Source organism: Patagioenas fasciata, chromosome 8 (genome assembly GCF_037038585.1).
Source record: "Patagioenas fasciata isolate bPatFas1 chromosome 8, bPatFas1.hap1, whole genome shotgun sequence".
NCBI lineage: Eukaryota > Metazoa > Chordata > Aves > Columbiformes > Columbidae > Patagioenas > Patagioenas fasciata.
Window position 1 is genome coordinate 36,284,076 of NC_092527.1, and position 60,948 is coordinate 36,345,023.

Consider the following 60,948-nt stretch of genomic DNA (forward strand, 5'->3'; position numbering starts at 1 on the left):
TGTGGGAAATCCACCAAGAACATGAGCGCGTTAGCAAGATGAGACACGGGTCCTGTTGGCTCTGCACGCTTGGAAAAGCTTCTCAGCAACGGCGGTGACAAGTCTCGCTGCTGCCTTTGCTAACTGGACGTGTTCTTCATCATCGCATTAGAGCCTGGAGTAAGTTTCCCAGGCTTTTTTTCCTTTTAATGTCCTGTGAAAATGTCTCTTTTCTGCACATGCCAGGCGGTGTTGCAATGTCACTTAAACCAGCACAACTCTCTGACCAAACATGAAGCCACTTCTGATTTTAGACAGAACTCCTGCTGGTTTCAGGCCTAAAGGACTGGGCCCTTTGTTTTCAAATTGTGGATAACAGCAAAAATAAAAAAAAAAATAGGGAAAATAGGGCAGAAGGGATAAACCCTGCTGGCTTTTTTAAAGCACTGACCACAACAGACAATACATTTGCCTAATAAAGTAGAAGAGAGGATATTTTAGAAACAAATCAGCCACAGTATGTGGTTTGGTGTTTTATTAATTGAATTCTGCCCATATTAAACAAGTGTTAGTGCTTTTTTCCTTCAAATTATGCCAATTATGATTTCTCTTATGAAAATAATGATTCATGTTTTAGATTGAGTTGTGTGAACATGAAACAAAAGCAGTACGGAGTAAAACTGAAAAGAATTTTGAATTATTTCCCTCCAGTTTATCAGTACTTCAGGTCACAGTCCACTCACCAATTATCCAAATGGCACCCGGTCTCAAAAGAGCTAATAACTACTTAGTCATCAAAGAGAAGCTTCTGGGATTCACAAAACCTCTATAGCCACATCCTCACTTTAAACTGTCATGAGCTGTATTGTGGTGCTGCATTCTGCTGAGCATCAAAAAACCAGTTCCTTCAAAATACAGAGTTATATGAATACCATTATTTTTTCCCCCTTTGTGGAAGTTTATCTCTTTCTTCCTAACTGCCCTTTCTCCTTTTGCCTTTAGGTATTTGTCTGTTGTATCTGTTACTCTGATCTGCCCGTGATTTTTAGACCCTTTTGGATCCAGGAGTTGAATGGTCCAGGCCTCCAAACTAAAGAGAACACCTGTGGTTATGCTATAGCATCATCTGCAGCTTGTAAGTTATATATAAAAAAAAGTAAGTATTTTTCACTTACTAGATTAAACAACGCTTCCTGAGTTGCAAGTGACCTCAAGCAACGCTGATGTCTGCAGCCCAGTGCGTTATCTGCTCTTGGATCATTTTCAGTGGTTTGGACAACAAGTCAGTGCCAGAAACTTCACCTCACATTTTCCAGTCAGACAACAATTAGATGGACAATAAAGCATGTTTTCTTTCCCTTTTGGCTATCTTGAGACACACACAATCATTTCTCCATCTTTGGCCTCTGGCAAGAATGCACAGTGGCCAGGTCAGTATTGTTTACTACTCAAATTTTAAAAAAAAAGCCCTCCTGAATTTTCTAGAAACCTCAAAAATATCATGACTTTAAAATAAACTCTATTCTTTCAGCTTGCCTAAATATTCAGGTTTATTTCCCATGAAAGGGTTAATACCTGTATTTTACCCTTTTGGATCAAGTTGTTGAAGGTGGGAGATCTTCATGCACCATAGGAACCTCCAGTAGTACCCTAATGACAGTATAATTAGAAGTATCATTGTGGTAATGATTCTTTTCATCTGGCAAAAGGCTTTAACAGAAAAGATCTCTTATTCAGTTAGTTTTACCTACCCATTCTCTTACCTCTGCAATGCTTCTTTTCTAGGTCAGCATCCGAAGTTAATACTGGGTGTCTGACAAGGCTTCAGACTTTGTACTCATCAAACTAATTAAAGAGAAACACATCCAAAGCCTAATGAATTATTTTACTTTTTAAAAATGCTGCCCATTCATCTTGTTTAAAGATTTACCTGGCTCGGTGGGTTTGATTAATGAAAAGGACAATGGGGCTCTTGTCAGTGCAACCTGCAGTCACTTGGTTCAGGGTCAGCAGGTTGAGCGAGAGGCCTCCATGTCTATATTTAGTCTCTCCCTACTTTAAAAATCCAAAGGATTGAAACGTTACTGATTTTATCAGCATGCTGCGGTTTGGAGGAAAAGACAACAGCTGTCTTGATCTCAAAATTCGTTCAACTCGTTTGGTTTAAGGTAAATAGCACACAGCAGATCCCCCATGATTGTCCTGTATGTCGGTAGGTAGGATGGCTTCATGTTAACACCAAGACTGAGCCTGAGTGTTTTGAAAGCAGAGTACGGACTCTGGCTGAGCTTAAAATACAGATTCTGATAAATTGCTATTGTGAAAAGTTTATGGTAATATACATGTTTGCATAAACTCTGAAAAGACAAAAAAGGGAGTGGGGGAGATATGATGGGTATTAAATACCAGCGAGCTTATAAAATAATCATAAACGCCTTGATCCTGCAAACATTTTTGCATACAATTAGCTATACTATCACAAATGCTCTTATTATTGGATTGCAGCTTTGACTCTGCCATAAACTTGAAACGAGGTAAAAAAAATCACATTTGTATTATTCCAGAAATAGCAATAAACCAGATTCCTACTAGAAGTCAGTGTGGTCCACAGCTCCCCTTTGTTCCAATAGCAGGACGCAACCTCCGCGAGACCTGCTGAGCTCGGACTGCCTTTCCCTGTCCTCTCTCTGGCTCTGCTGGTGCCGTGGGAAGGGCTGAGCTCCCCACCTGCCCACAGGCACCAGGAGGTGTTGCCTCCTCGTGACACAGGCAGCAAGCAGGGAAGTACCCAGCAGGGATTATAATCTGCCCTCTAGTGATTAATACAGTTAACATTTGGCAGCATCATTAACATGATTTATGCATTACATAATTACATATTCATTACATAATTATTTCATTATGCAACAGTGATAATGCTCGTGCTTTACACCTTTCTAAGAGGTTCTTTACTATAACCAATGGACTGAGCATCTAGCAGTTTGCTAATAATTATGGGTTATGATCATTAATACCTTTTTCTATGCATATATTTATAGCTATATAAGACACAAATCATGTCTATCATCCTAGGACAGCTACTGTTGCACAAAGCCATCTGCAAGCACATACTGAGATTGTGCAAAACAACCATCCAGTTGCGTCACTTCAGTGCTTAGGGCCAATGTTCTCAGTTGAGTGAGTTATTAAGCAATAATGCCCAGATCTTCTCCTGTGAGGCTGAATAAGAATTTCTCACTGATTTAAATAATACACAAACAGGGTTGAAACATATATCCTTAGTCAAAGGAGCAGCACAACAAAAAAGGTGCTTGTGATTTGAAGGGCATGGTCCCTAACATTTAGTATTGTAAGCAGACTTTGACAAGTAAAAATCTTTGTTATACGTTACTGTACCTTGATTTTAAGACAACCCTTGAGGTTCCTTATCAAGACTTAGTTGCGTCGCTCCAGAATAACTCAGCAGTGCACGACGGCAGTGCTCCACTGCCCTGTGACAACTCTGCTTCAGGAATCCAGAAGAGCTTCCACAGCTGCACCAAAAAAGAGAGAAGGTGTCATTAGAGTCTTGGTCCTGAGTTTTGTCTGTGAGGTACACTAGTCCTATTGCAGAAATGGGAGAACGAGTCCTACAGAGACTGACCATGCCTGCAGGAGTGTTGGGCCATAACCAAAAGGAACGTGTCCCCCGCTACCTGCACTCAGTTCCTGCGTGCTGGAATATTCTGGTTTCATGTTTCACCCCCCCCCAGTCAGGACTGGCTGCAGCTGCTGGCTAGTACAGCTGTGGAAACCCACCCTCATTCAACACTCTCTTTATTCTTGCAAATAAAACACTTATGGGCTTGATCATTTTATCTGCCCTATCATCTAGGAAATGCATTTCGATAAAGGGACATTTATTGAACAGTCTTTTATCACACAAGTATTTCTACTAAAGAAAGATTTCCAGGATTCAACTCTGTGTATTTAAAATGCAAAATTCAAAGAAGTTTTACTGCTAGACTTCCACTTCTCAATAATGATGTCTTAATTGTTCTGTAAGTGTGTGTTACAATTTGTCATACATTCGAGGAACTAGAATAGAGGAAAATCCACCTCCCTTCTGCTTAATAAATCATTAAGCTTTATTTTTAATGCTGCTTTTTAAATGCAGTCATGCACTGGCATTCTCCCTAGATTTTTAAATAGGTAAATACTACAGAGGGATGTTTGCAAGAAAAAGAAATGAAGAGAGATGAGATCATTGGGGAGAAGAAAAGTGTCATCTTTTCCACACAGCAACTTAGATAGCAAATATAGCCAGCTAAGAAAAACGAGATCAGACACTGAACTCAATTTTTATTGTATGAAATTTGAAATACCACATCTCTTCATTCCCATGAGAATACTTTATGCAATCTTTCACATCGTGCTTCTGCAAGAGCCATTTGCAACCATGCTGCCTATGGCTTTTCAAGGCCTAAATTTCTAACACAGGGAGGTAATTTTTGTTAGTGAGCCATCAGTCAGAGTGCACCCACCCACTGAAGGTCTGAACATTTCCTGCAGTAGCTCTGAGACAGAGATTTCCTAAGACCTGCAAGCCCTGCAAGAAAAATACTGTTTACAAATGAGAAATTCTGATGCCTGATATTCCAGGCAGCACGAGGTGTTAGATCTTCCTTCTCGACAGCATTACATGTTTCCAGGTGTTAGATATTTCGTTATTTAAGAGCAGGTAGAAAAACCAGACAATAAGTATTCATAAAATGTCAGACATTCTCCAAAGGGTTGTTTGAGTTAATACAGCCTATAAAGCTCTCACTTTTATAGGGCTTGAAAATGATAGTTATTTGAAGGAAATTATGTCACTACTTAAAATATTTTACCAGAAGAAACTGCTTAGCACCGTATCTTTAAACCACTAAGAAAGCAACTCAAGAGAGTTTCCACTACATTACAGCTTTCTGACAACTCTTGTTAGTGTTGCAATACACAGGAAAAATTAGAACTTATCTTTCTATCCTGATTCAAGAACACCAAGGCCATCAACACTAATTTCGCCCAGGACCTGTTCCAAATTGTGTGCCCTGCCTGGTGATTGGCCACATCATTACCCCTCTAAGTGGAGTCCTTTGCAACCCTCCATCTGCATCTCGAATTCTTTGGGGCACCCGAGCTGACAGAGGGTCAGCTCAAGGCCAGTTCACTGCCAAAACACATATGTAGCTGGGTGCAGACAAAAACTCAGTCTAAGAGCAGAATTAAGAGCTAAAAGGCAATACGAAGGGGATCCTGCCAGTACTCTGCAAAGGTGACTTCAGATCAAACAAACAGTGGAGATCACGGAAGCAGAAGCCACATTCAATAGGATCCTACTATTGGTTAGGTGTGCATATAAGACCAGAATCAAAATACCTGGGTTTGGATACAGAATGGGTTCCAGGTCCCAGACTTTTGGGTCTGTGACAAATACTTGCAGAGTGTATTTGCTTGAAGGTTGCAGATTAAACCATGCTGTTGCTTATACCTTTACAAAACTCCCAAGATACTGAAAACCCAAACAGCTAATGCAAGAAGAGGAATAATTATCTGAGATAGCTGAAAACTAGGGTTGTATTTAAGGTTTTCACACTGACATAGACCGATATAATTTACCTGTATAGCTTTACAACACAAGCAAGAGCTGCTCACCTCTTTGTGAAGGAATTAACAAACAAAAAGCACCAAGGTATCCCATTGTTATCCATGTTTCTGACCTCCCAGGATAGGGTCAGAAATCAACTATGCTGCATGGCATATTAGCTAATTAAAAGGGGTGAAAAGGGACATTCACACAGTATAGTATGTATTTTCTGAACGGGGGCAATCTAACAGAACATCTTTATCTGTTATTATAAAATATTCTGAACTAGCAAGTAAATTCTGCAGCAGTGAATCTTTTCAGTATGTCTGTTCAAGTATGCCATCAAAAGTGTTGGTGACACACCAGTTGTGATGTAGCTGCCAGTTTGGCTTTGTGACTTTTGCTGAATCCTTCAATACAGTCATTCTGAAGATCCCAGGTGTTCGGTCTAACAACTCACAAGCCTTATTTATGTTACAAGCCACTCACTCTTTAGTGCGGCTGTGCTTATTCCTGTAACGATAATGTAGGTATTTCTTTCAAGAACATTCACTTGCCATTAGGAAAATATCCTAATTAGGAATTCAAAAGTGACAGATTGTGAGATTCAGTTTGCAAAGATGATGTCACTGGTGGGGAATTGGTGGGTAACCTGCAATTACCTCTTTGAATAAAGACATCAGTGTTGTATCTCGAGAAATAATGGCTAATGATATGTCTTCCAAAAGGAAATAGCGTTATTAATTACCTTACTGTGAACACACCACTTATTGACAGCTTTGAAGGCCATTCATCCAATTAAGTATAATGACTAAAAGCTTCATTCGGCCTTCATGGTTATACAGATGGGCTAAGAACAGAGAGCAAGATCCTGATTTCATTTATATCCTTCATAAATATTCAGGGAAAGTCACAAACACCCATGGAGCTACCCTGGTTTCTATTGCTGTGATTAGAGTCAGACTGTGGCAGGTAACGATGGTATAGAAAGCGCTGTAAATTGACACCTCTAATACCTTGAAGACTTATTGTTGTGCAATAATACAATCTGTCATCTCTTCTGATTGTTACTAAGCACTTTGTTCCAAGCACTTTCCTATCAACATTTAGAGGTTTTTTCTTTCCCTGACTATCGCCCAGGTCTGCATTCAGTTCTGTGACAGATGATTTAGTTGCAACCTCAGCCCCATCTAAGTCACTTCTTACTAACAAAACTAATTTTTGTAATATTTCATAGTTTCCGCATTTTTTTGCTTCCTCGGATGAATCCAACAATCATTCCAAAAATCATTTGTTCATATTGTGCTTTGTCTCAGGTTTATGGATCTGCTTCTGATTTTATGCACACACTGCTGTAAGAAGAATAATGCAACAAAAGCCAACAGGATTTCTTTGGATTTCCCTTTTTGTAAGTGAGAAAATAATCTGGCCTCAGGCATAAAGGGTCATTCTTATGGACCCATCTAGGCATCTCTACATGCCACTAACATGCCATTTTGCTGATTAATTATTTTAATGGATGGCAAGACAAATCCTAGTGCACGGCACAGCTCAGCTAACATGTCTCAAAGATAACACTGTGGCTATTAACGTCACTTCTGCCATCACCAGCTTTTATCTTTGAACACCAACAGGTTGCTAATGATATGTGGTTATCATTTTCGCATTTTGGAACATCAAAAATGCTGACAGACTAAGGTGGCAACAGTTTGTAAGCACTCAGGTAGAACATCAAAGACATTACTAAAGGTTTAGTACACACCAGCAGTAGCAACAGTTTTAGATCTACCTGTACCACCGATCTAATCATGCAGAAATCTGATACTGATGCTCATATGACATCCAAGAACTGCTTTTTTTTTTGTTAAATGGAAAGCAACATTACAGCCAAATGGCAAAGCAACTGCAAGTGCTTTGTTTCTGTGCAACACTGAAGAGCCAAGAAACTCACAACCTTGTAACAGCTGACATTGGAGAATAAATGAATGCTGCCAACAGGTCCTGAGAGAATGCAGAATTATGTGTAAATATATCAAGTAAATGTTTTTAAGTGATAGGTCTTCACCCTGTGCAAACAAGTTGCAACAGCAGTATTTATCAAAAGGGTGCCTGATGCAAAGAAGTCAGATTAATTGTTTATGCAGAGGCATTCAGTCTGCATTGCAATGAGTGCAAGCACAGAAAATAAATGGTTCTAGAAACCACCTCCTTCGTGGGAATGACTGTGAATCAGCTAAAGACAGCGGCAGCAATTTTAAGCATTATTTTAATACTTTCTGCCACTTTGCATTTGGGTGTTTGTAACACTTGAGTATAGTTTGAGTTGATGTAAAGTAGCTGTTACTGAGCAGGCCAGAAATACAACAGCATTGTAGATGAGCCTCACACAGGAGGGTGCTGAACTGTGGAAAAACACTCACTTGCCTGAGGATCCTTGGAAATCCAGCATCCCAGGCACAAAGAGGGTTTCTTTGAACTTGAAGCTAGCAGACATTGATCTCTTCTTGCTGTGTTACCGCATTTCTATTACTATAATTAAGGTCTGACACCGTGGCAGACGATGCTTCTTGCAAGATGGGCAGAGATCCCAAGGACTGGTCTGCTTCGCTTTGTACCAAGAAGGGGCGAATATCTGAAGTTAACAGAAAATAATGCAAGTGCCAATGTGAACGAAGGAAAAAATCATTGATAACAGCACCCTTGCCATCCAGCAATAACTCAGTTCTGTGCTTGTGCACAGAGACTGTCATAATAAATAAAGTTAGAAGCAAAGCGTAGGAGGAAGAATCACATTTCATTATATACTGGTGCATAGCGTATTATACACCTGGGATGCAAACACCTGCCTCACATTCAATTGTATAATACTTTCCTTAACTGGCCACAATAATAACATTAACATCCTGCTAACTTCAGGTACAATTAAGTAATTTGTGGCGACAACGTTTCAGAAAGACTAATACAATACTTGCACTTCCATAATTTACATCGGCAGCCAGCCTATCTATTTATCATCCATGGCAGGTGTTAAAGCAGGGCTGAAACAATAGCGTGGAAACTGTAGCACAATAAATTATCTCTTGCGTATCACAGAAACAGACATTGAAATTTAAAAATACATAAAAAAAATTTTAAAAAATTGTCAGAAGTCAATTAAAAATAAAATTAAATCAGTGTTCTGTTTAATGTTCTTGCCATGAGAAAATCTAGTGGAGTCAATGAGAGATTATCTTGGGCAGGGAGGACACATTAAAAGATAGATCATATATAGCTGATGCAAGTCAGGGAGGAAAAAATGTTACAGGATATGCTTATCTTTCCCGAATCTTTCTTGAGGGCAATGTTAAAAAAAGGTTGATGTGATTGAGGTATAATGTCATTACTTGCCAGGGGAAATACAGGGTGTTAAGAGGCTGATTAACCTGTCTTCACAGTGAGAGCATGTCGGCCCTAAATTTATATCATATTCCCTTTTTATCTTCTGAATTTCTGCAACAGCAAATGCACAGGTAAACTCAAACGATAACGTTTACCACAGTTAAAGTGCAAGACGGGAGCTGTGTGACACCTTTAAAGCCAGAGTTCGGCTGAACTTTTTGCAAATCTGAGGAGGATCAGCTCTAAGGACTTAGTTTAGATCTATGCTTAGCTAAAGGTAATTTGGGGCAAATTATGACCCCTTCAATCAGAGAAACTAGAGAGCAATGCGCTTTTGTCAGTGTTGTTGGGGTTTACAAAGAATTTCTTGATGTTAAGAGCAGAATTTGAGCTAAAACATGCAAATCTACAATCCACGCTCTTTGTGAGCTGTGCGTATATTTCTTTTATGCTCCAGGATAGACCTTCTGCTGAATAAATACATTTCCATGGCCTCCCCCAGCTTAGTAACAGTTGTCTTTGATTTACAGAGCAAAGTTCTCACCTTTGGTTGTTAGGAGTGTCTGTTTTGGGCTGGGGTAGCGCTCCTGGAATGCAGCAGAGCAGGACGGGGTGCTGCACCTTCACCCCACGCCGGGAAGAGAATCCCAGGAGCAGCATCAGAGATTTGAGGAGACCCCGACAAAGCTCATTGCTCCAGCAAAAAGCCCTGGAGCCAAATACATCCACACCAGCTCATGTCTCTTCAAACTGTAAGAACAGGATGATCCAGAGCATATACCATGAGATCCTCAACCCTGCCAACACCTCGATGTCTGTTGGAACACCAGTGAACAGCATAATTACTCTTAAATTTGTTAATAATGTCACTTGCTCTCAGATGACTCTCCACAGGTGTAAGCTGCATTAGAATGAGTTCATAACTTCTCCCAGTGCCAGCAGAAAACAGCCTTATGTTTAAATTATATCAAATTATAGAATAAGGAATGTTAGGAATTTAAATTTATAAAGTCAAATGCTCCAAAGCTGAGAAATAACAGAATTAGGGTTGCCTTATTATTCACATCTAATTTTTTCCACAGGATGTACTGCACTAACATTAAGAGCTTAAATTATACCTCTTACTCTCTCCCTGCCCTCTCTCAATTAATGAGAGCAGACAAGCTTTAAAGAGACTTTTATAGGCCCTAAACGGTCTTGCATCTGATATGTTTCATACTCGTTAACTAATTATTTTACAACATGATGAACTGGCCCTAATGCAACTGAGGTGGAAGCACAGAGCCCACAGTCTGTTCCAATGGACAAACAAAGCAGAGATTTTACAGAAAAACAGGAAAAACCTGTGACCTGTTATTGAAGACTTGTCATATTGGGAGAGTACGACTCTTAGGTAGGTGACTAAGATTGTGGAGCATGTCTCTATTGTGAATTTTTTTTGACTTCTGTCCTTGTGTATGGATGTAACCACTCCAGGACAATTGTCAGTGTCCCTACAGGATTCTCTGCCCTGTTGGACCTGCAGGTTTTTGCCACAGCTGTCTGTAAATAGCTGCTTGGTCACATCAGCAGATCCTAATTAAGCCTTTTAGCCTTCTCCATTGTGGAGCCCCTAGGATCTGCCATGGAGAGGATGATAACTCACAAACAAACCTGATCCTCTTCATAGGGATCATCCAGAACAAAACAGCAGGGCCAGAGGATGATTTGCTGATTATATCACCAGCCTGAAAGATGGGTGGCTTTGGTTCAGGTTTCCTCTCCATTACAGCTTTCTGAATGATTTGTGGCAAATCGCCAAAGCCAAAGGGCGCAGGCACAAAAAGCAAGACAAGAATAAAACACAGGCATTCAGGTACAGATGTACAACTCCTCAGGTCATGTATGCACCTGCATTTTCACCAGCAAAACTTTCTCAGTGTCTATAGCCCAGCGCCACCATCATCCTCTGAGTGTTCAGTGCCCAGCTCTGATATTATGCCTAAACATTCAACACTGACTGAGCCAGAATAATAAAATAACAATCAAAATGCCAGCTTAAATGCCTCAATACTGTCCTTAGATTCACTTGCATCAATGCATGATCTGCAGTGTATTGCAAAAACTTTCCCACATACACCAGTGAACATAAGAACACACTGTAACCGTATACAAAGTGTGTGGTACCGATCCTATATTTTTAAAATTAATGTAGAGAAGCAGAAGTGGTGTAATCTACATGCTACATGTGAGCATATATATATAACTTGATTATCAAAATCTTCATTCCCTTTGCTGTAAGAAAGGTTCCAATATTGGAGCGCACTTATGGGATCACCGTTTATAAGGTTAGTTCAGAGATGTATCAACAATCTGAGCCCACTAAGTACAGGAGAACATTGTAGAATATTCACGGTTCATGAGCCCTAATCTAACAACTGCCAAACTCTATGATATCTTGCTTTCAGCAGAATAATTCACCCCTTTGTACATCAAACAGCAATTTTCTTAACTGCAGCGATTTTGCATGTGATATTAGGTCAATAATTTCTCAGGACAAGTAATGCAAGGAAACTCTGTAAACTTATTGGTGCATCTTTTTGAATATTCATGTGTGATTTAAATACTTGATATACTTGCATTTCTTTGGAAAAATTGGATACCTGTGCTCTCGACACTTGCACAGGTCTTCCTCTCCCAGGATTAGTCTCACTGTAGTTTGCAGGATTTACCATGACTACTTATAATCAGCGGTTGAAAAATTGACAGGCAAGGTATTTTTCTCAAGCAAAAGTACTTTGTGGGGCTTAAGAAATAGATATCTTGGTAATCAAATTCAGAAAGGGACTGCACATACATGTAAAGGAAGGTCATTGTTAGCTGAAGTGTGACAGATCTAGTCCGTATTAATCTATACTGACTTGATGAAAATCCATGAATTCTGGACTGACTCCTAACAATTGCAGGTCCCAGCCAAATATAACAAGGTCTTACTATGGTGATTTTCAGATTGACCCATTTGGGATAATACGCTTCATAAAAACCTAGACTGTATAACTTAGGGGTTCTTTCTGGCTTAACCAGCTCTGAGGAACTAGACCAATAGCAATTTGAACTCTGCTTTGCATAAGCCTTTTTGATATCTTGAAGTATCATTAAAAGTCCCCATCTTTTAAATTATTGTGCATTAAGTACCCTAAGTCTCCCTTAGAAAAAAAACATATGTCCAGTAAACCCAAATAATAAAGTCTATTTCAAAAGGAAATTTGTTCTTTTCTTTTTGTTTTGCTTTCTCTGTGTGGAAATATCATGCCTGTCTGAACCAGGAGTTTTGCTTCAGTCCAGTGACTTGGGATTTCAAACATGAATTACAAGTTACAGCCTAAGCCTGTATCGGTTTACTTTAGGGGAGTTTGAAGGGCTTAAATAATGATAAATGCATGATAAAATGTGAGGAATAAAAATAATTTCTACTTTACAAGCATCAGTACTGCGGCTGAATTCCACTCTTTTAAAACAAGATAAAATGCTTTCTTACTTATTCGCATTCAGTATTAAGAAAACTGGGATTTTACTTATATAGAAATCAGACCACAGTTCCTGTCCTGCTCAGGCTTGGTTTATATTTCTTCTCATTTAGCTTTTGTTGTGCTCAATCTTCTGGTTTCAGCTTGAGCAGACTTTGCACTGGGCTCTAACAACAATTAAGGGAGTCTCCAACAGCTGGATTAGGCATCTGAAGTTTCATATTCATTTTCCACTTATCCACTGTACATTTGGGTGAATAACTGAAACAATTTGTAAAAGTTAGATTTTAAAAATCTTTCAAAAATAATGGCATTTCAAGAAACTCATAATATTTTTTCTTAGTTCTAACCTGACTATAATCTATTAAACTATTTTAAAATAACAAATATTCATGCAAGTTTTCTCTAAATTTTGAAGAAAGCCGAACTACTGAGCTACTTGAAGTCCTGGCTAAACATCTGTATCAGTTTGTAAAAGTCTTAAGCCAGGTTTTGATAACATTATCATTTTCTATTGTATAACAGTAATTTTTTTCCCTCAGATTATTTCACTAGTTCTCAGTAGTAATTAGTTCATCTGCAGCTGAAAAAAATCAAACAAGAATTGAAAAATGGAACAGAGATTATTATTCTCTCCTTTCTGTCTGTGTATAACAATACAGTGTAAGAGGAAGAGATCTATCATCTCTAAAATTATGAAGGATAAGAACAAATGCAAGTAAATTGATTCAATTTTCTAATTAAATACAATATTATCTTTGTTTAATAATTGAATTTAGATGAATTTATATTGTTTTCTTATATATCTAGCCTACTTAGGGTAATTTGTTTCAGTGGCATCAACAAGATTAATTCCTACATTTTTTTATCCACTGGAATTATAATTTCTACACAAATGAGGATACAATTATTATCCAACCCATATGAAATGCAAACATATATATATAAAATCTATACAAGTGCCTAAATAACAGATAAAAGATATAGTGTGCCTGACATATAAGCAAGCTTGAGCCAGAGTTATAGCATCCTTAAAGGTGCTCTGCTTGCTTATTAATACCAGAATAAACCCATAAATTTTAATATTTCCTGTAATTATAGTCCGTATTAGTTTTTATAAAAGGTTGGGTTTGGATTCCTATCAGTAGTGTTCACTTTTAACGTCAGCATAGAGACAATACTCACCTTTACACATCTCTGGGGAGATCTGCAATGTCAGTTTGAATTCACTATTATTAATTGAGCTGATTAGATGTCCTAATCCCACACCCATTACTCACAAATATAGTCCTGTTAACATAAATAGGACAACATAAAATAATAATGGATTATAAGGGTTGGGTTTTTTTGTTTTACATCTTAGATGATGTTACGCAGTTCAGTTCTGCATTTTGGGATAGCAAAACATAAGCGTTGGTTCACTCCTGTGAAGAAACTATTTGATTACCACAGGTTTCCTAGAAAGGTGACGTTGCCTGAAGATATGGCAAACTGGACTAGATGATCCAACCTGAGGCCCTTTCCAATCTATTTTATGATAAAAATAGCACTTGGTGAAAGGAGACATCCCCTTCCAGTAAGTCATTAGATATTTTAAAAATTGGCTGGGAATCTCTTTCCTGCTAGTGTTTTGGTTAAGAAATAATTCAGCCTTCTTGGTTAGACTTGCTAATGGCCTTGCTGCACAGACTGTTCCTTCTAGAGTGGACACGAAGGTTTAAATTCAACTTTTCTTCATTTCTAAGGCTGCGTCACTGGCTTCTCAGTGGTGGCTTTTCCTACTGCCTCACCTGATGGTCTCCTGACTCCACATGGATATGTGGTAGTAGAGGGAACCGCTTCCCACGTGAAGATACTGAAGAGGAAGGAAAAACTACTGATGGGAGGAATAACATAAACCAGGATTTCACCTGCAAGCCATGGAAGGTAGAAGAGATGTCTTGGGGCCTAAACAACATCAAAAGGTGACAGCAGATCCGGGAGGGGGACAGAAGGAGTGAGAGCTTAGAATTTTCTTGCTTTGTCAACGACTTGATGGAATTTGAGTAATATTTGCAAATTAATATTTATATATACATACCCTTTCCTTGCATAAGAGAAGGGTGTTTGGCTCAGTAGAGTTAATCAGACCACAAATCCCCACGTACTGGGTTAATTCCGCAGGCAGATGCACAAGACGCTCCCCCCAGGTGCCTGAACAAAACATTCTGGCCAAAACATTTGAACAATTCCTGTAGCAAATTTATCACTTTTGAAACTCAGTTTCTGGGCTGCTTGAAAGAGAATTGCTTTGCAAAAGCAACACGTGGGGTTTTCTCCTTATATTTAAAGAAGATATTTACAAGAACTTAACATTTGTCTAAATGGTGAAAATCCTTTTTAATTATATAAGTTTTCTGAAAAGCTTCATACCTACAAGTTTTATGAGTCATTTATTAGAAAAGATTGAGGTTTTTAAGAGGATCCAGCTGTAACTTGCCCTGAGCACTGTACAAATTCTTTAGTAAGTACTGATGGCTTTTTGTGTGTGTGTGATTGAAAAAAAAAATACCCCGTAGTTTTGGTTATCAATGCAAAAACTTGTTTAAACATATTCAGAACTGTGTTTCTGTTTTAATTGAACATAATCTGTCTCTCTTATGAAAAGTGCTTTCATACAAATGATAAAAATTATGAAACCTTAATACCTCAGATTCACACAGAAGTTGAGAATACATAACAGTGGTAAGTTTTGATGTTTTCTGAAGTTGGAAGACTACAAAATATCTCTACACTGTTTTGGCTTGGGGATAAGTACTCTAAAAGCATAGCACATGATGTTCTTTCACCCAGAAGAGAGAAATAAACCAGATTATTTTTTTTTGGCATATTAATTATCCAAACTTCCACACAAATCAGCCAAGTAAACTGAGTCTGACCTCTCCATTCCAGCCCTTCTGGGAGCCACCATTTGGCACCACTGCGTTCCAATTACCTGAAGGAAAAGACAAACTAAGGATAAGTTGTTGGAAAAAAAAAACAGCCGTGACAGCATTTGCTTTAAGTATTAAGAATGTAATCAGTACAATCTGCTGTGCCTCAGTGGGTCATTTACTGTCTCTCAGCGGATTTATTTCTAGATTCAGAAGTGTTGCCTAAATATTCTACATGTGCAAACCAATAAAACGCGACAAGGTGCCAAATGCCTCCAAAGTCTGGTGCTGGTTCTGCTTCCTTCACCCAAGTGATGCACCTACTACACATTCCTGGAATACGAGTTTTCCCTTTGAGTTACTGGTCTAAAAATGACAATTGCTGCCAGAATTGCGTCATTCTCTGTCAAGATTAAGGGAGAAACAAAAGAAAACCCCGCAATTCCTCTGATATTTTTACCTAGGCAACCTGACAGATCCCAATGGAGACACGAGGCTGTAACTCAACACACAATTTTGCATAATTGGACGCATCTTAAATTGCAGACTCCTAGTGTTGCTAACCCTGGAGTCTGACCTTGCCTTTAATTTTTAACAGTTTGCTTTGCAGAAGCTTCTCCTTCCCATCTTCAGTGATATTCGCAACAATGACAGAGCAGCTAATAACTACAAAGTAGGCAACTAACAGAGCGCTCATCAAACTTTTTTGTGCTTGGATACCATTTTAAACACAAGTGATATTAGGAACAAGGCACGATTTAAATGTGCTTTGACATGGGAGATGATACCAGGGAAGATAAATGTTTTAAATCAAACTCTGTTTAAGATAAGCGCGGAATACAAAGTAGCTACTTGACTCCTGAATTTAAAAGTGCGGCTATTCAGATACACGCTTAAATATACAGAACTGTATCTGGAAAATATGTTCAATGAGTAATTATATTAGTAAAGAAAATACAATGTGTTCGGGCAGTATGCCATTTTATTTATTATTATTCGCAACTAATTTTTACAACTTTCCAAAGTGTATGCTCTATACTGATCCGAAGCTAAATTGAAAGTACAGGTGCATCAACATGTGAGAAAGTATTTCAATAGCTGAAGAAAAAGCTTCTGTTTAGAACTGAAGCTGTTTAAATCAATGGCTCCAACTGTGTAGCTGTGTGCCAGAGGAAGAAAAGGTCTCGGAAAGAAACAGCCCGATGCTGCTGCTGTCTGGTGAAAATCCTGGCCTACAAACACTTTAATTTTTGTGTAACTTTACCATCAGACAGGCCAAAATATTTCCTTCCTAGGGACCAGGATTTACACTCAGCCCTAAATTTTCCTCTCTGTCAGCAAAGCTAATTGCTGCTTTGAAAACAGGTGTGGTAAGGGTCTGCTGCCCCAGATCTAAGATAGCTATTAAAACCACTACAAAGTGAAAATAGCTGTTAATATTGAAATTAGTGGCCTTTAAAGCTCATTTTGAGCTAGTATAAGGCCAAAATTTGGCATTAATGCTGAAGTTTGGAAGAAAAAAAATCACTTATTGAGAATTTCATGACTTTGTAGTAACTAAGGCCAAAAAATAATAGGAAAAAGTTTTAAACAGAAGTGAGCGTTCTGAGAACAAGAGATTGATGGCTGTCGGCAGATATGCTGCCAGCTTTTCTCACAGACAAGGGAAACTCCAGGGCCACATCTAGAATAAACACATTTTATACCTGTGGGAAACAGGGGAGGATCAGTTTTCCAATGGTCTAAATAATTAACATCCAGCAGTTGCGGGACATGAGCTGATATGATACACGGAGGTTCCATCGGGTACCGTAGTAAAAGGAAAACAATAATCCAAATGTCCTGCTGAGCGTGGCTACTGTGGAAACTGCGAGGGCTACAAACAACTTGCCCCAGGGTTTTCAGCCCCTGGCTCAGCAGTGCAAGTGCCCTGGGTCAGCAATGAGGAAACGATGAAATCCTGCGAGTTTTAGAATAAGTTTTATAATCCTCAGTGTCTTTTTAAGTTCTCTAAAGAGGAAGCATTGCCTTCTAAAATACTACCAAAAATATATATCACTTTGCATTTTGGAGTTGCAGTGAGCGGTTATTTCAACTGGCCAGCAAAACAGCTGTATTCGCGAGAATGACGGCTACTGGGTTTGGGGATTAACTGAGGGAAGGATGTTTCCCAATACATCAAGGTCACTGGTCCTGCCAGAAATCCACCATTTCACCAAAAAATTGTTCATAAAAGAACTACTAGCCTAATATGTCTCCTTTATAACTGCATCACTTTGTTCATATGTCAGTCTCTGAACACAGCACTGACTCCATTGGTCTTCTGTCGTACTAAAATCCGTATTTTTTCTTTCAAAGGCAAAGGAGGAATCAAATAAAGCAGTGAAAGCAGTGAAGCAGTGAAAGATTTTATGTTTTGTGTATCTGCTAATTGTCCTTTGGGTAATAAATAAATAAAATCAGGGGCTTATAATTAAAGCAATTTGTTTTGGGGGACAATTTGTGTACCTTTGTCCAGGCACTAGGAAAATCTAAGAAATCTGTTACTATTTGTGTTCCCAGCATCTGGCACACTCTTGAAGTGTGATGCTTACTGTAGCAAGTCAGTTATTGCCCCCTGTAAGGAATCAGTTATTGCTTCTCATGCCTATCACAGGAAAACGCAACAAGCTCATTCATCACCTTTTATATTCTGAGAGAGGCTGTTCCCTTCTACAGCTCCCTCATATATCAGCATTTGGTCAGTCTTCAATACAGTGACTATCTAAAACCTGTCTTCCTCTCCTTATAAAAACAATTTTTTACTGAAATGCACAACTCCCAATTACTAAAGACCACCCTTGTGTAAATGCTTTTCTCCTGCTACTTCTGAACACCTTAAAATCTTAGGACGTGACTGTGAGGGAGGCTCAGGCTTTTCGCAGAACTCCTCTCTTTTCCCCAGTGCCACCTTTAACACTCAGCCGCAAGGTACAGCTATCCATCCAGTTACAGCAGTTGTCTTTTGCAAGTCTACATGTTTCTCAGGGGGATACAGGGAAAAGAAATTGTTGTCTCCCCTTTATTCAGATGAACTGGCTGCAACTAACATATCAAAGCTGAATGTTCTCATATTATTAAGTTAGATGAAAAAGACATTGGATGTATTTAACAGAACCCATCTCCAAAGTTGGCAACTTTTCAGACAAGTTAATGCCCCGCAGGACATTATTAACAAATGCTACCTTTGAGTTTGAATGCTCTTTGGTGAACACCCCGACCTGATACTGACTGATACGCATTTGGAAACTCAGCTGCTGATTTGCTTTCATTGCCCCAAAACCAGAGCGACCGTCTATAGTCACTGATCTTAGGGACACACACACCTCCAACCACATCCAACAGCTCTGTTCCCACCTGGGTGTTTATTTCACCCTGTTTCCCTCTATTTAGACTGTGGCTTTGAATCCTTCCAAAGTTCACCAGTTTTCCAACGAGCCCTTCAGAAACTTGCTTTGATCCCAATTTTGGCAGTCAGCTCTCGTCACATATTTCATTTGTTACTTTAGACGTTAAGTCCCCATCCAAACCAGTCCAAGAGGAACGAGGAGGAACAGCCTCCAAATATGGCAGAGCTGAGCTGGTTTCTGGAGCGGTTTAGCACATCAGCGTGTGTAAGAGCAAAGAGAACTGGAACAAGTTTTAAATAGTGCTCTAAATAGATTGTGGTGAAATGTTCAGAGCTTGAAACTACACAGAAAATCCTGAAACAGATAAAAGAATAGCTAAGACCCCATTAGTAAATATAATTGTCATGATCATCTCCAGCCATAAAATGCTGCTTCAACTCTTTGAAATCGTGTTTGATGAACCAAAGGTTAAACACAAGTCCTTAACTTAGTATTTGGTTTATAAAGAGCTGCTAAATATTACGCCATCAAACATGAAGGATGTGGTGTTTTTTCAAAAGCAATTATACTGGACAGTTATCATAAAAATACGAGAAAAAAATACTCTCCAGTATCCACCAACTGAATCTCAATATCATACTTTTGCTTTTGATTAGGATTATTTTATTTCTCCCCACTGCTGTTGGATGTTCCTTTAATTTAGTCTCCCAACTTCAAATTCACACAATTTCACAGTGTTCTGTGTGCGGATTATCAGGAGGCCAATTACGAGAGGGTCTCAAACAGCAGTCACGTTAATCAAGTGAATCGTTAAGTGTACTGTAGCCAACAATAATGTGGCCTTTAACAATAAGGAAATAGCTATTTATACAAGTTTTAAAATGCGAAGATACAAGAAATGGGAAGTTTTCTATATCTGATCCTGGAAACACATAAATCTGGTGCTACAGAATCACAGAATCAACTGGGTTGGAAAAGACCTCAGAGATCATCCAGTCCAACCCTTGGTCCAACTCCAGTCCATTGACAAGATCACGGCACTAAGTGCCATGTCCAATCTCAGTTTAAAAACCTCCAGGGCCGGTGAGTCCAGCACCTCCCTGGGCAGCCATTCCAATGCGGACCACTCTCTCTGCAAAGAATTGCTTTCTAATCTCCAGCCTAAATCTCGCCTGGCAGAGTTGAAGCCCATGCCCCCTTGTCCTATTGCTGACTGCCTGGGAGAAGAGCCCAATCCCCACCTGGCTAGAACTGCCCTTCAGGTCGTTCTAGAGAGTGCTGAGCTCACCTCTAAGCCTCCTCTTCTCCAGACTAAACAAGCCCAGCTCCCTCATCCTCTCCCCATAGGGCTTGTGCTCAAGTCCCTTCCTCGGTCTTGTTGCTCTTCTCTGGACCCGCTCCAGCACTTTAATCTCTTTCCTGAGCTGAGGGGCCCAGAACTGAACACAATACTCCAGGTGTGGCCTCCCCAATGCAGAGCACAGGGGAAGGATCACCTCCCTTGTCCTGCTGACCACGCTATTTTTGATACCGGACAGGACACCATTGGCCTTCTTGGCCACCTGGGCACACTGTTGGCTCATATTGAGCTTCCTGTCCATGAGTCCCCCCAGGTCCCTTTCTGCCTGACTGCTCTCCAGCCACTCTGTGCCAGCCTGGAGCGCTGCAGGGGGTTGTTGTGGCCAAAGTGCAGGACCCGGCACTTGGCCTTGTTGAACTGCATCCCACTCAATGTACTTCATACACACCAATGTACTCAATGTTCACACTCAATGTACTTCACACACACCAAAAAGTCAAGACCACACCTCACAAAGGATCAACACTTTTTTCCTTCCCAAAAGCAGTACCTGGTACCTGTTGTAAACTGATTCCCACCCTCTTGTCCCCAGTTATAAAGAAATAAAGCAAACCTGATGCCAGCCTGTTGGATAAAGCAGTGCCTGAGGCTGCATACCCAACTTCAGCTGCACTGCAGTTCAACACAAAGGTTTGTACAATTTTTAACGAAAACCTTGATTCTCCCAGAGCTCATTTTGAACTTGTACAATACACAAAAGAGTATATCAGATACTTTGGCTCTCTACATTTTGGGAGCAAATAATTTGGTTTCTCACAATATTACCTTACAATTTAAAACATGTAACTGTGGTAGCTTTTGAATCTCACCTATAAAATATTGGAGCACATATGTATAAAGGAATTAAAACCATAAATTGCATGAACACTTTAAATTGTTTCTTTTTATACACATGTAATGATTTAGTTTAAAACAGCACATAAACCTCCTTGAAAATAGCGTATTGAAAAATGCTTATTCAAATGCAATTTCTATGCAGGAGGCAAGACTTAAAAAACCCTGACATTTTGCACTTTGTGCTTCAGTGTTCCTCAAAAATAAGTACTAGGTAAACTACAATTAGCAAAATATATTTAAACTATGGATTATAAGTTAATGAAATAAACTGCTTTAATGGGGAAAACATTTAGAAAATAGAAAATACTCATAGCTGGAGAGTCAGAAGCTGCTTTTAAAAGATGCCATTAAGTTGCCACTATTTTGACCTGGCCTCAAAGAGGCAGATTTCCTTAATGCATTGTAGAAGTCCTTGGCAAATTACGTAATATTCATTAAATTTAAATGGAGACCCTTGATGTCTCCTGTAAAGATGTCCCAGGGAGTCAATTTTCAAGGAATTCATAATGTAAGCAGCAAGTTATCGGAGAAGGAGACATTCATCACCTAAGAAGGCCCTGAATGAATCATTTAGAGAAGGTGGCAAAATGACACATTTTGGGGGTTTATTTGTGAGACCCCATGCCAGACACCTACTGCAAGTCACAACAGAGGCAACCGGAGCACCCGCGTGCTGCGGACACCACGTTTCCTCAGATTCTTCCTAACGTCCCTAGGAAAGGGGTTCATTTAATCCGCAAAGTTAGCACTACAACACCAGAAGGACTCAGAAAGCAGAGGTGACACTCGGCTAAAGCCCCGGGATTCTGCCCCACACCTGCCGCCCACCCAACACCTTGGGAACCAATCCTGCTCATAAACTCCCACTCTTTGGGGGGGTTTCAACCTGACCCCGATCCTGCCAGGTAGGGATGCTGTGTTAACTCCTACTACAAAAACAACCCGGCACATCCTGGGCAAATAAATCCCTTAAAATCAGCATCTGAGTCCTATTAACTTTCTGTTGGGTTTATTTTGGATCCCAACAGTGGAATCACCCCAAATGCTGCATTTACTCATTCCCTCTAAATACTATTAAGTCTGAAACAAAACACCATCCCAGGAAGTCTTCCCCCTTTTTAATATTTGGCTTCATTTAAATGCTGCATGTCCCCAAAACCTTTTTAAACTGCTTACTTCTAAAATACAAACAGGTCAATATTTAGCCACGGAGGGTACTTTTCTCTCCCAAATCACCATCCATTTATCAAAGGCTGATCTGTGCTGCTAAATGCTGTAAAAACACTTTATAAATACATTGCAATCATCTCCATGTGAAGCCACTGGCTTCCAGCATTGAATATACTGATATTTTTATAAACATCACACAGACAATGCCACGTGCTTTGCAAACTGGGCTGTACTTAGTGTGGCAGACTCCAATCATCATTACTCAATAGTAGTGCAGACAAGAGAAAACAGTTTTTTAGCAGATAGTCTAATTCCTCTGTCTCATAAAATGGTAGTATTGCAAAATAATCCAACAAAATAATCCAACAGTTAATTTATTAATGCAGAATAAGAGTCGGGATTTGTTTTTCATCATCATTATTTATAGCTTTACTAATGCGCCCAGTGTTGCACCAAAGGGCAACGTATCCCAAGTGAGCCGCAGCCACAGCTTGCACAACGCTCCCATAAAAACAGAATAAACAACTTAAAATGTGGAAATGAAATCCTGATTTTTACTCTGTATGATTCCATAAAGAATTAACTTTAATGAATGTAACTGGAGAGAGAATTGTCCTTAATGATCCTTCTACGTTACATCTAAATATTTCAATAGCTCTTTTTAACTGCTAAACTACATTTTTAAATATCCTTGAGAACCTTGATTAGGGGGTTGAGATGCTAAATAATGAAATCTCAAAAACCAACTCCATGCTGGGGAAACTGGGAGCTATTTAATCAAGCTGGGCACTTACACTGTCAACAGAATTACAGTTGGTACCAACTAACAAACATTATGCCTCTGAGGTAGGGAAATCACACTGGCTCCATTTTCAAATGTGCATAGGGACTGAGATTAAAGTTACCAGATGTGAATTACAGATGGGAAGTGGTGTTTAATATGCAGCACGCTGCTTTCAGAAACCTGCCTTCCTCCTCGGTCCTCATTCCTCATCTACTCGCCCAGTTGCAAAGTGAGACACGTGGGGTGAAACAGCTGATGGAAACGCGCTAGCAAAGCATGTGTAAGTACATGTACAACTCAAAAATTGACTGATTTCCCATAACCACCACGTTTCATTGTTACCTCAAAGAGAAGAACCCTTTCTAAGCCTCATATGGAGTCCACAGTGGACGTAGGACCTGGTCACAGAGCCAGTGAACTGCAAGGAAAGGAATCGCGCTCCACAGGGAAATTCAAACCTCAAGTAACCAGGTGAACTTCTCGCAACGTTCTCCTGGACCACCCTTTGTACCTCCTCAGCATCCAGAAAATCTACTACTGTGAGGGGACACACTTTGCTGTCCTGCTGCCGTGAGGAAAAGACAGGCAAAGGCATTTTTTTTGCTGAGAAAAGTGTGTTGAAAAACTTGTGGGAGCATTGAAAAAATACCCATGGGGCCGGCAGGTGTGGAGGAGGCTCCGGTTTTCTCTCATTCTGGCTGGGTTTTATTCTCCCAAGTAGGAAGAGAAACATGTATCATGCTTTCCATACAAAACTTGTGCAGTGTTTGTCCTCATGCTGAGCACCACTCTGGTCTGCAGAGCCAAACATCTCCTCATAATACTTACACAACCACCGAACCAAAAGAATGGTGCGTTCAAAGAGACTGCAGCTGTCATATAAAAAAGAAATACACATTAGCATATTAAGAACATATCATTTTTTTTCACTAATTATAAGTTTTGGACCCTACTGGAGAGATTTCCCTTAATGGCTACCTTGCAAACAGTTGGGATATTCATTTAGAATTGTCCTTAAGGAAATACCTCTTTGTGGTCTGAGAGTCTTACAAACACTTCAGTGGAGCTGAGGAGTCACAAGCTTTGCATAACACAGATTAATATCACAATTCCAGAAATACTGTGGTAGTGCATTGTGGTGCTTTATTAGTGTTAGACATGCAATATTTATTTAATGAACAGAAATTAAAATATTAAGATAACATTTTAATCAAATTAAAGGCGCTGAAGTTGCAATAATGAAACAAAAATAAAGTTTTTCATGCATTCTAAGTTTCTAGTTCTCACATGTGCATATAGTTGTGATTCTGTACCATTATTAAATGTAGACAAACTACCACTGATTGCACGAGACAAAAATCAACCTGTAAGTTATATGTTCGTACTTTTACAGACTTCCTATATAACCTGGATCTTCAGCTTTTTATAGCACATTGTAATACAAGATTTCTGGAAGCTTCTAAGATGAACAGGAATGGCTCTACCACTAGTAACGCACAGTGGTTTCTTCAATGTACAAATTATGAAAGATAAAGCGAATGCCCACCATGACTTTTTCAACAGAAACAATTCTCAAAACCCTTCATAAACAGATTAAAGTGCTACCTATTGCATATTAAATACTTCCAGCAACTGTAACTACATTTAAAAGTTATAAATCCCTGAAAATAGGGTTTCATACGAGAAGTGCTGACAGACCTTTAAATCTAGCATCATCAACACAGCAGCGCTATAATCCTTCACCATGTACTTCAAAGAGAAGAAGTTAGTCAACATGCTTTAAAAATCACCATTTTAAAAGCCCACAGCTAATGCCTCCATCATATCTACAACAGTAATGGATACAGAAAGAGCAAAAGCCTATGAGCTTACTTTACATACTTGATGTACGACAATAATTCTTCTTGAAAGCTGGAAGTGTAAATAAACCTCCAGTGCAGCAGTAAACATATTAAGACAGCAGTTCTGTTTGTTTTAAGACGCATCTCAGAAAGGACATTCCGCACAGAAAGAAATGCAGACTAGTACCTAATGGGCACGAGATTCATTAGGCCCCCAAATCACAAAACCTTTCTAAATTCAAGGCAACAGTTTGACAGCTGGAAAATTACAAATAATTCTTGATACAGAGCCAACAGCAATAAATGTAGTTATGTATCACCTAGGGAGAAAAGCAAGCTAAATGTAAAATACAGCAGCAAGAGGTAACATATATAAATATTAAACATCCTTCTTGAATGGCAGAAAGTTTAAATTTGTTACTTACAACATTAAAGTATGGCCTTAATATTTGTTCTTTTAAAGTAAAGTACATGGCTATGAGCAGAGGAAATATTTCAAAGGATAACTTCAAAGTATAGTGTGTGCATAGATGAACTCGTATGCTTATTTTTAAGATTAAAAAAAATATCAAAATAACGTGGAGATGTCCACAATTTTCATCCCTACAACTTAAAAGGGCAAGAAAGACTCATCATTACTGGCAAGTTATAGTTCTAAAATGATCTGCAAGAAAGTTTACAATTCTATCCTATGGGAGAAACAGAACTTTCTTTGTTTTCAACATATAAATGACTCTGTATGAAATGTTTTCAATCAAAAGCTGCATGTTTCAAAAAAAAAATAGATGCGGGGTGAAGATGCTTTTCAAAAATAACCATAAAATATAGAAAAACATTAAAATTTTCTTTATAAGAAGAAAATGTTGTGCACGTAACATTCCCAGAATTGCTCCTAAACCAGCCTATATCTTTAGCTCTATGAACTCTATAAAAATATAGTTGTAAATGTCCCATTCTGCCTCTCTTGGTAACTTTACCTTTTCCTAAATTGCATTTGTCATTCTCCCCTCTTTCTTGATAAACTGTTAGAAACAAAAGGTGCTTTTATTCACTTACAGATCAGATAAAGACTAGATAGCACATTCAAAGCCTCACTAAATTTCTTCATTAATGCACAAAAATTGATCTTTTCGCTACCTTTAATCTGCTTATCATTCTTGGTATGCAAATATGTCAAATGATCTGCTTTTAGTCAATTATGCAGTTTGATACTCTACATTTACATTCTAAAAGAAGTGATTTCAGAGGTGCTAAATATAGTAGAGTTTCATTTTAATAATTATAAGTTGGCTTGCAAGTGAGAAGTCATTGGAGCGTGTTCTCTGGTTAGTTTACTTGTTAAACCCCATTGGTGTGTGTGATTTAATCATCGTAGATGCTACAGATGGTCTCATACCAGTTAGTTTGAAAATGACTGTGGAATTCAAAACAATTGCACAACATGTCCTCATTGACAATATGAGAAAACCACTTGCTTCGGCCAAACATTTGAAAATGCTTAAGAACCTCTATGGAAATACTGAGTAAGTGAAATACATCTTGGTGTAATTAGGAAATTAAAATCTAATTGAGTGCAAAACTTAACTTCCAACAGTAAACGTACCATAACTTAGGACATAACCTTTGGCACTTTGAATATATTACAACAAATTTACAGTCATTTAGATCTTAAGTGGGTCAAAAGAACATTCATGTGGATTACGAGGTACCAAACTTGATAAATCCTTAGGCTGTCAGAAGGAGATAACTTGGTGAAGTGGGCCCGTTTCTGGGCTAGAAACATCTAAATGCAGAGCGCTATGGTGAGGAAGGGCTTGAATCACTCAGGCTCCATCCAGGCACAATCATCTATGCTAAGGGATCCCTGCCTTGGGCTGGGAACACTCAAACTGCACAAATTTTAGGGACATCGTGCTAGGGAGATTGGAGGTAGTTCCTAAAAGAAGAGGGAAATATTATAAAAAGGAGAAGGAGAAGGAGAAGGAGAAGGAGAAGGAGAAGGAGAAGGAGAAGGAGAAGGAGAAGGAGAAGGAGAAGGAGAAGGAGAAGGAGAAGGAGAAGGAGAGAAGGAGAGAGAAGAGACTAAATCTGAGAGCAACTGTGCAAAGAAATATTTTTAACGAGACTAATTCTGTACTGTCACACAACACTAACATTGTCAAAAGTGTTCAGACAGAACTTTTTCAGCTTTTCCAGAACATAATTATTCAAGATATTACTAATTTTCACAGTTTTAAAAATGAAAACATATTTGGATCTTTAACAACAACAACAAATTGGAATTTAACTTCAAACTTTTTTCCTCCTCAGCAACAGCCATTTCATGGTGCTGTAAGAAGAAAACCAGATCAGGTGTAGAAAAAGAAGAGGAGGAGGAGAAGACAGTCGGGTTTTTTAAATCCAAATCAAAAATATTCTCTGTATTTTTTTGTTAATATCATCTTACTGTTCTGCAGCAACATACTATCCAAATGAGGCTCTTATGAAGGAAATTAAAGTCTATTTATGTTAACATTGTGAGGATTATTCTTCTACACTAATTGCCTATTATATGTTCATCACTGTATTTTGCTGATTTCTTGAATAATTGATACCTTTCTCATATGTCATTTTACTAGCAATTATTAAATGATCAGGAAGACATTTACTACATTCTTCTTTCATTTGCCTCAATGAAAACTGACTTTTAGAAGTCCTTACAACAAATACAGATTATTTTTTTAATGAAAAGCCTTTCTAAGTACTCTATATGTGTTTAAGCAACATAGCCTATCTCTAAAGGCATATACTTTGTTGTCATAAGATTTTAAAAACTTAAGACATATATATAATGTAAAACTCAACCTTAAATTGAGTCAGTTCTCCATTTTCTCAAGTACCATATCTATTTGTCAGTCTGTTCATGCCTCCTACATTTTCACTGTAGCACACTGTGACTGAACAAAGGATTTGTATCTTATTCCATACTTTTCTCCAGTCCCATTCTATTAACACTGCTCAAAGTACTTTAACATATAAAAAGGCATGCAATAACTTCATACAAAAAGGTCCTCAAAACAACCTTATGTCATGAGCTCAATACCAAAGTTCAGCCGTTATTCACAAAATTCAGCATTTAAGTGTAAAATCACTGATTCCAGCATGTGCCATTACCGACATGGCAAGGTATTTTTCACATTGTTATAGAAAAAGCACATCGTACAGAATACAGCATTTACTCCGCAAAGATTGTGCATCACTGTTTTCCTCTAATATGTGTTGAACAAACTACATTCCATTGCGACAAAGCACACTTAGGTCTAGTAAAGCGTACTGCACTGGCTCGAAAACAGTGGTCTCGATGGCATGCTGTAATATCAGAATTGATATGTTTGCATAATACCAATAATCATTCAAGAAAACATTCATAACGGCACGGGCTTCCCAGCTGAAACTGCCACATGGTGAACACTAAGCTATTATATAAACTGCATGGACATATTTAATGTGTATTATTTACTCTACCGTAAGTATTCTGTACCTAAAGGTGTTTTCAAAAAGAAAAGAAAAATATTTAGGTAATCTAACAGAATATTACTTTTGGCAGTCTCTGCTAGTGTTTGGAGTAAAAAACAAACAAAAATACCCCCACACCATAGTCCTGTTCTCCCTCGATTCCTGGAATTTCTTGGGAGAAAAGGAATGAAGAGAAGTCAAAATGTCAAAGTGGGAATTCCTTCCACTGATGTCTTCAGCAGGAAGCACCACCAAGCATCAGTGTCTTAACTTTTGGAAAACTTGCCAGCTTTTCGAGAAGGTTCGTATGGCACTCTGAGAATACTGGGTGTTTCTTCCATCACTCGTACAAGAAGATTATCAATGTAATCCTCAAGCTCCCGAATATGAGTGTCCTTCTTCTTAAGTTGCTCTTTATGCTTCACCAGCTCCTGCAAAACCTCTTCATACGTAAGGTTACGGTATCCTGCCGCGGCGTCGAAAGGATTTCCATCCTACAGATAAGGTCAAAAAAACCACCAGATGTTATTAAATAGTTCAGTGTTCTGAGCAAGCTGATGGGTAATCACTTTTCATGTTTCTCGTGTGCAAAGAAGCAAAGTCTCTTGACAACTGGAGACAGGGTGCTCAGTTTAAAATAAGTTTCCCACACTGTCATCTCAGAAAAAAATACAGTTCTCAGAGAGATGTATACACCGTTAATGACCATATGAGCAGTAACCACAACAACAGTTAGCAGGTCCACTTCGGGAAACCGACTATGTAGTAACTTTAATTATAGCAGAACAAGAGAAAGCCCTGAGAATTCAAGTCCTACTGTAAATTTCCCGAGCTCTTGCCTTCTGAGCATACCATGGCAAAACATTTACTTAGCTTTAAATGACATCAGCCCTCATCTGTCTTTCATATTCTGGTTTTAGTCATGAGTGGTTTTCTGGGCTTTGGCTTTTGAATCACGTAATAAAATTTACAATTTTAAATTTCAGGTGAATTTAAAGGCTGCATCTTATTTGCACCAGAGCACTTGGGACAGAAATATGTACTACTAAAAGATCTTGCTTGCTTGCTTTAAAGAAAGAGGGGCCTAGAATGAAGCAGCAGGTAAACCAGAATTGTTTCTGTAATGATTTCTGATGATCCGATAAGTGCAGGTATTAACAGAGATGGACAAGTTAGTCCCCTTAACAAAGGACAGCATGAGATTCAAAACACTATAAAATTGACCGTCTGATTCTATGTCAAGAAGAATTAACTGTGACCTTAACGAACCAGATTACATTTGGAGATGTACAACGGAGAAAAAGATCGTGAGAGTTGGGTTATAAAAGTATTAACGCTGTTAAAGGTGCAAAGCAGTAAGTTTTAGCTGATTCAGAAGCGGAGACATTAAAAAGATAAGGAGCCTCTACGTAAAATAATCTAACCTCTCAAATCCTGCCCCTCTAATAGGGCAGAAGAACACAAAATATCTTCTGTTTACAGTGGAAACCTGTCATTAAAAATGTTGAAGGAAGCGCATCACGGAACAAAGTCAAACTCATTCCTTTTCCTGTTTCATTCCTTTTCTTTCCGTACAGCTCCGTATTCACACACTGGCATACATCGAATCATTAAAATATGCAGGTGGTTGAAGTTTTCAAATAAACCTGTTTAAAAGTGATGGGGCACTGCAAACAGGCTGATGTACAGCAGATCAATCGGCCTCCCTCCATCAATTATATTCTAACAGTAGATCTTGACAACATGTGCTTTGAAGGGTTTCTCACTACATTTGAGATATTTAACATCACGTTTATGTACACATATCCAGTATTTTAAACTGTAGTATCAAGTTACAATATTGAAAGTGATCAATAACTCCCACTTCATTAAAATGCCTGATGTGATGAAATTTCTAAATTGGTTAGTAATTGATTTCCAGCAAGCATTGAAGAGAAAATAACTTCACTTTGTGGTCATTATATTGTTAGTGCATTTTGTTCTACATGAAAGAAGTAAAATTTTCTGTTTATGGTACTAAATTTTTGTACATGTTGGAAAAGACAACATTAACAATTCCATGTCTAAAATATAGGGTCTTCCTACTTTTCTGATATGGCAAAGGAACAGGAATTAAGATCCAACGAATGTCTTTAATTATTATATAAAATTTACTGGAGAATTGTTTGTCGCACATATGCTTCAAAGATGTTTTGCCATGCGCATGCTCTATATGGATCTTTGGGAGGGAATAACCTGTCACATTAATTACACAAAATTCTAGTTAAAGGTTGTGAGTACTTAAGAATAAATATCATTAAAGTTCTGGAGATTTTAAATGTTCAGTTTGAGCAAATAAGCGATACTTAAACGTATAAGGAACAATTATATCTTCACAAAACCAGCTACTAAAATTTTCATACAAAACATTAATCGTATAATGAATTATTAAGAAAAAAAAGATTCTAAATAATAAGCTATGCAAAGAATTATTGTCTCAGCTACAAAATCCTATTGGGGTACACGCTGACAGCCAGAGGAAACGCAGTCAGATAAAATGAAGGCCTGGCAATCTCTGATCATCTCTTTATTGTTCTAATGAGGAATTCTGCTCTGGGAATATCATCTAAGCTACTTTCACATCTTTTGTCCTACTTATTCATCTTCCCTTCAGTTCTTAATTAGGCCTTAAAGAGCTCACGCTGCCCTTTCAACTGGCTACTGCTCCCATTTAAACGCTGCTTTCAGAGACAGGTGTTGGCACCAGAGTAGAAGACATACAAACATAATTACTAAATGTGATGCACAAGGAAGAAATAGAATAACTCAGTGAGGGTTATTACAGCAGAACCTAAGAATAAATTACTTCAAATACCTTAGAAAGCAATCGTGAATATTAAAAAAATATATTCAAATGGTTTCATTCAAAACTATCGCTGAGATATAGCTTCTCCTCCTCCTAATTTGTATTTTGTATTAAATGAGCACCACCTCATAATCCTACAACTGACATTTAGGATGGCTGGTATTCCAAAAGAAAAATCATCAAGGATTTCTTTTATCACCTTTAAATCCTTTAAATAAAACAATTCACATCTTATTTCTTAAAAGAATTAAACCGATGCTTTTACCAGCAATAAATGACATGATTTGCGGTGGTACATCTGCAAGCACATAGAAACTGTAATTATGGTTACATTACAGACAATAGCTGCGAAGTTAAATCAATTTTTTGATGTCGCTTTTTGTCAGAGATTAAGTAACCGCCTAGTAGAATTCAGTTCACTATCTGATCAAAGGCAGCCTTCATATACTCTGACATCTCCCACCAGTTACTTACATTATAAAAACTTGGGCATTTACAATAACATCAAATGTTATTACAAGTCATTTACATAAACCAGCAAAAAAACAAACAGTACAAAGTCATATTTGCTTGTGGAAATTGTTTTTTATATATTTTAAAGACGGAAAACAAACCCCCTTTTAAAGATTTCATCTATTCACAGAACAAATTCTAGTAAGACCACATTTTCCTTCAAACAAAGACACTGCATAGGAAATATGTGGGGGTTTTCTGTCTTTTCTTAGTACATGATTTATTCTAGGTATTTTTAGAGTCAAAAAGAATATTTTGAATAATAACTTTTAGTATTTCTATTTGTACTGTTTTCTGAGAGGTTGTTCATTTATTAATGTTCTTAATCCTGCCATGAATCAGTTCATCACTTTCATTTTGGCTGTTGTGATAGGAAACTCCTGTTAGATCAACCAACACATCCCTGCCCAATGCAGAACTCCTCACCTGACCATCACTTCTTTAGAATCATCTGAAATACCCCAAAGCAACAGGGGTTTTCTTAATTTTCTGTACAAAGATCTATTTTTTCCCTTTTTCTCTACATCACATTGAGCGCAAAGCTCTTCTTTATTTCCAAATTTAAATTAAGCCTGTAATTTTCCCATTAGATTTTTCTGGATATCTCAAAACAAAAACTCCTCAATGTTTCCTCGTAAGAGGTTAAACAAGAATAATAGCTTATATTGTGTCAAGCATCACTTGGCTGACATGTACCGATGGCTTTCCATGCCACTGTGTAACTCACCGTTGTTTTCCTGAGGTCCTCAACGCCAGAAGGTTTCGTATTAAAACTGTAGGAAAGAAACAAAACCGCAAATATTAAAAGTGCGTATTTATATGACCAAAGTATTTGCTTCTAGAAGACGCTAATGAATGAGGTACAGAGCTATAAAATGGTTCATAAGATTGATTTTCTCGATTTGTTGAATTTATGAAAAATAAGAAAATATTCAAAGTTAGCGGAAATTGTCATTATTCTTTGTTCACAATTTTTTGTATTTTTCGTATTCTTTTTGTCATAAAATTTGAGTAAGTAATTAAGAAATGCAATAAAGGATATTATGGACTGGGCTTCACTAGCTGCTCTCTTATCTCTAGACCTACCTTGAGCTTCTAAGCAAAAAGAGATACTTAAAATGAAGTATTCTGGAAACATGTTCCAGGAATGAGATTATTAAAGAACAACCAAACCCCCACAAACTAACATCTATTCCCATCTTTCACAGCAGCTGCTAGAAAGAGAAGGCCCTTTACAAATCCCAGTGAGATCACCAGCTTAAGAGAGGGCTGAAAAGCCGTTTCTGTCAGCAACATCTGTGTCATACTTAAAATTGAGTCAATAATCTATTATTTTACAAACCCAGTGATTATCCCACATATCCAGAAAGCAAAGTTACTTCATGATTTTTCTTCTTCCACTGCAGAAGGGCAGTTGATATTGATAAAAGCAGCCACTGTCAGAGTGTCAGGCCTAAGAAATGCTCCACTGCTCCCTCAACTTGATGTAATTATTAGCAAATATCCTGAAAATTAGTGCTGTTACGTTCTTATGTACTTGATACAGTCAGTTTGGAGAGAAAACCAACTCTCTGAAAATGCGTTCAGAATTTGGATACAGCTCAAATAACATTTACTTGGTAGCATCACAGCAGACACCACCTTTGCACATCACAGAATCCACTACTTAGTGAGACCGCAGGTACTGGCTTCAAGGGTGGCATTTGTTGACTGAGAATAATGCTAAAAGTTACAAAAATATGTTTACTTTTTTATTTTTAAAGGTAGCTTAGGGTACAAAATATGTATTTTGTGATTGTCCATCACTCTTTGTTATCCGAATTTATACACCGTATATGTCACGGTATAAAAGTGGAAGGGACATTATTTACAAACATATATTACATTAAGTGTAAAAACCTTTTTTTCTTTTTTTTTTTTTACATGAATACTTTTTATTCTGCACATTATTTTTATTTCCAAAGCAGGCAGTCTTTTGCTCATACAGAAGTCCCGCGGACCATCTGCTGGGCTGAGCGCATTAGATAAAGATTGGATTACACCAACAGTCACAACTAGAACTCAAGAGGTGTCTGATGAATCAAGTTCTGGCTAATTCCCATTATACCTGTTTGTAACAGTGATCCGCAGCAGCCTGCCCAGTTTGCTGGAGCCCAGTTTTGAATGAGGGGCCCCTTTCACTGGGTATTGTCTGAAAAGCCAAAGGCAGGAACCCTCCCTCACGGCCGCCTTTGAGTTTCACACTGATGTGTCAAACACATGATGAACTCGCTTCATTCATGGCTGCCTTTTGTGATCCCGGCACAAAAAAAAAATGAGTTAACTGAACTGGATCGAATTAGCTTGGTGAAAACCAAGAATGTCTCTATTTAAGGAAGTGTGGCGTTAATTTGGGATATCTTTCTTTTGGGACTGTTTCCTCATGTTAGACAAGATATAGAATAATGCGGTCTGACTGCTCAACTGAGTGACTTTCTGAAAGGTTAAAGCAGCGAGATCTTTCATTGCCTTGAATGACTTTATAGTTTCTGTGAAATAAGTTCTGGGACTCTCTTTCATAGCAGCAGCTTAAAAGAGAAGCACCTCTGACTATGAAAACTTGCCTTTGAAAATTAGAAATACAAATCCCTGGCAATACAGACTAATTTATCTTTTTAGCTAAAAAGACTGCAATCATTTCTGTAACATTGCAAACATTGTAGCTGCAATTACAAAAGAGCACATCAGTGTATTTCACATGAAACAATTCGAATATACTCGCAAAAACATGGAAAACTACTAAACAATATCCCCTAATAAAACCCCAGTAGTCTTATTTTAAAGAGATATGTGGAAAATATACTGCTGCTCAAGGAAGAAACAGGTGCTGAGACTGCATATAAATTCATTTTAAATCAGGTCGTCTGCTAAGTAAGGTGGGAGCTGAGCCCTGTGGGGATTCCTGCCAGCCCGAGGTGAGCGTGAGCAGACACAGGCTCCCACCGGCCCCCTTGTAATTCACTGTCCCAGGACCATCTAATATCTCCATAAAATACACTGTAAAATTAAGAATGCATACAGTTGAGGGAGTAGCATGCATGGTGTATGGAAATTCATGAGAGTGTTTATTTTTTAATTTAAATTTAATCCCTAACTTTACACACCTGAAGTTAATGTCTCACTAGATTACTCATAACAGCTGATAGAAAACACGCCTCTAGGATCACAGCCCAGATGCCCATCTCTGTTTTTTCCCCAGGGTTTGAGAAACTGGAGGGAATTCTCGCCATGGAAGTGTGAAAAAACTATGTTCACAGCTTAGGCAAAAATTTCTTGTAGCTTTCAGTGCATTTTTCTGTGAGCAGTGATTATAAAAAAAAAAAAAAAGGCATTGTGAGATTTTATAATCATTGTTTCTCAATTATGCCCAAAATAAATTTGCTCAGTTTATGAGTAAAAAGATGTTTCTGTTCTAACAAATGGACTTTCTGCCAACTCACGCTGAAAATTCAAGTCAAACCGGGTTTCTCTGATTCATCGTCGTTAACACACAGTGCAAGTCCCATGTGTTGTTATATCTGAGCCTAACTCCACCTGACTGGATGTACCTTCCAACCTAAACAAATGATCTTGTCTGCTCCTCTTTTTACTCACTGAAAACGGCTCATTTACCTTCTTGCTCCTGTGTCCTTCATCATCTCAAGGAATCAAGTCATTTTCTACCTCTTCCACTTACTCAGACACGGCGAGAAGCCCCCGGCTCCACCACTATGGAGCCTCATGTGCCTCTCGGTGACGTCTCGGGCCCCATAATGACTTTTGACAGTTTGTCTCTCCCAACTAACAAACTTTCAATCACTATTCACTCCAATCACCTTCAAGAAAGTTAGGAACCAGTAAAAGGGAGGCAAATCGCACCAGCACCAGGATGATGCAGGTGACACTGCCCAAGCACGTCACCCAACTTGTACATTCTCCCCACCCCACTGTAGGTAGAACAGATTTCTTCAGTTAGCACAACAATTAGTTGTGTTCCCCCATTTCGCTCATCTGGGAATTCAATTAAGTTTCCTTAACAGTTATTTTGCAGCAGATATTTTAAAATAATTTTAAATTCATATCCAATATTTTATCGCAATATTTTTTTTACATGGACATTTTTACTGAATAGTAAAGTTTGAATTTCTGGGGTCTTATTAGCTTGGATTTAAATTCCAGCTCGTCTGAGATAAGAACATTTCCTTATTTCCATGTTGCTGGGGGGAGAAAAAGAGATGAGAAATGAAAACCGAATACACTAATAATGGAGACAGACCTACTATAATGCTGATACTGCTCAGTGTTTTGGACGACTGCTTCATAATCATAACAAGCCTACTTTTTACCCTTTGTCATTTTCCCTATTTGAATACATTTCATTAGTACTACATGAAACTTATTTTTTCCTAACGCCTACCTTTTATGAGGTACCTAAATACATTGTGTGCTGATTATTTGAAGTTTGTATAGAAACCTCAACACAGCCGAGTTGAATTTAGGATGCATCACAAGCTCAAGTTTATGAGTGGAGTTTGTAATTTTGCCTTTGATGTTTAATGGTAGTTAAAAATTGAAACATTAGGTCTAGTGGCTGCTTAAATATTTAGCTTCTAAATGCCTAGAGATTAAAACAATGTTTAAAAAAAATCTTTCCTATAACTGACTTAAACATTTTAGTGCCTGAGCCATTTACTCTGACAACATAATGAATGGGAATCAGACTCCTAAATTATGCTGTATGGAAAGCCTATTTTCTTAAGGAGCAAAAGCTTTTTTACTTACTTTTAGCTACTCGTATTAGTTATATGATCATTGTACTGTATACTATTAGAAATTAAAAGTACCATATTTACATTAATCTTTACTATTCAAAGTACTGAAATCTTCTTTGTTAACCTGACATCTTGTAAAATAACCGTAATACCTATGTGCTCGGTGTGAGCTTTCAGGTTTTTTTCCATTAATGTGGAACGCCTATGTACAAGTTATTAGCAAAGCTCTACCATGTTGTTTTTTCCATTAGAGTTGAAATATTACTCCTATTCCTACTTCTTGGTCTTTGGACTGATTCTTATTACATTGCTTACGCATTTTTCTTTGGATTCTCACAACACATATCAAAACCTTGAATTATTAGGATGCAGTTTAAGTTAGTACCAACGCACTAGAAAAACAAAAGAAATTAATGAAATCAGATCCAGTTAATGAAATTCAGAAACTTTGCTTTCCATAGAACGTTAGTAGCCTGCTGTGCCTGGCAATGCAGACATCACTTTATATTCTGAGAAGGAATGACTGTCACGTCTGGCAGCTGAACAAGAATGGAGTAAGCATATTACCATTTATTTCCCAATCAGATTCTGGGGAACATCACTTAAGACGCTTCACTATATAAATTGTCCTGCTGTCAAGCCATGCTCCAAGGCCTTCTGGAGTCTGTGTAACCCCAGGAGGACACAAAAAGAGTATCAGGTTTTGTTGTTACTGCTCCATTTTGTTAATATTACTATAAAGTCTCATGCCAAGAATTAAGAAACTGGACCAAAACTTTGAATGTAAGACACACTTTTCTTGCAAATCATTTGTTCTCAAGCTATATATTCTTTACACAGACTCCTCTGGAAACGCTCTGTTCACGAGTATATAGGTACTTTCTGTGCAGCCCTTTAAAGATGGCAGAAGGTTCCACAAGATAAAACAAGTTACGGTCTCAGGATACGGTGCTCAAAATGGTTATGAACAATTTGCACTTCAAGGACACAGCCTCTTCCCTTGTGGCTCACATATATTTCCAATTTAGTGCAGTAGGCACATGACAATGCAACTATATGGAAGCACAGAAACTTTCAGTTTAAACAACTCAAAGAATTTAACAAAATTTGGGCATTATGTATAAACACTTTCATTTTGAACAAAGACATTAATTTGGATCCCCAATAGGCTGGTGACCAGTTCTGAGGTGTCTGGTCCTGCTGGAGTCCCATCCAGGGAAGCAGAGGGACACAGGGTACCAGAACACTGGCCTTCTCCTTCCAAAATAGAACCATCTGACAAGAATGGCACTTGTACTTGCACACCACTGGACATGTTACTCATACCAATTCATTATTATTCAGGATTTAAAAGGCATTCTATAATCAAAAATGATCTCATGCAGGGAACTCAACTGAATTTTAATTCAAGTTTCTGGAAACAAACATCAACAGTTTCGCATAAAAAGTTAATATTTTAAAGCATCTAAATATTCCCTGTTTTCCTAGGTAGTTGTGCTACGGTTAACAAAACAACAAAGTTTTATTCTCAAAAAAACTTGAAAAAGCTGTTATACTAGATGTTGGACCAGCACAGCCACTAGAAGACCATGCTGGTAGAGATCTATAAGGCAACCAAAAAACCCAACAACCCTAAAGTAAAATTTTATACAGAAACTTCCAGAACCATTTTTGAATGCTTAAAAAAATAGTATTAATTCTTAGTTATTTACAATGAAACACGAAAAAAAAAAAAAGTTCATCAATTTTACATAGCTGCAGCATTTATTAATAAAGATACTATTTAATTATTTTTTAAAAGAAAATAGAACAGACAGTGTGTTCTACCTTGGAACAGATAATATGCCTTGTGCAGCCACTCAGAAGAGGTTTTACACATCTTAATGTGCATCAACAGACAACAAAAGCTTGAATAAAACCTCATCGTGCAGCCAGCAGGATGAAATTTTAAAACAATGTTCCTAAGCCAGACAACTATAAGTGATTGCTGGTGAGGAGTCTATTAATACTATGCATTTCTACAACATCTCTCTAAGAATCGATTGCTCCAACCCACTCTAGTAATGTCCCAAATGCTCCATGACTCTTGCTTTTTAGTAGCTTTGCAAATATCTCATTATTCTCTCATCATATGCAGTGATCTTTCTAAATCAGATGATAACAGTCCTGGCAGGACAGACAACCTTGCGTGACTTCTGCTTGTTCTGTAGTTTCTCTTTACCTCTCACGCACCTGTAATGTATGTGTTCTGTTGAAATAATACTCTACTGACACCTTCATCCCACTAAATTAAAACTACTAACAGTCTACAGTATAATTAACACATGGTCATAGTCTATCAATATTCTACCTAGACTATAGATAATAACTGACGAGCGATAAGTGCAGTCTAATTTCAGTATGGAACTGAAAAAAGCCTTTCATTTCAAGAAAAGCAAGGCAGGAGGATGCTGTTAAAATAACACATGCTAACACTGGCACAGGAAACAGAATAAGTAATAAACTTGTTAGAGTTCTACATTTTTGAACAAGGTATATGAAAATTACAAATAGTGAGTTGTATTGTGTACTGGAAAAGGATGACCTGTTTGGTACAGAACTACACAGCCATTCTGCTCTGATCAGGCGACTTCTGGGATCCATTCCAACAGACCCCATGGCCAGTAACCATGTCTCCGGCACATCATATGTAACAGACGAGAGTGAAAACATGTAATAGACATTTATCTTTGCTGATGTTCAAGTTATTGCACTAATCACTTATCTTCACTGTGGTTTAAGTGAACAGATTTTACTTGACAACTGCAGCTGACTAGAGCCAGGCACCTGCTCTGCTAACAGCTCAACTGATGAGCAGTACCTACAAAGCCGACTTACACCATGACTTCGCCATCGCTTCTCTAACTAATCGACCAGCACACATACAAAATTTTAACATTTACTGAAATGTAAAAGATATCAGCTGTTCTTTGGACTTAACACTTTAATATGACCTGAACACATCATGGTTCTCAAGAGCCTCACATTTTCATTGCACCTCATGTCTTTTTTTATTTTCCTCTCCAAATCTAGTAATGTAGAGACATTGCTTATTTCAAACGTGCCATCCATTGGGAAAGATGAAACTGCAGATATTGATTTGTTTGGAACAGGCAACACTGGAGAGCGAGGCAGCTCTAACAGCAACGTGTGATGACACTAGTGGGGAGACGCTGAAGAAAATAATGACAGACAAAATGGAAATATGCAAGAAATGAGTTTAAAGGGTTTTTGGGTGTTGTGGGGGTTTGTTTGGTTTTGGGGTTTTTTTTTGAGTTGCAAGTAAAAGAATACAGAAAAAAATTAATCTTCTTGTATTTTATGCTCCTATTGACCAATAACTAATGTTATAAAATATGAGCATTATTCATAATTATTACACTGAATCCTAGAAAGATACATGTTTCTTTCTCCTCCACTACTCCATCCTCTATAGTGCTTAGAATGTAACATATTTATTGCAAGAACTTGAGATAAAGTATAACCATTATGCAGGCACAAGCTTTATTCCCTTTTCTCTAAGTTCAACAATACTTTGGTCATGGAAGTGCTACTTCAAAAGGCTTTCTTAATGTACCTCTCCATATATGTATGGATATATGTACAGACAGACACACACTTATATTGTGTATATATACATATATATTATATACATATAATGTTTCTTAGAAGGCTCCCAAACACCCATCAGTTCAGTTTCCCAGATCTGGAATTTGATCAGTACCAACCTGTCAGCTTTAAGCATTGGACTATTTGTTTTCCTGTGTCCAGTGCCGAAGATCCTGTTAATTACCCAAACTCTCTTTCTGTAAGTCTTGTTAATTACCCGTCTCCTGTCTCAGAGGACCTTGTTAATAACTTGTACAATCTCTCTAAAAAGGTCCTAATAACACATTAAAATTAAAGATGCTTTTCTTTTAGCACTTGTCAAGTAGTGTAAATTGAGAAATTTTCACATCAGTTTATTAACCTACTGTAGTGTATTTTCCTAAACACAAACAATTCAGAGAAACGATGCACAAGGTTTGGTCATGGCACACAATAATCTTTGTTTTCCAGGAGTACCCTCCGTTTTTTTAACTGTGTTCAATACAAAATCTACGTGGCTCCTGACAGCAAATTAACCTCGAGAGCCATGACAACAGCACTAATTGTGAGAATAAATGCATTTTAAGATGCTATTAGGTAAAAGTTTCAAAGCAGTCGATTAAGAAGTACAAAGACAAAACTATTGGTTTTGCTGGTAAATGCTGGTTACAAATACTAGATATATTGTGCGCTTTAAAATTCTTCATTGGCAGTATGACATAAATCCTCGGAACTTATGAATTTCATAATATTTACAAAAGCAGTGTTTCTTGTTTCACTATAAAACTGCAGCATTTTTAAATTGTCAAGAAACCAGCTCATAAGTGTCTATATAATAAAAACCCCTAATCTTAACACTTATGTAATACTGTATCTATAAAATCCTTTAAAAATACTAATTTATCCACTCAGCATTTGTAAGAGGCAACAAAATATCATCCCCATTTTGCAGATCAGGAGCAGGGAGACTAAGTGATTTAGCCAAAGCCACAGAACAACCTTTGCCAGAGCTGAGATCAGTAGAAATTTGGGGTCCTTATTTTGTGATTTCCTGGCAAGTAGTACTATACACAAACCAGACAAGTTTTGTTTTGCTTCTCCAAAATATTTCTTAAACCTTCTTGAAATAACAATAATAAATAATAGTAAGAAAAATAAATAAGAAATTACAAATAAGCCAGGTGTACTTCTTGCTTTTAGGAAAAAAAAGATCCTGTAGCTATTGCTGAACCACTTCATTTTTTGTATCAGCAACTGAGAACCATGTGGAAGATGTATTTATCTTCATTCTTTTAATTAGTAAATAGGAGTAATTAGTGACGGAGTATGCATACAGCCAGTTCGCTCTTAACGCCTGGATGGGTGAAGGGCTGTTCAGCCGGCAGTGAGCAATCCGGTCACGAGCTGCTGACCTGCGCATGAGTCAAATTCACCAAACACGATTAATTAGGATGGACTTGAGCCTGACCCAGAGCTCTAAGTCACTGAACAGACTCCCACTAACTTCACAGACACGGCTTTACCAGTGCTGAGAACCTGACCTTGACACTCTGCACACGAAGGAGTTTGGTTTGGTCATGTTCTTCGGAGGGTGAGGGAAGAGGGTTGCTGTGGGGTTTATATTCTTTTCTTCCACTTTGCACAATCTCCAGCCTGGTCCCACGGACTGGAAGCCCTGGGATACATCTTCCAGTTGAGTTTCCCCAGACAGGAATCCAGTTCACACATCCCAGACTGTTCTGTCACTCAAAGCAAGGCTTAGCTAAGCAGGGCTTAACTGAGAGATCCACCTGCAAAGCAAACTCCTCATCCACAGCAGAACACGGATTTCGGACACAACTTAATAAAACGATGCTGCCTGCTTTACTTGCAGAAACATCCAAAAGAGCTTAATAGCATGTTGAGTAAATTCCCTGCGTGTGCTTTCTGCATACGGAATTTGTTACTCAACCTCATACATTCTGTGCCCGCAGTTTTATACAATTCTTTCTTCACAGTGTTACTGGTTCGAAAAATTAAAAATGGATTCTATTCAACAAATCCTCCGCAGATAAAAGGTAAACTTAAACTGTAAACTTATTAAATATGCACATTTTGTATTAGTTTCCACTTCAAAAGAAAATCATTGCACAATACACATTTGAAAGAAAGTGAAGTTATTCTAAAAGGTTCTCACAGTACATAATACTGGAGCATATAAAAATCTAGAGCTTCTAATTTAAATTATTGCATGCTAGATATTATTCCATAAACAGCTGTCTTATAGGAAAAAAATCAGAATGTTTACTATTTTTGGCTTTTTGAAAATAACAGAATATCTATTTGCCTTATCAAAAGTTTCTGTTTACATAAAAGTCAAGAACTAGTAAAAGAGACTCATACAAAGACGGGGAACAAATGACTAGAGCCCTTCTGAATGGGCACTGTGATGAGCTTTTTAATTACAAAATAAAGAGAAAAAAAGTCCATCGTGATTACCGTTAAAGATTTATATTTATCAAGATCTGCTGCATTCAAGAACTTCAAAAGATTTCACTACTTGTATCTACCATCTGCCTGAATACATTTTTTCATTTAAAAAAAATTAGATGCTATGTAATTTTAATTGTTATTTAAATTACTTCTCTTTAAAGGAGCTTATTTAAATGGAAGTTTAACTTCTGACAAACCAAGCCACATCCTAACCTTACTCTAATCTAGAGAAATCCTTTATTAAATAAATAATAATCTAAGGCTGTCTGTAAACATGTTATTTAAGACACTAGGAACTGAGTTGACTTGTAGAAGACACTAAGAAGATAATTCATTGAAGTCTGTACGAGCTTCTAGCAACCAAACTTTTCTATAGCAGTTCCATTTCAGTTCATTTATCTAATTCACATTCACAACTAGTTTTGTTGGGAAAATGATTGTAAGTTTAAATCAGGAGTGCATGCATTCTAACCTATGAGTAAAACTGAGCTGGGATACAATGCATTAAATCTGTTCCAAAATCTTAAAGAACAAGGTAACAAGAAACAAATTACCTTAAAAAAAATATTACTGTGTTATTAATTAAGGATTTAATAGGCAGGCAAAAGGCAAATTTGTTAGAATCAGCCTTCCATTTGAAACAAGTCATTTACTTTACAACCTTAAAATTCCAGTTTGGAGATGTTTTGGAGACGTTTCCATTTTTTTAATTTAATTTCTACCAAATTTAAGTCATTGAATAGAAATGAATCATTATCTTGAAAAAAAAAGGACTCTTAATTTCTGGTATTAATACACGGAAAAAAATAAGAATGCAAATCAACATACGTTAAATAATTAACTGCTTAAATGTTTACCTACTGGGAACAGTATACGGGGAGGATGTATACGTGGAGAGAGAGAAAAGAGAGAGACCACGTATCTTCTTCACTAGCAAACAACAGCCAGAAAGGACACTAACTGTGGGATATACATTTTTTTAATAAGGAAAACAGGTAAAATGTTGACAGACAAAGAAAGATTACAATGGATTATTAAAACCAAAGTTTCTTATTAGCCCCAGTAACTTAATTCGCTCTGCTTACCACATAAACTGCTGCCTTGTGCAACAACTTAAACACATCACAACTGAGCAAAGCTCTAGTGAGCCAAACAAATCCAAGTGTGGTAAGTGCCCATGTGGGTATTCCCATTTAGAAAAAGAATGGGTTTTAATTCTGTCCTCTAATGTACAGAATCTAAATCTATTTTCTTCCCAAACGGTGACATCCATTGTTTTCATTACTCCCATTTTCTTCACCCTTTTATTTATTCTGTTTCATCTTTCCCTTAGAGTTGAAACCTTTCTCTCTAAAACCCAGACTTAGGGCAGTGCAATAATTAGCAGTGAGTGTCCAGTGAAAGCAAAAGACTTTCGGGAACAACCTATTCTGAAGCAAGAAAAAGGTCCTCCACAAATACAAATACCCAAGAGCATTCACAGTACATATTAGTAATATAAATGTAACTTCACAATGAAGTAAGAAAAGATCAAACTATATAAGAAGTTCATCACTTTTACTTAGAAACAGATAAGCAATGATATAAATGTATACAAAGCACATAGACTGTGTTCCTCGAAACTTCACATTTTCAATTATATAACATGTTCAAGATATCAGATCAAAACACAGCAAAAACCTACCTTGAAGATGGCAACGTGCTTGTAGGCTTGAAGTTCGTCACAAACGGATTAGTCAATTCACAATCAAAACTCTCCTGATGAGTTTCACCAAACGCACTCGGCGATTTCAAGTCAGTCGAACTCTCTGATCCCCCATTGCTGAGTTTATCTGACCTCTTGCTATCTTTTTTTCCAGTCACTCTTTCAAAAAGACTAACTTTCTCTTTTTTCTCTTTTCTAATTTCTTTTCTGATGTCAACAGGTCTAGAGAACAGACTTATGTTTTGATCCCATGTTGCTGGGCTTTCTTCAAACGGGTTCTTCTGTCTTGGCAACGTAGCAAATTTTTGGGGTAACGAAGCACTCACATTGGTAAATGGGTCATTTTGGGCTTCAAGTGCAGTTTCATCACCTGTGCTGTCAAGCTGGTTCAGTTTGGAAGTATCAACACTCAATGTCCTTCTGTGTGGAGATTTTAGACTCCCTGCAAACAATCTGTCATTAGTATATTATCAACGAGATACTACTTCATAGTTTATGACAGGCAGAGAACGCATTTTATCTCAGGTCTAGAAGCTTTGCAATGAAGTCTCAGTTCAAAACATTGCTGATTAACTAAGGTATTTTTAAAAAAACTGAACAGCTGTGGCCTTGACTTTGCGATTCAGAAGTGTTTATGGATAGACACTACAGCAAACTGCGTGAAAACTAAGTTCTGCAAACAAAACAGCTCTGACTAGTGTGCCATTCCAGAAAGCAACAGTAGTCTGTTGCTGAACAATAACTTTGAACAATGTAAAGTGTTTTCAGTCTTTTGTATAAATCTGGTTTAAAGCTTTGGTGATTGTTTTCAACTTTTTAAACAGATTATTTTTACAAGATGTTGTTTTGCCTATAGGTCCTTCTAGAATGCAATGTTTCTATAAGATACTCTCAAATGAGGATATAAGAAAAATGCTAAATTACCATAAGTTATGACGAATATAAGCTCTTTCTTATGCTCAGAAACAGTGGTTATGAGTTACCATCAACGAATGGAAGTGTAAAAAAGAAACCATGCCTGCGATCATTCTTAACTTTTTGGCCTTTAAATTGCTTCATAACCTAAAGAAACAGATTCTTGAATGCTCCAATGGCAGCAAACTGTCATTATTGTGGCCATTAGTTTTACTTACCGCCTTCATCAACCGAACCAAAAGAGTCCAGCTGACGCCTGAAAAGATAAGGGTAGCCAACTGTGCTGGACTTCACTTTTTCGGAGGAGACGTGCGGTCCCGTTAAATCTGACATCGAATGAGCCGAGGATAACCGCTGAGGTCCCAAAAGGAAAGGCTTTTTTGGTTTTGATTTCATTTGTACTTCACCAGTACATACCTCCATGTTTGCATCAGGTATGTGAGTACTTGGGATGATTGCAGACGATGTATCCGAAAACGTCCCGTCATTTTTTCGACCCTTCATTTTGTCTTTTAGTTTAGCAAAAGGGGATTTCGTTTTGTCCTTCATTGACAAATCAAACATACTTGCTGTCATGTTATTCCTCATAAACTGAATATTGACCTTTATTTCTCCTCTATCTTTAGTTCTCTTTCCTTGTCTGGACTCCAGGCGAAACCACCTTAAAGGAGAAAAAAAAAGTAAGTTGTGTTTTCTGGAGGCTAAACGCTGGTTAGTTGGTTAATGTACTTAGCTCATATAATTTAAAACATTCAAACCAAATTCTATACTAAAAGTTAATACATTCCTGTACTGATAAACTTTTTTGTCTGTACTTGTTTTGAAGAGAAAATTAACTAAGCAATAAACTCTTTGTACTCTTTACCTGTTTCAAGAACAAAAGTCGATTCCATGGTGCTTACTAAAACTTCATCAAAGTTAATGGGTTCCTACCTGCTTACAAAGGAGAACTTGTATCTAATGTTAACTATAAATACGAATACATCTTATTTTGCTATTTAAAAGAACATTTTTTACTTTTCAAGCACTGATGTATATTACCTGAATGTATACTACGCAGCAAATAATTCATCTAGTAACATTTTCTCCTTTGATTACGCTCAGGTTTATACGTTAGCAACATTCTTCCTCTATGCCCTCTCCTTCTAACCACTGCTTAAGATTTGTGTCAACTGCACTATCACAGAAACACCTGAGACTCCTGAATAGTCAATTATCATTTTGGTTCTGCAACTGCAACCCCTCCTACCGTTGACTCCACAAGTACCGGTGGCAGAACACGTAGGTGTATCTAACAGCTGTCCCTTCTGCAGGTCACCGGTGGGACTAACTTCAGAAATACCTCCACAGCCTTTGGAACCACGACATAAACCCCCCACTCCTTGAAAAGAGATCGAAGCTGTGATCATCTGTTTCAAAGCACCAAGTGTCCTTCCTTGCCAGGTCCAACAAAGGCTTTATGATTATCCAAGCGTCTTATTCATTCCCTATTTTGCTCTGCTGTCTCATGGAAGTATCTGCAGAATTACCGCTCAATCTCCCTTCTACAGCTTCACCTGAACAAATGACCACAAGACAAATACTTCCCCACACACATCACCAACAGCCCTTTCCCATTTCAAAAACGGCACAAGGGCATATTTCAGATTCACCAGCTCCAAAGAATTGCTCTAAAGCCACTGCCAGGAGAAATGTGTGCTAATGCAACAGTGTATTATCACCATGAAGTAACTTTTGAACTGGAGACTAAGAAATGAAATTGCTTATCAGCACAGATGCACATACATTATTCAATACCGCCAAATACGGAAAACAAGGTCAGGAAAGGAGAAAAATAACCCTCCATTTCCTTTCAGATTTCATAAATATTTTCAAAGGTGATGGCTGAAATCAGATTTTCAGGCAGGGGTACTATTTTTTGAGCCGAGAAAATACAGGGTGTTTCAAAAAGATGGACCCAATTTCAAATTGAAATTACTTTGAAATTGGGTCCACCTTCTTGAAACACCCTGTATTTGTAAAAGTGATCTGCCAAAGAAATAACAAAAGGATAAAGAGTATTATAACTTTTTTGTTGTTTTGTGATGTCCAAGATGTTTTTTACTAAACCAGAATAATGGAGAAATATCAGACCTTCTCTGTCTTGGACAACATGAATCCAGACCAGTAGATCCAGAAGTTCAGACTGGTAGGAGGACAATTAAACCTTTAGGAGGACAGTTTTTCTTCTGTTGTGAGGTAATTCCATTTATGTATTTTAAATGAAACACAAAACCTGAAATACGTTATGTGTCTGAAGAAGATGGATCATTTTTCCTCGTAGTTAATAATGTTTCACTTCTTGGTAACTGATTCCAGAAACTCTTTAATTCATCTATAGAGTCATTACAGAAAACACACACAACAGCACTAAGAGTAAATCTTTTTTTGTGATACATCACAAATCCTGGAAGATAAGATAGCCTACTTTCTTTAAAAGAAAATGTGTTCATATATTCTCCAAAAAAAAACCAGAATACATAGCCATAATGAGCAAGCCCTTGCTTATAAATCTCAACCTGACAGATCTTGCCTGTGCAGAAAAAAACCTCCAAGTCAAAAAACTCCCTGAAACTGAGAAAGTCCTCACAATGATTCCTTAGATACTAAGAATAAACATAAATATAAATAAGGCTTATGAGTGTTTTAAGAGGATTCATAGGTAGAGGATCTCTGGTTTTGACACTGAAATTTAATGGCTCAGCCTGCACTGTAATAAAACATATTCTTCTTCTCCCTCTTTCCCTCCCCTCACAGGTCTCGAACATTAATACTCTATTTCTGATAAAACTGCTAAATTTTCATGTTTCTATTATACTTAGGACTGATATACGATGCTTGCAAACTTGTAGCACAATATGAAGAAAGCCTTTTCTTTTAAAGCTTAACTCAATTATTGATATTTTTATCACGAATCAACAACCACGCTGTGCCACTACCAGCTCTCACCTCATGGCATACCTCCACATTCTACTTTGACATTCGCCAGCTCTGAAGGAGAATTCCAGCACACAACTAATACACATTACTTTTGCAGCCTGGACATTTGTTTTCAAGGTAGAGTTTGAAGAACTTCACACTAAAAATAAGTTCAGCTGGGAAAACAAAGAAACTCGCCTTGCCCTAGGAAGGTACCACAGCCATGAAGGGACAGAGCCTGCTGGGACCAGGCCCGGGTCTACTACTGGTTCCAACAGAATTTAATCATCAACTCTTTACTCCAGCAAAACTCTGGACTTCAGTGGAATTTCTATTTGAATAATGATTGCTGGATCAAATCTTGGTCTAAAACACGGATATTTAATTTTCGTAGGCATTTCAAGGAGGTTTCTTTGTTACCTTGGAGAGTTTATCTTGTTTTAGTCATAATGAAGGTTCCATATGCTTCAGCTCATAACAAGACAATATGAGAAGCAGACTCAAATAATGATTTTTTTCAAATTCAAAGGCAAATAATTACTTTTTTTTTAAAACAGATGAGAACAAATACAGGCAACGCATTTGTGTGGAGCTGCACGTGAATGAGCAACTGAGTCTGTAAATGTTTCTTATTAGAATCTGTTTCTACAACACATGGGCGTGAGCAACAAATAGAAAAAACCAGCGCTGTATATAACAGAAAAAAAGAATTGGAAAATGAAGTCCACTGTTTTCAGATAACATTTGGGTCCTAAAATACTAAATTCCACTATACCGCTGCCAATTTAAAAAATTGTAATGCATTATAAAAGCCAATAAAACTTGCTATTTTGGTTTTGTTTACAGTACTTTTAGCCACAATAAATGCTCCATTTGTCAGGCTGCCATGAGCTTATTCTATAGAAAGCCAGTACAAAGTAGGAAAATAGCCAATAACATACACGAACAAAACAGGGTGGCTTTTACGAGAGCAGATGCCCTTTTATTTAATAACCAAATATTACATCCAGTCTTGCAGACAGTCCTTATTTAAACAGACCTTGTACAAAGTCTGGCAAATTTTCCCAACTTCAAAGGAAGTGCCATTGCCTTCCGAATCACATTCATACTTCTTGCTCTCACCTTCAAATGTTTTGTAGGACAACGTCCTCCGTACACCTTCTAATCTTGACTTTTCCCCTATGGTTTCCATCAGAACAACCCTTGCTTCTTTTTCTCATCTGTTTTTGAGTGCGCTAATGGGCTTCACCTGTCTCGCACAGGTTTCTGATAGTTTTTATTTTGTAAGTATTATATAAATTGCCACTCTGTACGCTCACAATTTTTTGGAAAATGTAAAGAGAACATCAACATTCAAGGCTGAAAAATCCTGCTGCCCAGTCAGCCCTGAAAAACTAAACCTCTGTCTAAAGAAACATGGCTATTGTCTAACCATGAGCAGATTACTCAGCTTTGGCCATACCTACAATTAGCAAACTCCCTTATTTCTCTGAAAGACAGTAACCATCTTCTGCACACTATTAAAGTAAATTGCACACTATCAGCAATACTGAACGCTTTACCTTAAAAAAGGTAGACTGGAAGAGTGAAGGAGAAAACTAAATTACTATTAATGAGCAAGTTACAAAATTCTGGCCTGCCTTTTCCATCTAAACATATAGTGATCTACAAACATATTTCCAACACAATTTCTTCACCTGTTCTCCTCCTCTTTTCCTGATTTCATTTTCTTCCCATGAACGTGGTTTTCCAACTCACCTTAGCTCATCTACACTATTCTCATTGCACTCTTCATCCTGCATTCAATAAATATTTTGAAAACAATCTCTCATTTCTCCTAATTGCAGGAAGCTGATGTTATGATGTCTTCTCCTCCAAATCTGCCATGGAATTTGACAGTTCTAAGCCTTAGCATCCCTCAACCTGTTCTGCTCACCATGTAACAGTGAGCAGGTCGGGTTGACAGTATGGATAAGAAAAATAGTATGAGTAAGAAAAAACACTGTGTAATTTTAATTACATTTTAATCATATACTTAAAACTTTAATGCCCTCCAAAACCACTGGGATACTTGTCTTCTAATTTCAACATGAATCAGATGTCTTCTAGCTGGCGCATTAAGCCTGTGCATGACAGACGACCTTCTGACTCCATCTTCTTGTCAGTGCGGAAGATGGAAATTACTAAAGGAATTTTCTCACTCATTTTGCTGCTTCTCAAATACACCGCTCTGCCTTCACTCTACCTGCAAATGTCTGCTGAACTGATCTGATTTTGCTTTGATGAAATCATTAGATTGGACCCAAAGACTTTTGCAAAATCTTGGTTTCAATTCATGAATTACTGAAGGAATTCTGCAAAAAGCCACAAAATCATCACAGCATCCACAAGGCTTCTAACCTTGATTTTACGAGAAAAATCAGCTAAGCAGCTTCAATCACAGGGATGAGGAGAATTTCCTACCTTCTAAAACTACCAAAATCACAATGACAGAACATGTCCACCAGCTGTCAGGGGAAAGAAGTACTTTTCATCTCAGGTTACTACGCTCAAGCTGGACACACTGAAGAAACTCGCTTCGTGAAATTCCACTAACACAAATGTCCACAGCTAATGGATAAAAAACAACATCCAAAGCCCAGAACTAAAATTTTCATTAGCAGCAGATGTACTTTGAAAAATGTAGAAGTATGTTTTGTGATAAATCACCCAGACACCATATCAAGAGACTGCCCTTCAAGTCAGTAAGCAGGAAAACTAAGGCAAGGGGCTGAGCACAGTCTACGTTGTGTATGAAATGTAGAAGAAAACAGATTATTTATTAAAACAAGCGATGACATTCGCAAAGAGGAATACTATTACTTTCTGGAAGCCAACTGAAATGAGATATACAAAGTAGAGTTTAAAAATAAATATTACAGAGTGACATGTAACACCGCAAAACACGTGGGAACTGACACACGTCACAACACTCTTCCTAAGGGTTTAACTAACATCAACTGGAATCGAAGTCATTAACGTGGTCTTAGTTCACTTATTGTTTTGGCTAAAAACTATGTGTGAAAACTTTTATCTTAGAAACAAAATAACTGAAGGTATGAGAAGTAAGGCCAGTTGTTGAGTGTGTGTACAAGCATGGATGTATACACAGAAAAGAGAGAAATATTTCAATCCAGATGGCACTCAGACTGACTCAGAATTATGACTCATTTAGAGGATGTGCTTGCATTTGTTGTCAAAGTGTAAATGCTGGGAATATTACTAGATAATTTGAAAATATTGCTATATTCCCATAAAGCTACAATTGGGCACAACTTACAGTTTTTCCCATAACCATCTTTCTCTTCTGTTCCTCACTACTAATTTTCTTTCTTTTTTATTACATTTACTGAGTGGTACCATGAAAGCAGCAACACAAATCTGTATGGATCCTCCAGGCTCATTACTTCTGTGCCTTTAACAAATTTCTGAATTATTCCTCTTCCCACTTTTGACTGGAGCGGAACAAGTTTTTTCTCTTACTTCAACCACAACATGTTGATAATTTCTGTTCCAGCCTGCCGCTTCCACTACTATTTAATCACGTGAAATAATCTAAAGTGCAGTTTTCTGGTTTAAACGAAATTTAAGACTCAAAGATAGTAAGTAACAGCTATAAAGTGTTGTTTTGTAGAATTATTTTTTAAAAGGTGCTGTTCATTAACAAGCACTGAGCCCATGATATATACTATCTGTTTACTTGTTCCTAATTCACATTGTATTTGAAGGTACCAACTCGAGCATCCATCTCTTGCTTGTCCCTACACAAGAGAGAGGCTGCCAGGAAGGAATTCACCTTCATTTGGAAGAAGTCCCACAATTTTCAGATCTTCCAGGAAGCTCAGCAGCACTAAGGAATAAGTGCATACAACACAGGGGTATTGATCGTGGTCAATCGTTAATTCTGTTTGTTGCTGAGAAGCTGTTTTAGACTATTTTATAGGATCGATGTAAGCAGAGGAGAAGCATCTCGGATAAGGCCAAGATTCCTTCGCTGGACTATGCTCAAATAAACATTTTGTACAACACTGCTGCGATTGGAGGGGTGTTGAGGTATTAAAGAAACCAAGGAGAAAGGGAATAAGTCACAAATAAAAAAAATATCTCGTCCAACAAAATTTCTGTAAAGAAATAACTCTACAATCATCCGCCCTGGTCAAATTTATAACATTCCAGACAAGCGTTGTATGTTAAATCAGCTGAACGTATAATAAAACCAGCTCTCCAGAAAAGCTCCTAAAGGAATGGACAATAAATAGTGTGGAATTGGAGAGCAACAAGCACCAAGCGAATGCCCATGAAATAAGTAACGTCATGGTGAAAGCTAAAAGAAATTTGTTCTTCTAAGGCCATGTTCATTTGGTACATAAGAAAATAAATTAATAAAAAATAAGCACAGTCATTAAGAAAAACTACTGAAAAATACTTCAGTAAATTAAGACATGTCAGTAAATGAATATTTTTAATTCCATCATCATTCAAAAATTTGATGTTACGCATTGTCAGATCATCAGCAGCATTAAGGCAACTATAACAGAATTGAAATTATTACAAAAACGTAGATATGCTTTAAAACAACACATTCATTGATCATCATTTACATTTAAACTGCAAGAGCAAAAGAGGCATATTTTTTCTGCAACAGCAGACAAAAAAAAAGTCATGTATTTCTCAAGATGAATTAAAAAAAAAACCCACAAGATTTTACTGCAAAAAATAAAACCATGTCAGAAAACCAAGATCTGAAAACTTATGTTAAATATACTTCCAACAAAGCAGTATCTCCCAAGCTTTCTGAACTGTTAAAAAACCCTCAGTAAAATCTCTCAGCATCTGGATCCTTGTTTTCAACTCTGGACAAAAGAGCAGGAGAAGTAAAAAAAAAGCCCATCCATTTCCAACTACAGCAGAGATGCCAGAGACATAAATTTACTAAGTTAGCAGAGTGTGATGGGCACTTTTGCACCAACAGAGAAAGAAAATGAACTCGGATCCTGCAGATGCTTTGGCTGAGGTCTCTGGAAGAGCCCTTGTAAGGGACCATCTGAGCCACATCTGGATCTCACAGTTCCAGGAGTTTTCACTTTTAAGAATTTGAAAAATAATCAGTTTCAGAAAGAAAACGAAATAGCATTGTGTGATGGCGTGTGCAAAATTTTCACTATCAAATTATAGGAGATATACTGCTTCGTTTCATTAAATCTTGTGCCGGAGCAAGTTTATTAGAACACAAGACCCGCAAATGTTATCATGAGGCCTCTGCCTGAAAACTTAACTGCTGAGAGTATTTTTGTTAAGATGTGACAAGTAACAAAAAAATTGTAGAGAAAAAAGGGATTGTTCTTCCCAAATATAACGTTTCTGAAGCTGCAGTGATTTTTTAAACTTTTTTCTTCCAAAGTATAAAATATTAAATTGAAAAAAAAAAAAACTACAAAAAGCTGAATGTCACACACCCCACAGTCTTCCTAGGAATTCAAAATCAGCTGGTAGCCTTCACTTCTCGTACCTCCTTACTAAAAAAGCACTAGGGAATTGCTGACAGGGTTCAGCATTGTGCAGAATATTAAATATCTTTTTTGCAATACCCTGGTGACTCTTGAGTCTGTCTCTTACAGCACCATATGTACAGCTGTGTTGGAAAGAGGAAGCTATTAAATATATTAAAAAGTAGAAATATTACCAATAGACACTTCATCAAATAACTGGATCTCATTCATCCCCAAACAAAGCAAGAAATGTTAAGGTTACATCAACATGAGAAAATAACTCTGGATTTAATAACACCACAAGCCTGTTGAACATATTTGAAAGTAAAAACATTGCTTAATAAAACAGATTAGTGTTTCTGAAACAATGAATATAGCTTTCAACCATCAGAATGCTTTGGTAATAAAGACATTGGACTTGGTCTTGAAAGGCACTGGGTATCTCAGTTCCCACACCACAGTCACGGCTCAAAGGTCTTCAGGTCCAAATATATTACCCTTAGTTTACTGCCAACACAGGACTAGGAATATTTTGTATCAAAAAGGATTTAATAAAAAGGAGAGTAAGAAAGAGCGTTTTGCTTAAAATCACATTTGCAAATATACTCTTGAAAGTTTGCCCTCCTCCCACATGCACACACAAATATTGCATCCACATCTCCAGCTCCACGGAGTCAGCAACATCACACCCGCATTCCACGAAGGCACATGAGCAGATAACCCCGGTAACTTTTCCAAAACATCTAAACACTTAAGGACTTTGAATTGTTTTTTTCAGAAGTGACTTTCAAAAGGGGCATTTTCTAGGTTCTAAGTACTGGGCTGCTTTCCGTGGCTCCTATCTCATAAGAATTTAAATTCACATTAAGTATGTGCTGCCAAAAATCCCACTAACCGCCGATCCGCACTTTTACATGTACGTAAGACTTTCACAAGTATGGCTGTTCAGCTCCAGAAGCCTAACTCCCATCAACTTTTAATCTTAAATGCTCAAGTAACTTCCGAAAATAGGACGTGGGCTGTTTGGAAAAGCTTCCCCTTGTTCTGTAGCAGCTTTCTCGGGAGCCCTGGTCACTTCAGCCGTGGCTTTGAGACACGGTGCGAGTTCCTCGCTCTCACTTCAGAGAAATAAATGGAAAAATAAAGAACGCTTACAAAGCCCTGCTGAGCACAACTCCACATAAAAATACCAAAGAGATACGAATGTTTATTTAACTAGCACAAGGACTATGCCAATTACCTCGCTTGCAAATTTTTGCAATAATTTTTTAAGACTTCAGTACTACTTTTACTAGAATTGGTGCAAAAGCAGATGGTTCCCCAAAAAGAAGTTTTGTTAGTCACAGTAATACATGAATAATTTACACATTTTCCTCCAGCTTCTGAATACATATTTCTACCCAGACTTACAAAGTTTTTGCGGTTAGTAGCGTTTCTACTGGATTAATTCACCTTTTTTTCTGCAGAGCAGCTAAGCATTTAAACTAGAGCAGTTGCCTATGACTTGCAAGGCAATTACAACTGATGATTAAAGAATATTTAAGATGCATCTCTAAAGAGCACTTCTTGAGTAAGTGTAAACAGAAATTAAGACCCTAAGGCTACAGGCATTACCATGTATTGCATCAAGATAACTGGTTTGTCCTGAAAAAGATAAGTGATTAAGAAGTATACTGCTTCAGACCATGAATGCACATAAGATTCTGCATGGACACGTGATTTCCTATTACATGATTGGTGAACATACTGTTTTGCTGAAAATTAATTTACAAAAATACCCAAATACCAGGGCAAGGACAGCTGCTCCTTCACCCTCAGCCACTGCACGTAAGCAGGACCAAGTTTTGAGATGGTTTCTGCAGAAACAGTTGTGTGGTGAACTGGACCTGGCTGGTGTTACTGCACTGATTTCTGCCCCCAGCTGCCCACTCCGACTTTGCTGGAGGTTCATGCCTCCCCAGCACAGTTAGCGATGGACAATGGTGCCAACTGCTCGCTCTGATGCAAAGCCCAGCATCTTACCATAGACCCACCATCACCAACAGAAGAAATACAAGATCCTAACACCTGACATTTGGGCACAGGAGCCTTTCTGCTCTACTGGAGAAGCTCTGAAGGAGGAAAGGCACCTGAAGGCAGGAAATGTTTAGCCACACTGCAGAAAGATTTGTCAGGGCTCATACATCACTGCCTACATATCCCTAACTGTCCTTGGACCAACTCTGTGGGCCAAGCACTGCTAAAACAAACAGAAATCACGTAGTCACAAGCACGCCGGCAATACGCTTACACCTACAGTTTATTCCCATGCTCTTTGGAGCATAAATTACACTGGTACCCAACATCTTGGTGCAACCATGTCCTCATGAGAAATCGTAACAATTTTACTAATGCAGTTGAAAAACCCAGAGTTAGACACATTTGCAGGTCAGCCTAATAAACTGCTGTGATGATGCTTTTTCTTCTTGCATTCCAGTGCCAGAATTTGCTGGCAAACAGCAATACGATTTGATGAAGGCTTATGTAGGTAACCATGGAGGCTACTGCAACAGCAGAAATTTCAGCCCTCTCTGGTGAGGCCTGCGGCACAGAGCAGCCTGCAGCATCGCGGCCTAAGGACCAGAAAAACACTGTGCTGCTGTGGTAAACCTTCGCTAAGTCACAGTTTGTTGACCACTAAAGCGTAAATATAAACTATTTAAAGACTCCTGCAGTAACTGAAGGAAAACATTTTTAAAGAGAACGACAGCAAGCTTCAAGGGAGCCTGAGTCTCATAGGTGGTTCAAAGCGAGATACAGGTTGAAGGATAATATGGCCCTAAGCAGAATTAAGAAAAACCCTTTAGAAAAACAGACCATAATGAGTGATGCACACAAGACTTTGTCAAAAAATGGTGATGTTATTGACAGTCCCTCCCTGTGCAAAGCCACGACTGTGATTACAGCAAACCTCTCTGCAAGAGGTCAGGCCGCAATGACATAACTGTGCAAGTTAGGGGCTTTGAACACACCACAGAAGAAACATACTAATTTAGTTTCAAAGTATGCTGATAATAAGGCTACTATTCCCTCCTCCAAGTGTACAAGTAACACAAATTATAATGAAAACAAAAATTAACCATCACTCACTCTGTTTTCCTTCTTTGCTTGTCCTCAAATATATCATTCAGACTTATCGCCACTTGTCCCAAAAACTTGTCCAGCCCCACCAGCGACCTGTGCATGACGATCAGGGACAAGATGTATTTTTCTGGATTCTCCTGCATGAGTAATCCAGGGAGCTCGAAGGAGGCCTCTTCTTTCCAGATGGGATCCAGGGTCTTCTCGGCCACCGAGGTGGAGTACTTCTCCTTGCCCAGCTGTATGATGGTGTAGGCATCGTTGCTGCCGTTTTTACCTTTTGGCTTCAGCCCTTTGGCTTGAAGGACCGTAACTTGCACGTGAGTCGGGAACCACTTCTGGGCTTGCTCTGCCAGCATCATCTTTGAAGATCGCAGCAGCAATAACAACAAACACCGAGTCTCAAAGTCTCCGAGACGCTGCGAAAGGGCACTTTCGGCGGAGACACCTGTCAGGGGCTCACCCCGCTCCTTCCCCCGGCGCTCCGGGCCGCGGGCGGCACCCCCCGCTGCTCACGTTCCCCGCGCAGCCCTACCTGCGGCTCCATGCCCGGGGGCCGCGGGGTCCCCCCGCAGCACCCACACGACCCTCCCCCCGCCGCCGGGCTCCCCCCTCCCCTCCCGCGGCTGCCCCCGGCCCGGCTCCCCGCCGCCCCCAGCGCATCCCCCGGGCAGGGCCTCTCCGCCACCCAGCCCGGCCCGCAGCGCCGCGGCCCGGCCCGAAAGGCCCCGCAGGCCGCCGGCGGCCTCCCCCTGCCCCTCGCGGCTCGGTGGGCAGCGCCGGCGGGGGGACTCGCGGCCGCGCCGCGCCCCGTGGGGGTGTCGGGCCGGGCTGCCGCGGCCGGCGCGGCCGTCACGGCGCTGCCCTCCGTCCCTCCCGCCCGCCTCAGCCTCTCGCCGCACTCCCCCCGCGCCGCCGCCCGGCCTGACGGGCCGGCTCCGCCGCTTCCGCCTTCCCCATGCTGCCGGCGGCGGTCACAGGGCAGAGGGCAGGGTTCGCCCCCTCCCCTCCCGTCCCGGTCACCGGGGGCAGGCGCTGCCGAGAACACCGAGGGGTCCCCCCCCGGCCGGCGGGGAGAGGCCGGGGTTCCCCGGGGGTAACGGGGAGCTGGGCCCACGGGGTCCCCTCCCCGCTGAGAGCCCCGTCTCGTTAATTAATTCATCACTTTTTGTGTAAGGGAGAGAGATCTTTACTGGAGATGAGAAGGGAACTTCTGTAGACATATATTGTTATTATTATCAGCATCATTATTATTTAATATTATCTATTAGAGGTGCAGGGATGGCCACGGATTTGTGCTGCTCTGCAGCGAGCTCTCGGTCAGCCCGTCCTGCCCCAAGCCGCTTTAGGAACTACTTTATTTCCCACCCCAACCACCTGCCCTGGCAATTCTATTGGATTTAAATGAGAAAGCGAAAATAATTGTCAGATGTTTAGAAGGCACATAATTTTGTTGATGGTACACCTGGAGGCTACATGTGTGTGTGTGCGAGTACACACCTGTGAGCAGAGTCACAGGTATTGACTTTGTTTCTACAAAAAAAGGAGAAGCCCACGTGCAATTAGGGTCACAGGGGTCCATATCCCACCCCCACACACCATAACGAGCAGGGAAATCAGCAGCCAAGTCAGATAATACTTCATCCACCACCCCTCACTCATGAGTCCCCAGCCCGTGGCTCACGGGTTAGTGAGCAACAAAAAGCTTGAGAGACCTTCTCATACTGCTGAGACCTACAGGAAATTAAAAAGTTAGAGCTGAAGGCCATTAGGGAGAATAAAGTATGATGCTGCCCACAACACTTAATGCTGAGCGAGTTATTGTCCGGGGTCAGAAAAGGTTGGGGATCACTGCTCTACAGAGTCATTAGTCTGAGTCCCAGCTCATATTATCTCTGTACACAATTTAAAAAACTACAATACTTAAATAACCCTTAAGTTTTGACTAGGAATGGTATTTGTCTGCATGCTGTGATAATTAACACAGCCCTGGCACTGCTTTGCTCTTCCACACTGTATCTGATTTTTGTTGATGCTGGAAAGTAGATGGCCCAGTTGGAAATGCTAACTTTAAAACATGTCTTGGGATTGTATTTAGACAAAAGCATGTAAGTGGATTATCTAGGGTAATAATTTATTAAAGAGTTAAGAGTGCTATGGTTTGTATTGGTGAGATACTAATGGTCAATTTAAGGCTGCATTCAACTTTTTGGATAAATCACTATCCCCCTCACCTGAAAATCGCTTTCCCTCCTCAGGTATCTTTCCCAAATGTTCTGCAATGAGTTGTCAATTAAGCTTCCAGGGCAAACTGCTGTTCTTGGGGAAAGAGTAGCAGTTATTTCAGGCTGGAAAAGCCTGGAAGGATTCTGGTGACAGCATTCTGCAGGAGACTTAGGCCATGGGGAAAGCCACGGGGTTCTTGTTGGAAACCAGGGAGACAGCTGTACATCACATTATTTCTTAAATGAATTTTACCACAAACAAATTCTGTTTTAATAGAATATTCTTCCTTGCACTAAATCGAAATCAATCATGATGCACTCGTCAAATCAAAACAAGATATGAATTTCCAGTAGGCAGAATGTATTTATTTAATCAGAAATTTAAGTCAAACATCATGTCTTGCATGCTGTGTCTTAGGAACTAAGTTTTACGGGTTCTAACAACAGGCAGGATTTTGCTTTTTCCTTGTTTTTTATTGATATTCTATCATTTCTCATTATTGTCTCTTTTTAAATGGGATCTGACTGGAATACATATGCATGCAGCTGAACAGGGGAAGAACTTTAGTACCTCTGCATACAATATATCCATACAATACCCAATCTGCCTTTCCTGCTGTCAAGAATAAGAAGATTATTAGGCCTCTACTCCTTGTGTGCAGTGTGGCATGTGAGGAGAGCAGAGCCTTTCTCATGCCTCTCTGCACAGCTGGTGGAGCAGGCGTTGGGGAGATGTGCCCTCAACTCCCCCAGCCCTGCGCTCCAAGCGAATCCCGTTCAAAGGTGCACCAGATACATTTTATTCCCTCTTAGACCCCTCTAGGGTCAAGTTGCAATCCAGCCTTTTGATTTCGCTCTCTTTGGAACAGGGACATTGTTGTCTCATTGAATGTAACGTGCGATATAAATGACAAAACATCTCAGAGAAATAATGATATCTCCAGCAACACAGTGTCCCCTGGCACTATGTTAGAGCCTAATCCAGAAACAACTCAGATTCCCGCTTGCGAAACCACCACCACCCCTCAGTGGCTGTATGCACTGTAGGTTTTGCTTATCACTCTCCATGATTTAGTGAATATTAGAAAATCCATTTTGTTTTCTGTGCACCATTTTGGTTACAAGACCGCACTGTTGCTTTGCTTTCCTCCCCATGTTGAGACCAAACAATGCGGATGCAGGACAAACAGCGCGGGAATATAAGTGGTCATTAATATTAAATACTTTGCCTTAGCAGTACAGTGGGAATGCTAATGAGGATGACTAATCTTTGAGAAACCATTTTTTCTGCCTGAATTTGAAGTGGGCGCTAACCAAGCAGCAGTTCACGTGGGGAAGGATACTGTGAAGCTGACAGAAGTGATGGACAAATTCTGGTTTCACTGTCCCTTGGCTGATTAGAATGAGCAGACAAAAATAGATACAAGAGAAGGAAAGTCTAGGGACTCTGCAAGAGATAATTAAAACTCAGATGTCTCCTGGGTAAAGGGTGGAATTTTTCTTAGATTGGGTTTTGCCAAGATCTGTAATTCATGCTTTCCTCTGTGAAAATGGCTTACAGTTTTTTTATGTATCAAGGTCATCATATTCCTCCTTCTAGGTAGCTCCCATCAGCAAAATGCTCCTTAATCCCAAAAGTTTTGTTATTCTGAGAGTGGACTAACAGCGCAAGAGAAGAGAGGGACATCATCTACAAGAAGAGGGGCTGTTGGAGCAGCCACCAGGATCGCAGTACAGATAGTGCAAATCAGACATGTAGGAACAGTTTTCTGAGGCCAGATGTTCCAGCTTTGATGGCTTTTTCTTCAGCAGTGAGAATTCTGGGCTTGCTTTTCTCAGCTGTCTTTCTCAAACCCTACACAGGAGGTGGGAGGACAGGGAAAAGGACAATGCAGAGGACGATACAGGAGCTACCGTCCTCAGAGAGAAATCCTTTCTACTCCAGTATAGCACTCAAAGGAGCTACTTTTAAGTTTAAGCTCCAAACGTGA

The 60,948-nt window shown here is 38.7% G+C and overlaps 1 protein-coding gene and 1 long non-coding RNA gene across 2 annotated transcripts in view; both read right to left on the bottom strand.

Moving 5' to 3' along the window:
- The window catches only part of LOC139828509 (uncharacterized), a 10,824-nt gene extending 8,999 nt beyond the window's left edge, over nt 1–1,825 (bottom strand). Inside the window, exon 1 of the long non-coding RNA XR_011740187.1 lies at nt 1,743–1,825. This is a non-coding gene — a long non-coding RNA (uncharacterized lncRNA). The remainder of the gene's footprint in view (nt 1–1,742) is intronic.
- A 22,216-nt stretch (nt 1,826–24,041) lies between these two features.
- RAB11FIP2 (RAB11 family interacting protein 2) lies at nt 24,042–57,320 on the bottom strand. The gene is made up of 5 exons (XM_065843385.2): nt 56,742–57,320; nt 45,345–45,787; nt 44,191–44,653; nt 32,345–32,390; nt 24,042–28,753 (listed from the first exon to the last, which is right to left on the bottom strand). The coding sequence occupies exons 1-5, from the start codon at nt 57,092–57,094 to the stop codon at nt 28,526–28,528; spliced, it is 1,533 nt and encodes a 510-aa protein (XP_065699457.1). The 5' UTR covers nt 57,095–57,320; the 3' UTR covers nt 24,042–28,525.
- Nucleotides 57,321–60,948: the final 3,628 nt, after the last annotated feature.

Coding starts and splice junctions, on each gene's coding strand:
- RAB11FIP2 (XM_065843385.2), bottom strand. CDS start 57,094: ATGATGCTGGCAGAGCAAGCCCAGAAGTGGTTCCCGACTCACGTGCAA. Junction 45,788..56,741: donor AAGCAAAGAAGGAAAACAGA/GTGAGTGATGGT, acceptor TTCTCCTTTAAG/GTGGTTTCGCCTGGAGTCCA. Junction 28,754..32,344: donor AGGACCTCAGGAAAACAACG/GTGAGTTACACA, acceptor CCTTATCTGTAG/GATGGAAATCCTTTCGACGC.